This window comes from Chaetodon trifascialis, chromosome 11, assembly GCF_039877785.1.
Source record: "Chaetodon trifascialis isolate fChaTrf1 chromosome 11, fChaTrf1.hap1, whole genome shotgun sequence".
In the NCBI taxonomy this organism is placed as follows: domain Eukaryota; kingdom Metazoa; phylum Chordata; class Actinopteri; order Chaetodontiformes; family Chaetodontidae; genus Chaetodon; species Chaetodon trifascialis.
In genome coordinates, this window is record NC_092066.1 from 26,435,305 (window position 1) to 26,507,393 (window position 72,089).

Below are 72,089 nucleotides of genomic sequence, written 5' to 3' on the forward strand. Positions count from 1 at the left end.
CCCCCCCCCCAAGACAACAAGGACCTAAAAGTTATATAATTAAAGTAAATGAACAAACAAGTACTGATATGTTTAAATGAGTTCAAATTCTTCCATTATTGTTTTATTTACACTGTGATAGTCCAAAATTATGTGAATATGCATATTGAATAGTTTTAGTAAAATAACATAGTCTATGCCTGATTGCCTCTAGAAACATAGGAAAAAAACAGCTTGACAGTAAAATAACACGATATCTCTCTAATGCACTTTGCCCATGACAAGAGAAACATACAGAAACAAACAAAAAAGCCTCACACACGCTGTGTGTGCTTTACTAGCAGCTATAACTTGTGAGAGGTGTGTATTGGATGACACAGAGGATGCTCATTGCTCACTTCACTTCGTCAGTCAGTCACAAGCGAATACGCTGTCTTCTTCGGTTTCGCGAGACTAGCAGTGGCCGTCTCCGCGACGGCAGAGTGAGGGCACGTTGTGGATCATGTGACCGAATAAAGGTAGATCTGAATTATTATTACACACACACACACACACACACACACACACACACACACACACACACACACACACACACACACACACACACACACACACACACACACACACACACACACACACACACACACATCACTTTGACAAAAGGGCATCAAGGGGCAAAGGGGCAGGTGCTCCAGAAAATATAACTGCTATAGCTCAAATTCAGGCAGCCAGAGGATAAAGGCTTGTGCTGCTTTAAGGGCTTTATATCAGGAAAATGACTGAAGAATGAAAATAAATGTGGGAAACTTTCAGAGGCAGATCATGAAAGACATGAGAGTCACAACTATCATGCAGAGGACAGACTGGACAGTCAGTGTGTCACAGTCCACTGTAGCCTGGCCTGTAATTCTCTATGAGTTGTATGAAGGATTTGAACATTTCTGACAAGTAAGTGCAAAATGACAAAAATTAAAATAGAACTTAGCTGGAATTCCATAGTCTGGAGACATAAGACTCTCAGATGCTGACAGTGTTTTACCTTATTGGCCATATTTAGGTTGATGGTAACCTGTGCTACATTCAGGCTCTATGTGAAAGATGGTCCATTCTGAGGTGAGAACAGTTCACTGCCTACAAGATAAAAGCAAATTAGAAATTTCAAGTGATGAGTGGGCACCTGCAAATTCAGTCTCCCCTCCCCCCATTACATTTCCAAACCTTCTCAATTCCATTTCCATTTGTAAAATCGTTATTCCTATAATTAGTTAAAATGCAACCCAGCCTTGCAAATACACTCTACTTACACTCTTTAAGATATGAAGAAGAAGAAGAAGAAGAAGAAGAAGAAATGTACTTTTTATTCACCACACACGGGTTAGTTGCACACTACATTCACACACGCCATGCTTCCGTGAAATTATTTTCTCCGGCTTTAACCCATCGGCAGACCAGGATCGGTGGGCCGCCAGCCGACAGCAGCGCCCGGGGAATGTTGTTTTACATATGTTTGTAATCTATGCTGTAAATCATATAGGGCCTGTAATGATTCATCATTTGAATTAATACTTGGAATTCTAAGTATGTTCCGCTCCATTCAAGACAGTTGAAATGTGTTTCATTCTTGCCTTCTGAAAACTTTAACTGCTTGTGTTAATCATTTCCACGGGCTGTCCATCAACAAATGTATGTGTTGCCCTGTGACATTGTTGATATGTCTGATGATATGAGGTTCATGTGATGATTGTGAGGAAGGCTTCTATTAGGCTCCTGTCTCCTGTCAGAAAGCTGGGCTGAGCATTAACATTCAAAGTTCAATCTGTGCCTTTAAATGACGAAGTAATGATTTCCGCTGTAACATGAATGCATCATAAACTGAGTGGATTGGATTAATTTGCGCCTCCGGGGAATTCCGGGAACCTCACATGACGCCAACTCTCCAGCTCTATTGGTTTGAGGCACGTGTCTGAGAGGCCCGTAGTACAACGTCATAGCGGCGTCTCGCAGCCAATCAGAAATGAGAACAAAAATCCGTAGTGAAAGTATTTGAGCGGCGTCTTTATCGGGGCAGTTTAGTGCAGCTGGAAGCATCAATAATTGTGTTCAGGGAGCCGGAAAATTTAAACAGACTATTCAATTACTTTTAGGCTACTGTTTTGAAACAATGCATGAGAGCATTTGAGTCCAGCCATGAGGAGGAGGCTTTTACCAGAAACCGAAGCATGATTTTTCTTTGTCAAAATCACAAGAGGCGCGTTTTCACAGCAAAAACAATATCAACTCTTCTGCCCAGAACGGAATTGGTTTTCATATCGCACTTTTTGTTTTCTGAGTGAAAAATATAGACTGGTAATCAATTCAAAGAAAGTGACCAGAACGCAACACAAAATTGGAAATACTTCTTTGAAGAGGGGTGCAGAGAAAGAGGTGCTGAGAAGGATCAGGCTCCATCATTATGGAAGAAAATGCTCGACGAGACCGAGAGCGCCCAAGGGACTCCGGCGTGGAGTCCAACGGGGCCATGTTGCCTCTCCTCCAGCCACCTGGAAACCAGCACTCCCACAGGATAACCAACTTTTACATAGACAACATTTTAAGGCCTGACTTTGGACGAAAGAGGAAGGACGGGACTTTGGTCCGGGAGGCAGACAGTGTGGGAGTGATCATAGGAAGAGATGAGCTGCCAGGGAGAAAGTCCTCCAAAACCGGCAACCCTCTGCAAGGTGGAGCAGGAGGCGAAGAGGAGGAGGAGGAGGACACGGGAGCATCCGACGACCGGCGGCGGGACACTGAGGCCAGGAGGCCTGACTTAATAGCCGCTGATGTGGTTGTGAAAGACCGGGGGAGCGGCGGGGACCGCTGCCGCAGCCCCCAGGCCAGTGTGGCCCCTGCGGCCAAACCTATGCTGTGGCCAGCCTGGGTTTATTGTACCCGCTACTCAGACCGTCCGTCATCAGGTTGGTGGAAATTGTTCAGCCACTTGTCATTAATTGGAAGAAAAAAAAGAAACACGTGCCCAAAAGAATGAATACACGAAGACCAGTAAGATACTTAACTTCTGAGTCAGTTAAAAAAGGCCTGAATGAACAGACTCATTCAGAGAGAGAAGGATGATTTTCAAGTTTAAAACCTATGAGAGCAAGTTAAAAAAAAAAAAAAGAAAAGAAAAAAGTGGGATTTTATTCGGCCAGCAGCGCGACCCCAGACCCACTTAATAGACATATCACTTGTACCAATTGACAAACCAATTATTGCACCGCCATAACTATTTATTCTAATATCGAACATCTTCATTATTTCATACTTTCAATGTTTCTAAAAACGACTTAGAGTCTTAGAATAGACACCAACCTATTTTACAAAAAATATACTACTTTAAGCAATAATTAGAAAGTAATTCGAGTTGCTTTCAATGGATTTCGATCTGGATTTTGGCTTTAAAATAACAATAAAGTGGACAAGACGACAAGTAGTCATCGGAAAGTTTGTTGAAAATAAAGTTGAAATTAAACGGGCCTGCGAGTCAAAAGCAAAGCTTAAAGAGAGAAGTGAAGTAAAACCAAGTTTAACGCCATTGTTCCTTAGTGTTCTTTGTTGATAAACCATTAGCATATTTTTTGACAATGGGGGGGGGGGGGGGGGGGGGGTGTCTAAAAAAAGTGAGGACCGTGTGTCCCAAAAAGAAGAATTCGACGTGAAATGCTGAACAAGGGAACTTCAAAGCGCCTTTACTTCCCAGCAAAATAAGAAAAGTCATTTTTGGCAGCATTTCAATGTTGAGGCTTTGAAATTATTTGGAGCATTTTGGAATCAGGCGGCCGTAAAGCGTCTTCTTCTGTGGCTCGATCGCTTTGTTTTGAACTGTGCGCTTTATCACAGCATGGAAATAAATATTATTCCATTTTTATCAATGAAATGAAGAGCTTTCTGCGGGCTGAGGTTATTTCAAAGGTAGAGGCATGGTGCACTTGGACTTTTCCTTTGTCATGATTTAAAAACACACTGAGCCTTAAATAATGCTGCTTGTGGAGGTAAAGATGTTGATTATGGTGTATGAAGTGACGGCTGGAGAACTCAGAACGAAGCGAAAACACAGGCAGAAATTCTGTTTTTATTATTGTATGAAACACAGAAAACTTTCCATTGAGGTCCAGGCCCGAGCTCAGGGGACCACAAAGGGCCTTTAAAGAGGTCAGGGAGGCTGCAGCTTTCCCTGCATTATGATGTCTGTCAAAGGAACCATAACTTCTAGTAAATCAGTAAATCATTCAATTATAGAAGATGCGACCAAATTTCAGAATGAATTACTGTGAAGCCAAACGCAGTCCGTCACAAGTGGGCTCTTGCAGTTTATAGAGTAACTGTTGGATGTTGATTTAGTCTTGCTTTATTTTTACACTTTAAATATCAAAGCTAAAACATGCTCTCCATCCATTCCCGTTTGTTTGCCTTTTGACTTAGCAATGGTTGAAACGAACAAATATTAGAACACAAAAAAATACGTTATTGATCTTTTAACGAGACTACTTTTTTAAAAACGAGTTCCTATGGTAACAGGGAGGAAAATAGGCGCCTATCTCCCCCATCCTCCATCATATCCTAACCCCACCCCCATCGGCACCCTCCTCCCTGTCTCACTAAATCTGCTGCAGCTGAGCTTAGCTGGAGGACGTGCAGCCACCATCAAGCTTGATGGGTTGCTCTTGTAAATTAATGCAGAATATCTATCTATCTATCTATCTATCTATCTATCTATCTATCTATCTATCTATCTATCTATCTATCTATCTATCTATCTATCTATCTATGTGTGTAGAGAGAGAGAGAATTTAACTAATGGTTGGTGGTTAATAATAATAATCAGAGAGAAAACCTGAGGAAAATAATAATAATAATAATAATAATAATAATAATAATAATAATAATTCCCTTATTGTTATTATTATTATTAGTCATAGTATTTTCAATTCGTATACTATTTTTTTTTATATGCTTAGCTGATTTCTACTTCTGGAAACAGCTGGAAGAATATATGCACTTGTTATTCCAACTTAAAGGTAAAAGATGTTCTTTCTTTCTTTCTTTCTTTCTTTCTTTCTTTCTTTCTTTCTTTCTTTCTTTCTTTCTGTGCGCCTGTGTGACGCATGCAAACGTCTGCAAACGTCTCCATTTTGGCTCACAGTACCTTAAGGGAAACAGCTTTTGGAAGCAGCTTTCTTGCAGCCTACCTGTGATTTAAAATACAAACAAACAAACAAACAAATAAAATGTGTGAAAGCTCAAAAGTAGGCCACAAACCTCTGGGTGTCATTTTTTTTTTTGTAATTTTTCTCTTTTTTCTCTTCACTCCACCCAAGGGCCCAGATCCCGCAAACCAAAGAAGGCGTCGACCCCGAGTAAAGAGGACAAGCGGCCCCGGACGGCCTTCACCGCGGAGCAGCTCCATCGCTTAAAAACAGAGTTCCAAGGAAACCGATACCTGACCGAGCAGCGGAGGCAGAGCCTGGCCCAGGAACTTGGCCTCAATGAGTCTCAGATCAAGATCTGGTTTCAGAACAAAAGGGCCAAAATCAAGAAAACTTCCGGTAATAAAAACTCTCTGGCGCTCCATCTCATGGCGCAGGGACTGTACAACCACTCCGCAGCCAAGGACGCCAAGTCGGACAGCGACTAGAGGAGACGCGGGGAGGGAGGGAGATTCTGAACCATGCAATAAAATCACTTCAGTACCAGCATTCATATTTAAAACTCAACCAGAGGCGATATCGTTACGTTTTCTTTATCTTTTGAGAGTGTGTGCTGGTGAGAGAGTGTGTGTCAGTGTGTCGGCTCAGGGCTGTATGACGGTGTCCAATCCAGGTCAAATATAGTGCTGCATTCAGGTCACATCCACAAGCCAGAAATTTCCAGTGGCACACCTGCTACAACTTACAAACCTGAACCTCTGTGTATGCAGAGGTCCGAACAGAAACACGCATGGATGATTGTTGATTGATTGAACCTTTACTATTACCCATGCACATCTAATGTCAGCCATCGTCAAGCTACATCAGAGATGTGGGTTTGAATGTAAAAGGGCCGACCAAATTATATTTAATGATTGGCGCATAGGCCCAAGGGCCACATTTCAAAATAGGTATTCACTCATTGAGAAAAGAGTAGCCTATACACTATTTGGCCTATTATTTTGTTCGTTAAAATGCGTGGGCTACAGATGAGGTTATGAAATTAAATTCCGATAGGCCTGCCATTAATGTTGGAAAGAAAACGTGCTTTGATAGAATTAAGATTATGCATTGCTAAAAGGACTATTTAGAAAAATATTAACATCAAAATGAATGGAAATTAATGTTAGACTTTCTTACTTTGATCATAGTTTTAACAGTGTATCCCTCCATCTTCAGATAGCATTATCTCAGAAACCTTACAAATGTTATCCTACTTGAGTGTCTACTGTCAAAGTTGTGTATTCCTGTGAAGAAACGGGCAAAATCGTCATGGGTGTAATGCAGCATTGTGTGTGGGGGTCAAAACAAGGTGCGGGGTGGGATGGGATGGACACCCTGAACAAAATGCTCAGATCTAAACAGTAAACTGTAGACTTTTAAGTGTCATGTTTACAGACGTTCGAGAGTGTCAACATATGTCAACTCTACCTGCTTGGTGGAATTTTGCCCTCCCGCATTAGCCTAAATTTAGACGAATTAAAGCAATTTGGTCGGTTGCCGACTCAAGGGCCACAAAGTAACTTTGAAGCGTTGAGCTGAACATGAAGGAACGCGTTGACGCTCCGTGTGTGTCTTTGGAGGGACTGGAGAGGACAGCAGTGACTCTGCAGCCCTGCACCCCGTCAGGCTCCACTGAGCTGCTGACTCTGAAAAATATGCTGAAACCCAAAGATTTGTTTCTGCTGCATTCTGGGAACATGTGTTGAGGAAATAGCCTAGTTTGTGTTCTCTGTGTTTTGTCCCCCTGTCTGACTTTACTGACTATTCTTTGCTCTTCGTCGATCTTCTTGCGTTCTGTACTGTAGTGGATGTCACCTGCAGCCTTCTTCAGCCTTCTAACGGCGGTGAAATTGCCAAAAATTGGGAATGTAACGACACAATTGCTATCTGAAATTAAAGGTCTGCTTTGTAGAATACGTCGGGTGAACAACGTTTTGTTTAATAACAAATTTGGTCTCATCAAATGCCGATCTGACTCTTATCTGATTTTCGGTGGTGCTTTCCTCAAGATTACAATTTTTACGTGACACATCTATGGCACAGCATCGGGGGCAGTTTTGGGGTTCTGTATCTTGCCCAAGGATACTTCGACACGTGGACTGCCGAGACCAGAGATCGGACCACCGACGTCCTGATTGGCAGGCGACCACTCTAACACCTGAGCCACAGCCCCCCCCCATCATCGCGTTTTACTTTTTTTGCTATCGAGCAGTGGGACACTCTTTTTGCAATGTCCATTTTAATGGCAAGCACACTGGAATTTTTCCAAACTGAACTTTTCCTTTTAAACAATTCACATTATTCTCGCAGCCAGATTGTCACCGTGAAGGGCCATTCTTCTCACTGATCTCCACCAGGCTGTCGCCAAATCATGGACCTATAGTACAGGCCATCATGTCTGCCTACTCTTCAGAATGTTCATGATAATAGGCAACGTTGTATTTGTTGTTAGTGAAGACCATTATGTTCTTATTTATCATATAATCAACATTTATAGCCATGTACTCTGGAGTGTTTACATAACTTATTTTTCCTGCAATAACTTTTGCGTTTGAATGCCACACCTGGCAGGCCTTTGCCGGGTCGAATTCACGTGGATTGAAACCAAATCGTAGTCTGTCTACGATGTTAATGCTTTTGTTTTGTATTTTTTCTACAGCCTTACAGGGAGTCTGTTCCCTTGCATTCAGCTAGAAACCCGGATAAGCTTCTGCCTTAAATGTTATGTATATACGACTTAAAAATATTGACAGTGTTATAAAGAAAGAGCAGCTGTTTTTTAATTATGGGGTTTTAACATCAGGATTTTTGAAGATAAATGAATGAACGCGTTCTCTTTTATATGATCGTACATGTAAATAATTTATATCATAAAAGGTGTGATGGCAAATAAAAGACAATGAAAATGCGACTTTTCAGAAGCTTATTTTATTATAGAACTTCAGGGAAAAGTTCTACAAACAAGAACAGCACACACAAGACGAAAATATTTAGTATTTTGCAGTGAAATTAATTTGAGTCTGCTGCGGGTGGTTTTCTTGAAATATCTTGACAATGATTAGCATCACAATGAGAGCTGGAGAGGGCAGACACAACATGGAGGACACTTACAGTCTGCGCAGCAGGTACATCCGGACTCCATCCTGAACGCAAACGACGGGTTTCGTTAAACACTGCACCTGTGTATTGAAGCTTCAAATTTGACCTCAAAAACGTTTTTAAAATTACATTTTAAAAGGCAGTTGAACAGAAAGCTGATATCAGTTATTCTGCCACATTTGCTGCATCATTTCTGTCTGGACGCTGCCTTCAAATACAGTTCAAACGACAGTTAATTTACAGCTTTTGCTTAATCAGCTGAAAATATGGGTGCACATGACAAATCCCATCAGTCATCAATCAATGCAGTTTTGACTTTAATCAATATTGGTGCATGAAGAATATTACAACCATACAATTGATAAGCTGTACATCAACTGTAACTAAAATGTGTTGAGTTTAGGGCCCCAAATGTTAAAAAGGGTCATGTTCCAGAAAAGTCTGAGAAACTGTAATTTAGGACTGAAATCATTGCCATGGTAGGCTACAGGGTCAAAGTGCTGTAAGTCATATACGTTCATAAAGCAGGCATTTATTTTATACATCCTGAAAAAAGTGTGTGTGTGTGTGTGTGTGTGTGTGTGTGTGTGTGTGTGTGTGTGTGTTTTTTTTAATTATTTATTTTTACATTGACAGTCCTTTTACTCACTCTGTGATTAGAGGTCACAGATACCACACATTACTAGTGAAGTACTAGTAACACGAGTGAAACATACTCATGAATGTGTTTTGTTTGTTTGACCATCAGCGCTGTGTCTGCAGTAGCTCTGCAGTCAATATCCACAACCTTTCCATTTCTATGGCTTTCCAAAACCACCACAGAGGACTGAAATTCCTTATGGGTTTCTGTTCCATTTGGGCACAACAGCGTTCTGATGAATGAAAGTGTCATAAAAATATAAGCTAAATTGTTCTTTATCACTGTAAAGCAAGACTGGACATCAACAGAATGCAGCATGTAAGTACTGCAGGTAGTGGGCCCCTGCTCTGAAAATAGTTCAAACTTTAATGAATGGGACAGCCTCTCTGCTGAATTCTGCTTGTTCACACCAGAAAAGTATAAAACACATTTTGGAATAAAAGCAGAACTGCCCACTGAGGAACAATCCAAGAATAAAAAGGCATCAGTAAGGCCAATTAATAATAATTAAATAATCAATTAAAGCTGATGGACAGATGTTCCTCAACTGGTCAGGATGCAGTGATAATGCACAAATCCAAGGTTCTCGAAAACAGAAGACTCAACAAATGAGAGCAGACTTTTGGCAGCATACCTGAACAACATCAATAACAGTAGTCTGTAGATTAATTTATTTGAATGATTGATTGAATAATATATTCACTTCATTGTCCCTAGCAGTTTGTCGAAGTCACACTAGAAAAGTCTGTGACACAATACACAGAACTTTGCAGGTTAAAACATGCACAACTAAGACTCATGAAAACTAAAAACTGTGAGGTCAAAATGATCTGCAAACCCAAAACACCCCTCCTCCCCACAACTGATCCACTATCCAAATTAACCAAGTCCACCAACAGCATCACTGAAATCTCAGAACTTCACACACCTGTTTATATCTGTGTACTGTTTACCTGAACATCTGATTGATGTAGAAATGAAACAGAGGGGGAGAAGAAATATGGAGAGCAGAAGGAGATCCATCAACAAAAAGCCAGAGAGTTGTCCATTGGCAGCAGCAGCAGCAGCATTGACCTGGGCTCTCTGAATGGCAGAAGGAGCCCTCATCTACATTTCCTTTCTTAGCTGGCTTGTATGTGGAAGTAACGCCCAACGGTCTCTGACTTGATGAGCTGAGCCACTCTTGACTTGGGGGAGGAAAAGGGGAAAAAGCTACGAGCTGGGTTTCTATGCACAGTGTGAGGCTGTCAGTCGAAAGGGGGTGGTGGGGATGTAGGAGGAAGGTGGGGTGGTGGGGGGGTGGGGGGGGTGGGGGGGTGGCGGGTGGCACAATGGCCAGAGAACCTGGATGAAGGTCAAAATGCTTTGGATGTCCATGCAAAAAGCAGCAGGTGACAATACTACAGCCGAGAAATGCTAAGAAATGACATCTCTTTCCCATCTGGTTAAGACTGTGGAGATCAGGGGATATTCCAAACATGCAGTGCTAAATAAGAGGACTTTCACTTGTGTTCATCATGGCTCTAATGCTATATTTCATTACAATTACATTCTGTTAAAATGTAAATATATTTCTAAAATTTGTTGTTATGGTCAGTCTGATTGACAAACTTTTTTGTGACTTTCCTAATGTCAAGAATTTTCATATACAACGTTTTAAAAAATACATTCAAACCATTTGAACTAAACCCATTGTTCTGCTCCCTGGTTGCCAATGTCAGCAATGACAACTACTATGGTTGAGCCCTGTCTCCGAGAAATGACCTTTATATACAGTAGAACTAATTAACAACAGCAATTACATTTTGAAGGAAATGAAATGATGACCAAATTACTTTTTGCAATAACATGAGGAAATGTTGTTACTGCAAGTCGCAAAAATGTTGATTCTGAACACATGTTCACTGACAACATTTTTCATTTGTCTTCAGCCAAAATAGACAAAATATCTTGCAATACAATCTTCTCGTAGCAACTGCTGGACTAGATGATGAATGTGCTATATCTCTGTCCACCACCCCAACCTCCAAACCCTTAACCTTAGATATACTTGAAAACAGGTGTGGACAGCAGACATCTAGGCAGTTTTGTTTGTCTTACATTGGGTTTCAAAGGCTGGTGTATTCACATATGTTTGTCTGTGTGTATGCTCCTTGAATACATGGGAAAGATGACTAAATGTTGAAAAAAAAAAAAAAAACGTTCAAAGGCAACAGTTCGAATGGCTGTTCTAAATCACTACACTTCAAAGTGGGGTGAGAAGCCAGCCATTACAGTCTCCTCATGATTGCATCTCAATGCCTCCTCATTGTCTCTTCAACAGTTCTGGGTTACTTTGTAGTTTAAAATGTGACGAATGGCATAAATGGGGATAACAACATACACTTTATCTCCTAAAAGGTATCCATAATGTTGCACTCGGTTCTCCATATGAAATTCCTGCCTACTTTCATACCACTGCACACCTGGTCAGTCACTGTGTGAAGTGGGTCTGCTGGTCTTTGGAAAGTGACAAAAAATATCAGTAGGATATTGGTAGCACAGTGACAGCTGTGCGCCTCACAGCTAGAAGGTCCCCGGTTCGAATCCCGCTGTGGGCGCTGGTGGTGTGTCCTCCACCATGCCTTCAGTGCCTGCTGCTCGAGGAAAAAGGGGGCCTTTCTGTGTGGAGTTTGCATGTTCTCCCCGTGTTCACTCCTTAAATAACCCCTACTAAAAACATGCAAGAAGATCACCGCCTGACCAACGGTGACGAAAAAAAGATGGGTCCCCGGGCGCGGGCACCGGCATCGGCTGGCAGCTGGCAGCCCACCACTCCTGGTCTGCCGCGGAGGAACGACGGACCGAGGATGGGTCAAACGCGGAAAAAATAATTTCACAAAAAAGCATGGCGTGTGTACAGTTTCCTCCTCCCTGTAGCATGTGTGTGCTGTGATTAATAAAGTATAAATCTTAATCTTAATCTTAATCTTAATCTTAATCTTAATCTTAATCTTAATCTAGGAGGTCCTTGAATTTCAACATCACAAAGGTGTGTTAGGAGAGTGTTTCAGACACTGACAAACACTGTGTTTGAAGCAATACAGATCCCTCAATTGGTGCTTCATTGTCCTCCTCACTACATAAAGGGCACACTACTTGCTGTTTACACTGAACATTCTGGAATGAGGTTTGCAATTTGGATTCCACTCTAATGAGCTCAAAACGGTTAGATTCAAAGAACGACTAAACTAAAAAATCTAAAAATGACTACACCTATGTTATACAATTTGTTGAATTGTGTACTTCCAATTGTACATTACATTAAATGTTTCTAACAATGTTGAGATATTTGTAATTTTAGTCAAGGTAACACTGCTTTTCATTTGGTCATCTGTCAATGGCTTCATATCCCCTGACCACCTCTAGTAGCCAAAGCTTCAGAGGAAATGTGGGAAACACCAGAAGATATGTCAGAGAAGGAGGAAGGATGTCAGCAAACATGACTAAATCTAAAGTGAATAACACGTTCTTTAACAATGAAGACAACAACTCCCATGATACTATGCTGTTTCACAATGTGATCAAACTACGTCTTTTGTAATTGTTTCAATTGAGAGACACCTAGCAGCAGAAATTACATATTGTGCCTTTATGTTGTGTACACATCTGAGAAGATGTTGAATTATCACCTCTCGTAGTCTCAGAATGAATACCCCCTGGTGCACTGCTAAACTACAGTCAGTGTTTCTTTGCTATTTTTGATTTTCTCTCCAGAATAACCCTGTCTGAGAGCAGGTGTGCTTCTCTTTTTCCTGCACATGAGGGTCTGTAAAGCTGTGTCCTTTTAGGGGATGTGTAAGAAATCTCAACTCAATGTGCTAGCTTTGTGAGCTAGCTGTGCGAGCTTTGAACTGCATCTCATTGTCTTCATCAACACTTGAATTGAGATCATCTCACATACTGACCCCACATTCTGGAATGAAAGCTTTGGGGCATCATTTTGAACATTGAAAAAACACAGCAGCAACACTCAGAAGAGTCAAATCCAACCGCCCACATTAGACAAACACTGCCTGTTTATCCCACCAGCAGTGGGTCATAAGTCTAAAATGCACTTAAAAAAAAATGTATCTACAGCTAACAATCTGCATGCACTTGTTGTAATCAGTCTGGAATTCTAACTGGAAATATACAGTATATCTCTCAAAAGAGAAGCATTAACAGTAAAACCAAGAACAAGTGTCTCATTTGCTTGTTTTCGAGTCAAATATTGGCAAATCTGTCTGGAGTAACATTACAGCAACAGGTTCTGTTGTTTCCTGGCACAGCAGCAGAGTATCAAGGGGGGAAAACATTAAAAACAATCTTATTTACCCAAGGTTCATCCATCCCCTTGTCATAAACTTAACCTCTGCAACAGGCAGAGGCAAAGGGCAGACGAGCAAAGAAAAGAAAAGTACATAGCACAAAGTGTTGATGTCCCCTGTGTTTCCGTCAGACAAAAGATGGCTCATCCAGTCCCCCTTCCCCCCACTGAGTAATTTAGCCATAGTTCTCTAAATGCTTCCTGGTCCAACTTGGAATATGGAATGAAGGGGACGGGGGCTTTGTGGCGGAAATATAATTACGGCTGCTAAAAGCTGGTGAAGGTGGAGAATGGGGGATGACATCAGACCAATTTCACACCCAGGCCTTGGATGGCCAGGCCAAGCCTGGGCCTCGCCGCGCTACACTGATCAAAGCCTGCTGCAGCCGCCCAAAAAGCCAAAAAAAGAGGGATACTTAACTATGCTAATCTCAGGACAAATATATTTTAATCTTGTTAGAATACAAGTTAATGTCACAGCTCAGTGACCAAAATTTATGCAATGAGAGTAGAAGGATACAAGAATACAAAATCACTTTGTGTCAAAGGGGCGTCTTTTCAACAAGAAAATGTCGAGTCTCAGCAAAACAACAGTGGTGGAATCATCAAGTAGTCAAACCTCTGTCATAATCCTCTTCAAACACTGTGAGCTCAGTAAGTACATGTCCTAAAGTAACTGACCTAGCTATGGCATATATTTTGCTACTGGCAGTAATGATTAATCTGCAAGTTGTGACAGCATAATAAGCTTGAAAACTAGTGCTCTGCTCAATAACCAATTTTCAGATTTAAGATTTGTTATAGAGTTGATAACACTGAAGAAACCAGCAAGAGTAAGGTAGATTTTTGCAGGATGAGTGCTTGAGAGAGCATTGGTGAGAGGGGTAGCGATGAGGAGACTGCTTTTTTTAAATAAATACATAACTAAGCAACTCTGTTAAAAACCTCAGCCATATACATACAAGCATAATAGCCCTCATGAATGCACCTTTCAGTCTGAATTGATGCTCGGCCTGGCAGTTACTGCTCACTGCTGTGGGTGTGTGCTTTGTGCCGCTGGGTTAGCTGCTGGACGAGAGTCTGTCGATGCTGCAGCAGCTCACTCATTCTTCAGCTCAGGCGTGTATGTACTGTGCTACTGGGTTAGCTGCTGAATGAGAGTCTGTACAAGAGTACTGGAACACAGCACATCAGTTTCATTGCTAACGACCACACGTCACATTAACATGTAAGAAAACACGTAACGTTATCATAATGAATGCAAACAACGGAAATGGCTATTGTTAGCGCTCAAGCTAGCATGATATCATGGGAATTCTGGTTGCCCTTTTCTGCCAGTCTTGTGCAACTTGCTCGCTACAGCCTTAGCAATATATCTGCCCAGCCTTGAGGAAGACTCTTTTCATGTGCAACGAGTACATGGGCAGAGTAAACGTGGGTATGCAGGTATGTAGGCAGACAGGCAGGCAGGCAGGCAGTCCAACCAATCAATCAACCAAGCTCACGTCTCATCACAGATCTGCAAACATTCAAATGTGCAATCTTTCCCCAACCTTAACCTTAGCCTATCCTTGTTGCTGTTCACAAGTACTTTTGGAAGTGAGTATGTTAAACACATTGTCATTGAACATAATCCAGGTTTTGCAGAATCATCCAATATCTGTGCTGTGTGGTGATGGGGTTGCTGCATCTCAAACTCTGTCTGGTGCACAACAAAGGCAGAAATCTCATGTCAAAATCTAAGTATAAAGAAATATCTAAATATAGATGTAAATATAAATTACTTTAAATTCATTCATGGAAAATATTTGTAAAACTGGGAGGTCAGCAGCCTAGCTACGAATCATTTCCCCAAATTATAGCGGAGTGTGACAACTGTCCACTTGAAAGGTAAGATGGAATTCACAAGCAGCTATTGTATAATTATTTAGTAATTCTATTGTATTACAACTTGAGTTTTATTTTCATAGTTTTGGCCATCATTCCTCTCAAGTACAATATTATTGTAAACAGTAACTTCGGCAGGTCAAAGTTGAAGCAGGAGGTGGGTCTGTAACTCTGATAGATATGTTTCAGAAATTCAGAACTGTCTCCTTTGTTTCTTCTTCTAAATGTTAGTTTGTTTCCAACCTCTCTAATTGTCTGAATGTTGTTCTTGCCCCTGTCGTACTTTTTTTCTCTCAGTCATGTCTGTGTTCCCTGATCTCTGGGAAAAAGCCACAAACATGGAAAATGAAATTTCCCTTCAACTAAGGTTAGACTTTGTTAGGTTTATTTTTAGCTAATAGCAGACTTTCTAATATTTACCTCTCTCTGTCTTACCAGTGGGAGTATCTATGCCACCAGACAAGGTCTGCCAGGTGTGGCTAAAAGCCCCACCATCAAACAACAGGCTTTGGCAAATGAGCATTTAACAGGTGTGCGGGTTATCAAGGGTGGAAGCTGAGCTCCCCGACATTTCCAGACAGGCAGCTACACAATGAGTTTGTATGGGTCTTACTGTGACATCAGGCCCTCGGCTGATAGGAAATACCAGCAGGCATGATTGGAAAACACACCCCACTGCTGGTTTAGGAACAACAAACTGAGGGGACAACTAGGAAGAAAAGTGAAGATGTGTGAGATGCTCATGGTTTACAGTGGCTTAGAATCACTGTGTTAGTAAATGTTTACAACATTATTATCTAGAATTGAATGGCATCTGTAGAAATTTAAAACTTAGGCCTGTATTGATTGTGTTTTACAGCACACATAACCTGGTGCTTGCTCCCTTAAAACTGGGCAGCAAAAATAAACATCCAAACTAATCCTTTTTGACATATACTCAACTGAAAACAGCACAAAGAAAATATACTACACATTGAATTATTTTTGGAAGTCCAAATAAATATTACTTCATTATACTTTAGGTGTATTCAAACTGTGCACTACTATTGCATTTATTTATATTATACTTAGTAAAACAGATATTTGTATTACAGACAGACAGTGTTAAAAAAAACAACTTGTATTGCGTACTTTTATGTAAAATTATTAAAGTGTGCTGAAAAGTTCTGCACTTGTACACTTTTTTATTGTTCTACAGGAAAAGATGAAAAGTAAAATTACAGATATTAAAATGTGTTAAAATATGGCCTGAAACTGGTTTAGTGCAGGTTCTTGTTCTGTAGCACAAAAGAGACAGAATTATATTATAATACAAAACAAAAACAAAAACAAAACAAAACAAAACAGAAACAAGACTAGAAAAAAAGCATAAACAACTACGCAGACACTACAGGGGAGAGGGCTAAGTGAATTAAGATGGAACCAGTTGTTGCAGGTGTGTCCCTCCCTCAAATAGTGTTTATGTGCCTGTTCGAGGTTATTGCTCTAATGTAATATGGGATCTCATTCCGGATTTTAGTGTATGTGTGAAAAAAATGCTCTCTGACCATAGTTGTTTTTGTAAGCCAGTGCGAATGTATGTGATACTGGTTTGGTGATGTGTTCCTGTCCTGTCTTGTGTCTCGAAAGTAGTGCAGTAAGTGTTGGAGGGGAATTTTTGTTTTGGATCTGAAAGTAGAATACACAACATACTTTAGAATAAAAACATTAAAATGCAACTGTATACATTCTCCATATGACTGTGCTTATTCTAAGCAGCCGTGCACACAACTGGTATGCACGTATGCACGTGCAATGACAATCAGAAACGTGTAATGACAGTTGTTTCAAAATGCGCCTTTGTGTACCAGGCAGCAACTGAATTGGGTCTTAGAGTTATAGAAGGGACAATGTCATGAATGGGATCACTTTGAGGTGAACACTTTAAACAGTTTGCACTGTGAAGCTGTTACAATCCAGAAGATGGTAGTAATGCAACATTCTGTGGATGGCAACCGCCATAAAACTCAACAGAAGAAGACAGCAACAACTATCATTAGTTATCAATCATCTTCACGTGTTTCTTGTCAACGCAATTTACACAATAAAGTAACCCTCTGTAAAAGATGTCCAAAGAACAACAGACAGTAAGCAGCTACTTTGGCATTCCACCACCGACAAAAGGAATGTCAAACTGAACCTGAGCAGAAGATTTTTCTTTGAGATGTGGCTCCAAGATGTGCTGTGGCTTGAAGCTAATGATGCGCACACCAAAATCCACATCCAGCAGACAAAAAAGTTGCATTTTAATCAGGCTCAAAGAATTTCAATTATTCACAAAAGCACAAAAAGAGTAAGGAGTATACAAATGTGGCACAAGCTATTGCTAAGCAGCAAGCTAGTCAAGCTGAAAAGTCCAGTCACCCACTTCCTAAATGGAAAAAGAACTACAGATGAGCATTTCATAAGGTTAAACATGCTATGTGTTGCTATGTCTTATTAGGAACTTGCTTATTGAAGAAATGAGGAGTGAAGAGGTGTAGAGGTGAATATCATTCATGAAGGCGGTACACAGATAGTGCAGAGCATGACATAAAGTATCAGCAGGGAGGTAAGAGCAAAGACACAGTCTGCTGAATTTTTGGGGCTGCTCTTTGATGGATTGGGGGACATCAGAAAAACCACCATAGTCTGACAAGGAAACATTGAGAGAATGGACTTGCTTAAGGCAAGCAGGAAAATGCTTGGCAGTGTCCTCTACATATGACTTGTTCCAAAGAGAAAATAAAAGCAATCCAAATTGTTACTCAAACATCAGCAAGGTTTTTAAAATAAAAAAGTACCGATCTCATCTGTTTGGATGGACACAACCAGGAACTGGGAGATGCATCATCATCATCTATCATGCAGGGAGCTGAAGTGGAGGACAGTGAGGAAGAGTGCCTGTATTAGTAGCATGCTGCATGGGGTGAGTACCAGTATGCCGAAAAAAAATGGCCTGATAACCGGCTGTGGTCAGGAGGAGGTGGTAACATGGTATAACATTAGCTATTACTTTAAAACTAAGGTGATAGATTTAAAGTAATAGCTACAAGCAACATGAATAACACTTGTTAAATCCTAAGACAGGTGAATGTAAATAATGTGCCCTGTCTTGCCTGTGAATATTCTCATTCATCCAGGTCATTGTGCCCTGTCTTGTTTCGTGACGATCTTCATCTTTAGTGTCGTTTCACTGGACCTCTGCAAGTGGTTAACTTAGCAAACAACCGTAACATAAACATCAACATTCAGCACTGCGGCACTGAATGTTTGTTGCTGGGTTAATCCACAGGACAATAAAAGCTGTGCACCCTAGCAAAACGAAACGACAGCCATCCCAGGGCACCTTGGTTGTGGACCCAACTGCTAACAAAAAAAGTTGTATGACTTCATACTTTTGTATGCTTTCATTTGGTTTCTAGAGTAGACTGACATCTAAATGACAGGGTAGTCTACTCCAGTTCAGTTGAAACATTGCTTCTCTTCATAACGCAAGGGTCACCTCAAACATATCTTCTGATTTCCTGTTTGTACCTTTCTCTCGTACGTTAATGTAAACTAGGACAGTAAGAACTTCCCTCCATCTCATCCATTGAAGTTTTCACTTCCACTTTTCAGCATTTGTTGCTGCTATTCATGCCTAACATACACATGTCTCTGTACCTGAACTAAATGATCTAATGTTAGCTTGTACACTACTACCACAGCTAATGCTAAGTTAGCAAACTGTAGGTAGTGCCACTAAGTAAGCAAGTGTAGTACAGCACACTCATCTGGAGATCACAATGATGAACCTGATCCTGAATCATGACCACTGGTTTAAATAAGATGCTCCACTTTGTCTTTAACCTCCTGGTCGAAGTCAGACTGCTTTCCTTCTCTTTGCTGTCACTTGTTGTATGGATTCAGGTACTCTGTGGCCTCTTTTTAGCCTTCTTCCAATAGTCTGCAGTTCCATCAGCTCATATGCTGGCGTATCTACTAACTGCACCTCACATTTGTGGACGTTATTCTACAGATCTGCTGGGGTACGAATTGGAACATGGCCCACAAACTGACAGGAAGCAATCAACAAATGCAGAAACCCTTTTCACATTTTCAGATGGGTCCAGAAATGCATAAATACCACTTCACATGTATATACGTGGTTAAATTATTTACATTTGTAAACCCTAGAACATTTTATGTGAAATGTAATTGTGTTTACAAGGAAAGTTCTGTCTATTTGCAAACTGCTCTGTATTTGTGGATTTCACTTAACACAACACAAATAAAAAAAACACATGTACGTGGATAGTGAAATATTTGTGAATCATGGTACACATTTGTGGATAGTCTTCTTCTTAGATTACAAGTATTAAAGCCCAATAAAAACATTCATATTTCACTAGATGTTAGGGCTGTTACTTTTTCAAAAATTCAAATTTGAATGGATGAGAATTAACATCTATTTTGTTCAAGTTAATTTGAATACAATCCACATAACCGAACTGAATATTAAACATTGTAGAGCTGACTTCTGTTCATTGGCAATGTCTCCCCCAGTGCTTCAGGGAGTGACAACTATGAAGTACGTTAAGATCAGTTGTGGTAATGTTACTGTAAGACAGGCAGTAACCAGCCTTACTTTTGTACACAATTTTTTCATCTATCAAATTATAGCGTATTTTTCCTTGCTGGAAGACCATGCATGACTGATTGCATTTTTTTTTAAAAACTTTGAATTGAAAAATATAGTTTTATATATATATATATAAAAAAACAACTCAGCAATTTCCTATAACAGTGGGGCACTGTAGTTTTAACAAATGTTACAACAGGAGGAAACAGTGCATTTATTGGGGACTACTTTTAGCAGTGGATTAATGCACAATTGTTGCTCTAGTGAGTATTTGTGGGAGCAGGATGGTGTATGTAGCACACAATCAATGTGGAATGCAGCAACATCAACAGCCATTGATGTGTTTTTCATAGTTTTCAACAATGAAGCTCTCCTCACAGAGAAGCAGGATATGTATGTGTAGATGTCTATCAGGCTTTGGACACACACAGAACACTTGCTGGAAAGATACATTTGGTGTTGCTTTAGGTCTGCATGTAGCAGCAGCAGGAAGTAGGTGATGTATAGAGACAACCCAGTATAATGGCAGCTTGTGAAATAGTCAGGAAATTCAATCTAATTGATTCGTGTACATGGGCATGAAATACTTTGCTGGCAGCAGAGCTTTCATGATTTTCAGGGAAAATCTGTGTCCACATACACAAATCCGATAAAATTTTGTGAGTATTTCAAGACGTTTTTTTCCTCTTTTCCTTTCCAAAATCACAAGCTTTCCAAAACTTTAATCCAACTGAATCCTTTACATCAAATTTTGTGACAATTTCATGAACTGATTTCGTATTACCATTAAACTGACAGGACAAGCTTTCCCTAACCTTAACCAAAGTGCTATTGTTGCAGAAAGCTAACCACAGGCAGGACGTAAATCCTGGATTCTGGTGTCACCGTCCTGCACTTTGTATGTCCACCATCCACCCTGACCACCTCCCTGCAACTCCAGCATGGTTCATAAATATCTTTCATTCACTCAAAGGAATGTGGTGCAGCCACGTAAGATACTTCCAATTGAAATACAGTTGGTTAAAAGTCATTCTGAGTGTTATGAATAAAATGGATTCATGGACATGAATCCTATAGATTGCATTTTGATTATTTCACAAACTGCTGTGATACACATGTTGAGATAACCTCGATACATGTGACACCATGTTGCTTTGGTCATGCCCACTGTTGTTCACATAGACAAACAAACATAGAGGACAGTGCTGAAATTGGAAAGAGGTGGTGTGTAATAAACTGCTGAAACTAATTTATAGACTCCAGGCACAAGTTCATACCAACTGCTGACAAGACTGAGAATCAGTTACCACATGGTGTCAAATCATAGCTTCCATTCTTGTACTACTCCATTTAATAGCTTTTCAACTGTTGGCTGTGTGATAGAAGTCCTTGTTAGCTTTGCTCTGGTTACAAATGTAGCTTTATGATCATACTATGAGCCGTGTGCAGAGGCCTTCACCTCTGTCAAAGTAAAGTACATTTTCAGGTAAGGAAGAAATGTTTGTGTCCAAATTATAACATCTACAGACCACAGACTGTTGATTGTCAACTTGTTTTCATCTCAATTTCCACAGGTTTACCCATTCATAGCAGCCACAGAGGTTTAGTGAGTCAGTTTAGTTAGTCATGAAAAAGTGACCTCAATGCGTACACCCTCCATAGTAAAGATGTTTCCATCAGCCTTTACCTGTTCTTTTTTATCACTACACCAATCAAATAAACTCGGCAAAGCACAGACACTTTACAGTGGTATTTGAATATATTGAGAGGCACTTCAGTATGGAGCATACAATGCTTCTCCTGAGGATGTTCATCCTCATATCAAAGCACAATGTTTGGCTGCTGCTGTGTCTGGTCCAATCAGACAACAGATTCATCAACATTTGCTCTTGTCTGTACACCTGCTATTTTGCATTTTGGATTTCGTTTGGCTTTTCTCCATTTTTGTCCATGTACATGTTGCAACAATTTAGAGTAACAAAGAGCTGACAATTTTGGATCCACAACTGATGCTCTGACCTTGCACGACCAAGGTCTGTATCACTATATCACTATAGTGAAATAACACAAACTATGAACTAAACAAACTTCAATAATTATGTTGTAGAAGGGAAACAATGAATGTTTAGTTGTGTCACCAGTTTTTCATTTTTTTATTTAAATTTTATTTCTATATCCAAGTCCAAGAAAGAATCTGTCAAATGTCTTTTTTTCTCTTATAGGAATCAAAGAAAAGCAGAACATTTGGAGAAGCTGGACCAGGAAATTTTGGACATTTTTGCTGAACAAAATGATTAATTGACTAATTATTGCAGCACCATGTAGAATGCTGCCTTACATTTGCATTTTTCATGCAGCTCAAAGCTAAAAATTCACACTGACTAAAAGTAGTACAAATAAAGCCATTGCTTCATTAATGTGCTAAGTTCGTAGGTCTGATTGTGGTTAGTCAGACCAAAAAGAAGCTGTCACTGTTCAGAAAACGAAGAACCTGCAGCTGACAACACAATATTGTGGTCTGACATTAGTAAGCGGCGTGCAGGAGCATTGATTTCAAGCCCCAGAAAAAAACTAATGTACACAATATGGTTTCTCAAGATTTATTCTTTTATTTATTTCAAGATTGTCAAAAACTGATTTTGTTAAAGGCCCTTTTTGTAATCTCTGCCACAGTGCTGGTTCCACTTCATCAACTGAAAATATAAAACAACACTATAACTCCTCCTTTGTGTGACTGCTGTCTTTGCAGTAGTCTGAAATCAAAAGCAGAAAGACAGAAATATCAGCAAATGTTATTCTACATTAATAAATAGGTCAATGCAAGTACTATTACATCATAGTACTATTTTGCAATGCTATTTTTTATTGAGTGTTTTTTTTTTTTTTTTTTTTTTTAGTGGTCATTTTTGAAAAGGGGACAGTTTTGCACTTGGATTGTGAGTATGTATGAAACACACATTAACACAGTCTATGGCCTCACCCTGAAGCAGTGTGCATGCTATAGAGAGGTCTCAGCATATGTTGTGGTTTGAAATAAACTTTGACAAAGACAACAGTACATCTGGACTGGCAGTGACTTTCAGCTGATTCACACATTCTAACAAAATGGCCTCTCTCGTCTCTGCTGTTACATAAGGCTGCAGAGGCCAAACTCAACAGGGAGAAATAAACAATATAAGACGATTAAAAAGTCATCTTTGTATGTCGTAGTGCGGGAAAATGTGTTGATTTAGATGAAAATACTGAAATGCAGAAACAAGCAAAGACAAACCAGATTTCAAAGGATTTCTCTTCAACAAAGCATGTGATGCCATTTGCCAATGTGACTGTTATGACCAAACACAATCTTTGGATTACTTTGTTCAGCTAAATTCACTACGGATTTCTCCATCTTTATTTGAAAATGTTCTTTGGAAGCACCTAGAAAAATGTCATGTCTTGGCTGTAACTGATTCCACTTTGAGGAGTGATATGATATCTTGTATGAAAGGCGGGGGAGGATGAATGTAAAACATGCTGCTGCATCATATCTGTGGTAGAGAAGAAGAAGAAGCTGTGGTACCTGAGATTCTGCTGCATAATTCCTTGTGCACATGCTGCAAGTCCTGACTGAACAGAGAGATGATATCATCCTCCAGCTCCTCCACGACAGTTTCACACTGAGAGAAAAACACAAGCGCAGAAGAAAGACTTGGCGTGGGGGAAACAGAGCTGGTGCGGGTCGACCATGCATACACAACACGCACGCACGCACGCACGCACGCACGCACGCACGCACGCACTGACTTTTTGCACAATGGTGGGCACACCGTTTTCAGGGCAGTGACCATGTTTCCCCTCTGTTTGCTAAACTGTTCAGGCATTTTGACAACTCGATGGTCACGCTGCTAAGCTTCAACTCCTCAGATTCAGTGGGAGCTCGATGTTTACTTCAGTTTGTGATACTAGCTCAGCAGGTAGTTTGCCAGAGAACTGGGATTTATTTTTGAAGACAGAAGTGCTCAAGAATACAATGTGTAAAAGCTTAAATCACCTGTGATGTGAATTTTCTCTCCAGTGTGCTACATGAACTGAGCAGCAGCATCAGGTTCAAGCTGAATAAACTTTGAATCCTGGATCCTAAAAAAGCACAGGGAGCTCCCATTTTGAATCTACTAAAGAGCGTTTGTGATTGTTTAGATCTGCTTAGGCTCTGAAATGTTCCAACTTTCAGGTCTGTCTGCTATAACCATATCCCTCAGGTGTATAGTATGGCAAACAAGCAATCCAGTAACCCTGATTAACATGACGAGAGCAGTGCCTGTTAAAAATGTGCCTGTTCAGAATGAGCCGATGGTATTGCTGCTTGCAGCTTTCTTCAGAGCCGCTCATCCAAACCACTTCGCACTCGACACTGACTGAATAGGGTTTTTATAATGTTAACATTAAAACTGAAATGAGCTGATGCTTTGTTAGGTATAATGGCACCCGGTATGATGTGGTGCGGGACTACACCTAATGATTATTCTTTTGTCAATTAATCTAACAATTCTTATTTAAATTTGTTGAATAATCTAATGACTAATTTCACTGCGTGTCATAGCAACCCTTTCCCTGAACTGGAGAATCAGTATTTTTACTTTAGTATATGACTTAAAACTTTGTTATTTCATCACTGGAGTAATATACAGTTGTGATTACTGGCAAATGTATTTTTGCATCAGTGATTCATTGAAATGATTTACAGACTATAACAACAGTACATAATGTTAGTTAAAGCCACTGTCAGTCTCTCACTGAGTGGTCATTTAAGTGAACAGAAAATATAAAATGGCTTAACATCAACATTAGATGATACATGGTGAAACATTACGTTACCATAACAGTAGCGGTGTAGAAATTTCTGTTAACAGGGGGGTGATGAAGACACATTAAGAAAATCAATTTTAAGGGTCTACTACTAACAGAAACAAATTCTGCTTAATGATAATCTTAAAACATCATGCTTAGCTGGGGACAAAAATGAAAGCTGTCTTGCTGTCTCTGTAGAGACAGGAATCTTGAGCTATGCTGTATATTCAATGTCACTAACAATTGATTGATCAATAGAAAATTTATTTCAAAATAGAAAGTGTTACACTTCATAACATGCAATGTATGGTCTGGGTCTTCGAGGAGCCAGATGATCGTGGGGAAAGGGTTTGTAGCTGCAGCTTGTTCTACGGGGCATGCATGCTATGACCGGGCGCAGCCATCTCTCCTTTCAGAATGCAAACATTTGACTGAGTGAAGCCGAGCAGTATCACGTGAATGATTTGCAACGCATACCATTGGTCTGTGAGTTTTCTGGGCCTAAACCAGTGCTGTAAAGGCTAGACAAGCTGCGCCAGTTAAAATATAAACACTCAACTCAAAACTCAAAAAACAGAACTCAAAATGTAAGAATTCTTCAGTCATTTGTAGGTCATCCAAGTGACTTCAGATTCGACACTGGGGATTCTCCGGCTGAGTATGAAATTGACGGTCGACAAGAAAATCAAATTACAAAGAGACAGACAGATGGAGTGAACTTAAGACACAAACACAAAGCCTTTGAAGTGAAAGGATACTGATTATTACTGATACTGATTCTGTGCTCTTTTCTTCTACTTTTTCTTGCACCTTTATCAAATTCATTGCACTGTCCTAATCCAAACATGATTTATATTTATCTATTTTATTTATAGATGTCTTTTATTAAAAGAGATAAAGTTGAGAGATGGAAATCTCTTTTGCAAGGGAGACCTGGCCATATAGACAGCGAGTGTATTATACTGGAGTGGATGTTATGCTGACCATACAGATCAATAAAGTTGTATTCAATGTGACCATCTTTGGATTAATTATTGCAATAAGTAAACACAGTAGAGGCCCTGTGCATGCTATATTGCAACTGGAAACATAAATCAAATTTTTGTCCCATTCATAAAAAACACTTCCAACACTTAAGTCACATGACACAACATGTTAAAATGCAGCAAACTAGATGCTACACCAGCTAAAATATTACACACTGAAGTAAAAGAGGAGTAAACGAGCTTATATGGTAACACACCTGCCCTTGATGGAGATTATGGGATGGGTTGCTGTAGGCGTGCTGTGTGTCAGGAGCACACCATGGACAAGTCAGCAGTGGGATGTGCCACTGTGTGTGTAGATTGACAGCAAAAGCCACTTTGACTATCAACAACAGTGAATATCACAAAAATACCAAGACACAATGCTGAAAAAGTGGGTACTACAGGCAGTAAAGGCCCCCACGAAGTTGAAAGTGAAAAAAGAAGATTTAAGTCTTTGTTCAATTTTCTATATAGATATAGATATAGATACAAGTATGAGTTGTCATAATATTTCTTAAAATGTGGAAAATTATTTCCCTTTTTGGATTTTTCTGTTACCTTTACACACAGCTGCATACATTAAATCTGTAGTTACATTCAGTAACCCGCAAATTAGAAGAGTTTGTACTGAACAGGAAAAATATAAACATGTATAACCTCAATTCCAAAAAAGTTGGGACGCTGTCTAGAATGTAAATAAAAATAGAATGATATCATTTTAAACTAACTGTGTTTACCAACAGCAGTTTTATGAAGCGTTCCTGAGCCCATTCAATAATATCCTTAAAAACAATCATGTGTTCACAAAGTGGTGAACCTCTCTCCATCCTTACTTGTGAACGACTGAGCCTTTCCAGGATGCCCCTTTCATACCCAGCCATGATGCTCTCACCTGTTACCAATGAACCTGTTTACCTGTGAAATGTTCCAAATGGGTGTTTTTGGAGCATTCCACAACTTTCCCAGTCTTTAGTTGCTCCTGTCCCAACTTGTTTAACATGTTGCTGCATAAAATTCAATGAAGCGGATATAAAATCAATGAAGCTGATGAGTTTAACATTAAATATATTGTCTTTGTACTGTTTTCAATGTCAAAGGTTTTTTTTGGATGTGTGTGCGTGCTGTGCTGTGCAATGGACAGTGCTAAAAATGTTTCCTATCAAGCCATTCATGCGGTCCAATTTAGTGAAGTACTAGTTGGAGAGTAGCTAATAGTTACTAAGAACTCTGGAAGGATTTTACACACAAACTTATTGATGGATTAAACTGGTGTAACCCAGTCACAGTCAGTATATTCTATAACTTAATCATGCATTTGTACACTTACTGCGAATTTCAAGGCATTGGATGCCTCAGGTCCATCAAACTGGAAGTTTTTAAAGTCAGGAAAGTCCCTGGTGGCCCCACTGGTCCTGGGAGCAAACCTCACGTACTGTTTGAACTGGGTGTTGGGATCCACGTGGAGGGCGTAGTCGCTCATGCTGTTGCACACTTCATCCAAGAGCTCACTGAGATGAGCCTCTGAGCGAGCAAGCGGTACCTGGCACACAACCAAGAGAGAGGAAAACATGGAAATCAGACGTTGAGCTTGAGAACCAATGTCCTGGGCTCCGGTCTGGCCTAGATCTTTAATCATGTGGCATTTCTCGTATTTTCCCAATGTTGCCTACACTTACTCAAATGCATGCCTCTAAACACATACATAGACCAAGCTGGAAACGATCAATCAATCAATCAATCAATCAATCAATCAATCAATCAATCAATCAATCAATCAATCAATCAATCAATCAATCAAACTATATAATAACAATAAATCTGATAATAAATCTGACCTAAATATATCAAAAATGTACTTCCAAATATGAAATGCTACCTGTGTCACTCCTCTGGCAACCATACAGCACAAACAGTTAGCTTGTGGTAAAGAAAAAAAAAAAAAACTCAAAAAAAAAAAACCCTCATGTCATTCTGATGTTAATCCTTAGAGTCTGGGTTGCCCTGCTGTCAGCTGTGTCATACCACAGGCTAAGTGTGGGTCAGCGGGGTGACCTCTTGTTTCCGCTGTGTTTTCTCCATCCTCACTAACAAACCTTACCCTTTAACTCTGACTTTTAACCTGTGTGCACATTCTCCCCACCTCTCCATCCAACCTCCACCATCCTCTTCCTGTCCCCTCTTTAAGAACAAAACAGTGGGGCGGTAGTGTCTAGACAGGTCAAGACAGGTGCAGTGCCCCTGTTCCCACCATCCATGGAAGGGGATCGGGTGACAGGGGTGACACCCAGAAGGTGAGGGGGTGAGGAGAGGGTGGTGAAAAGGGTGAAAGTGGAGGTTGGTTTCCTGAGTAGGTTGGGGCTGGTGGAGGAGATGGGAGAAGCAAGAGGCCTCAGCAGAAGCCAAGGGCAGGGTAAACAGTTCATCCTCTCAGCCCTGCACTGCTTCTGCTGCTTCTTTTTGGCCCACTCACCCCCCTCCACCCTCCAATGATCAAAGGAGGAAATCTTCCTTGTCTTCTTTGGTTAAAAGGTGGCAGGGTGGGGATGGTGGGAATACAGAACAAGGAGGAAGAGGGGTGGGTTAGAGGGCATTTTGCAGCATGATTTTGTAACAATGTAGATATTATTCCCTGACCCCTTTTGTCTCTTTTCAGAATTGGACATGTTCCCTTCCGGGCCAAGCCTACTGATTACACTGCGCGCACACATGCATGCACGCACACTTCAAGATGTCACAAAGTGACAAAGGGCATGGTCGCCATCTGTTTTCCACCAAATCCTTCCGTTGTGTTCACAGTTTTTCTGCCTCTTCCTCTGGTCAACAAAAAGGGTCTTCACATTAAAAATAACTCGGACCAATCACTGATCCCTCTGTCTTTAAGGCTGACCCCACCTCTTTGACTTGTGATTCATTCAGACAATCTCTTAGCTTGACAAAACTGTTGTGCTGAGGAGGAAGGAAGCTGGCTGGCCATCAGAATATGTTACAGCACGGGCCAAAGGTTGGAGGCCGAGCACCAAGGGATGTAGGTCCCACAGGCCAATGATGATGAGGTTCACCTATCAATCAAAATCTGCTTTGACACCAGTGGTGACATGTCATCCACTGAATGAGTGAAATTAGTGATTATATCAGTCTAGTCTTGCATATCTATTTTGGAGTGGCTATTTTCATTATCTACTGTGACATTACTGTCTGAATAAATTAATCATTTATTTTGTTCCAAAACAGAAATGCCTGTCTCAACTTCCTTGAGGTCAGGTTCACATATTTAAATACCTTGTGTTGTCCAACCAAACTGTCCAAAACCCAAAGATTCTGTTAAATCTTGAGTCATATTATTTTTTTCTGAAATCACACAAATAATATAAGAACTGTGGGACATCATTTAACTGCTTAAAAGTTTCTTTTCTCACCATTTATATAAATTTCATCTAAAACCCATTAAAAAAGAATAACTCCTCTGCCTCTGACTGACAATAAAACCACGTCGGTCCATCTCAGCCCATGGGCTTGGGTTTGAGTCATTATCATGCCATGCTAGAAAATGGTCTGGAATTAAACACTTTCCTTGCCAGCCAGAGCCTTGTGAAAGGAAGCTGTCAGTCACAGTGTTGTTTGAAGAATGGGGTGAGTGGGGGGGGTGAGGGGTTGGTTGGGCCAGAGAATAGGCTTCTCAGGGATGCTATCCTCCATTCAATTCCCATTGGACAGAGAGCCATTATTGCACCGCTGTGGACAGCAGCCTTTCAATTTTATTGTCCTGGTGATATGGGCCAGCGAAGACCCATAAATTAATAATAATAATAATAATAATAATAATAATAATAATAATAATAATAATAATAATAATGTCATCAAAGCAGCAAGTGGAAGGAGAAGCTGAAATGCAATTTCCATCATTATGTCTTTTAAACAAGCATGTGTAAGTGAAAAAGAATAGAGGTTTGACGATAATAATATCATTACTGAAGCTATTTGTAATTAGCTGGCAATTCTGACTGCAAATGATATAAATGCTTAAAGTGGTATTAAATCACAGAGAAAAAACAGAGCTGGTTAATGTTTGCATTAAGAGGATGGAGAACAGCTGAGGCTTGGCATAGTGCTTGAAAGCAAAATGGGACAATTTTGGGAAATGTTGTTGCTTTTTCAATCCAGCATAAGGTTTAAATTTAGCTCAGCATGAAGACTTAAAAGTTGCTAGCCTGGCTCTGTCAAAACTGAAAAAAATGTAGCTTTAGGGGGAGTTACTGCAACTATTTCTTATTGGGATGATGCCCTAACTGCTGGCATTAGTGTGATCTTCTGTACACCTTCCCAAGTTCAAAAATATACCTACCCAAACCTGTACTCACCATCCATATCTGGAAACACACATTTAAGCCAGAAAGTACAGTAGAAGTCCAGTATGTAACTCCCCTTTAAACTGTAAATTTTGTTTGTTTACAGCTGAGATGGATTGCGTCTGAAAAATGGCCCTGGAGGCTCCCGTTCTCTTTGGGATGGGGGCATGATGCATCTCTCTTGCTCTTGTTTTTGTATAATGAGCTGTCAAGTGGCCAACAGAGTGATCGGCTGATAGTGAGTTTTAGAATGTTGATTGGTGATTTTTGTATACAGATGTTCACACTGTTCCCCAAGTAAACAGGAAATGCTCTCTTGCAGTCCTCCCACTAAGTTCTTTGCATGTCTTCTCTACCGTTTCCTGACTGTCCCTACTACCAACCGTCCAATAAAGTTAAAAATGGCAACAAAAAAAAAGAAGCTAAGTTGCTAAATGCTAAGCTTGGCTAACCATATTCCAGCTCTACACCTAACACACAGACATGAGAGTGACCAAGTAGTCAGTAATATCCTTAAAAACACCAATTCTCACATCTGGCAAAGAATAAATGCATTGAAAAATCCAGTAAAGTGTATGTCACCTCACTCAGTCACATTTCTGGGCCATGATATTATGTGTCACTGTGTCAGCATGGCATTGTGCATCCTCTCATTCTCAATGCATGACTTCCCATCGGTCACTATGAGACCAGCTCGTTGCTCCAACTAAGTTCAATGTCTTTGGAGGACTTAAATGTGTCATTGTTACAGCAGGCAGTTTTAACTTTTGTGCAACAGAGCAGCCCCATGCCCCCAGGAAGTCCTACTGTGAGGAGGCCAAAGAGCAGAGACTTAAAACCTGCAAATCCTCCTCACTGATGGCATCTAAGCTGTGACATCCCTCCCTCTCCGATTCACATTGGGTCAAAAGCTGCTGAAAAGGAGGGAGCCGGGAGGGCATGGGATAAAGGTTTGGCTTCTTCTGTTACTCAGTAACATTTGATTGACCAAACAATGCAACAGGTGGAGGTTAGTGTCAACTGAGGGCAGAGGAGGAGCTCATCTCTGGAGGAACCATGCAGCATGGTGACTATAGCATGATAATAACCCACAACTGTTTTACCCAGAAGAAATGATCTGGGTTGTAGAAATGCAGTCAAAGAAAAAAATCTCCACTGTTAGATGAAAAAACGAGGGTGCCTGTCCATGACAGAGTTGGAGAAGACATTTTATATCAATATGAAGAAATTATTTTTCTTTTAATCATGAAGTCAGGTTTGAGTTGTCAAGTTGCACAACCATGGTCACTACTTAAGAATATTATTAAAATGGAAGGGCTAGAAAAAGTTTTATTAAGGGCTTACATAAATGAAGATTTGTCTTTGTACATTTTGTTCCAGACATTAGTTGTTGAAGTTTCCATCGGAACAAACAGAAATATCTTTGTACAGGAGAGATACTACATTAGGACTGAACAACGGCATGGATGCTCAGTTTACTCATTCTGATGAGTAAAACTCAGCCCATACAAATAGTTATTTGTTGTCTTATGTTGCTCTGGAGGAGCTGAGAAAATAACCCCAATGATGTCAATTACACAGAAGGTAACGACTACTGATTTGCAGTGTAGGATCCAGTAATTTTGGAGCTGAACTTCAAAATCTTTACTGCTTCAATTTCTTTCTTTCTTTCTTTCTTTCTTTCTTTCTTTCTTTCTTTCTTTCTTTCTTTCTTTCTTTCTTTCTTTCTTTCTTAAATGTATTTCTTGAGTGAGTTCCCAAACCTGGAATGGAAGTGCAATATTAAATTACTGGAGTACTTTTAATAGAACATCCAGTGGTGGGCAGAATCCTGAAAATCCATACACAAGTAAAAGTAAAATTACTCCCATAACAAAATAACAAGTGAAAAGTAAAAATTACCATTCAAAAAACCTATCAATTAACTGTAAGAAAGCACCTGCTTAATAAATAACTCAGAAAGCAAGTTACTTTGCATTTTAATATTGTTTTTTAGAGTAAGCGGTCCAATGCAAAATAATTAAAAAACAGCACTTGTGGTTAAAACTTAAAAAGTAATGTTAACATTGTAGCTACAAGATAAGTTAATATCATTATCATAACATCAATGGTTAACGTTACACATGAAAATTAACGTGGCTACACATCACCTACAGTACATGCAACTTACTTCAATGTGATTGTGGAGATTAGGAGTATATAAAGGCAGACATTGTTTGGGAGTGTTTGTTCTTCAGGCAGCGCAGCAAGCACATTGTCACACAACTGTTGCCTTTTTTAGATTTTGGCCTGAAGCAGTATAAAAATAGGCCAGGGATTATTACTGGAAGTTGTCTCTTGTTCTGGTTTTGCTCCATCATCATTGCACTTGGTCAAAAGACAGGTGGTGACTCTTGACATCTAGGGCTCTATTTTTTTTGATTCTGCTGCCGGTGTGGCGCGGGTTGCACCTGCCCGCGCAATGGTATTTTCGTGCAGCGCAGACAGGCGCACGGCGCACTTGGTATTTTGGTAAACCGAGGCGCACAGAAGTGCACAGTGGGAGGAGGTGTCAGCATAATCAGCCAGCGGATTTGGATTTTCGTTCCATTTCGGTCTACGCCAGTGGCGTAAAAGTGCGCTGAAAGCTCGCCACCCCAGACCTGGTCACCTCTGTGCGCCAGTGGCGCACCACCGGGCAAGGGGACTTTCGTAAACTGGCGGAGTCGTGCGCTCACGTCACCAATACCTCACAGTCAGGTTTCCACAGTGTCTGGCATTTCACTGCGATCAATATTTAGCAACAACCACGATTCAATGCAACTATCTGACTTGGCACATACAGTCAGACCTAAATTTATATATTTTGATCAGTATCTCATGTGACCACATTGCAAGCCCGTTCGGCACACGTAATGGTCACTCAACCTGACCGAATGTACACAGGTGAAACAGGGATGAGAACTAATCAATTAACGTCGCTGTGCCAACCAGAAACAGCCGTGGCATCCTACAGAGCATATATACTGCATCTATCTCAGAGCACTCGAAAGACACAGAGAGACAGACACATGGAAAAAATGTAACTGATGATCGTTGTCCGCTACTACCCACGTCATTTTATTCCAAATACAAATGTAATCATTGTAATGCTTAACGTTATCTACAAAGATGGAGTACATCATTGCTTTGAGGAGGAGGAGGAGGCCGAGGATTTACCATCTAAGGACCTCATATTTAGACATGAGTGACGTCAGTCTCCTCCTGGGAGCCTTTTGGGCATCGGACAGTTTCCTGTGCAGGCTCAGTCATCCTTGAAACTTGCCATGCGTTTTTAAAGGTGAGGCGAGGAGCTGGTGTGATTGGTGAAGATTTGACTCGGCTGTGTCAAACCCACTCCACGTCTTCTCCCCTCCCTCTTTCCGAGTTGCACCGTTGGGTGGGACTGAGATGAGAAGGAGGACTAGATGCGCTGGCAGCGCAGTGCACGAAAATACCAAAGTCTTCGCCGCCACGCCCCATCAGCGAAGCGGACCTGACTTTGCTCCGTGCCTGCGACCAATACAAGATACATGATCAAATGGGCTAACTATAGTTCTGACCGGTGTATGGAAAGTTCCCTTTTTACATGAACTAGTTCAAAGTTCAGTTCACAAATTTTAAAATGAACTAGTTCAGTTCATAGTTCATAATTCAAAATGTTGAAGTAAGTTCACGTTCCAAAAATGAACTAGTTCATAGTTTTTTTTTCTCCATATGTTGCTGCGAGCCATTATTTTTCAAAATTATTGTCACAGCCCATATAGAACCGCAGACAGCAATTATTTTAGCAGTTTTAACACTGTAACTATGCGTCAGAACATACCTTGAAAGGCTAGCCGGGTGCTTCAGTTCAATGTCTGTTTCTGTGGATGTGACTAAAGTGCGGATTTTCTTTTTGAAAGCCGGTGGGCAAAATTTGCACAGAAATGTAAGATTTTTCCCTTCCTCACCGACCATGTCATAAAACTCGTTTAAATGATCATACGGCGCCTCCACGCTGCTTTCTGTTTTGATGACGCATGCGGCGGTGTGACACCGGTGGCTGGTGTTGCAAGATTGGGTGTTTTTTCCGCTACATATTAAGGCCTGTTTGCGGTGTGTTTTAGCTGGGTTTTTTTTTAGCCAAGAGATCGTGCCGTTCACAGACACCAGAATGAACGAGTTCACAGTTACGTTCATCAGGCAGTAAAACAGTACGTTCAGTTCACGTTCACCCAAAACAGTTCATGAACTATCGTTCAATGAACGCATTCAGGCACAACACTGGTTCTGACCAACATTAGTTCTGATGTTCAAATATGTCAGTTTTGTCATAGAGAGATGAAGAGACCATCTTTATGCAGTGTGGAGTCTTTTTGTTGGTGGCATTTGCACTTCAAACCACTGACCAGAAAGTACAAGGAACGAAATTTGGTACCATCCTATATCACGTAAACTTTACCATCTGCAAGCAATCGTAAAAGTAGGAGTCAACTCATTGATTCCTTAAGATAAGTCTCTATAGCATTCTAAATGCTATATTTATTGGAAAATTAAAAATGAACAATGGCCCAGTGTTTACATAGGTCCACAGTTTTCAGCATTCAGACCGTCGTTTCACACATCCACCTCAGCGGCTCAGGAGGTAGAGCGTTGGTCACTTATCAGAAAGTTGGTGATTCGATCCTCGGCAGTCTACATGTCAAAGGGCACTGAACCCCAAATTGCTCCGAATGCTGTGCCATTGGTGTATGATAACGCTTGGTGCTTTGCTGCCGTATGAACATGTGTGTGAAAGGTGTGTGTGAAAGGCTGAATTCAGACTTTTGTTGTAAGAGCTCTTTAAATTGTCATCAGACTAGAAAAGCTCCATATAATTACAGTCCATTTACCATTTACCTCAATTGTCAACATATAATGAACATGTTACTACTTAGCATTATTAAAGAGTTTAATTACAATCAAAACTTTTAATTTTCTTCCTGCAATCAAAAGTCACACAAATTAATTTCTGCTTTCCTAAACTATGATGGGCACTGGACACATTAAATGAGGTTATAAAATTAAACAAAATCATAATGAGCAATGCAAACACAGTGAGAACAAAGGTATCCATCATCTGAACCATGCACACCTTGTCAGTTAACATATTTCTAAATCTGCATTGTGTCAAGTGAGATAGCATCCTTCTCGACAACAAAGTAAATAACAGAGTCTAGCATAAGTGTCAGAGCCAACATTCTTTTTTTCAAAGACTTGTTTATATTTTTTGGGAATCATGCTACACCACTAGAGGGCAGTAACATATTGGTGACCACAAAATCAAGTAATACAGTTCAGTTCACATTGACTAATTTTTTGAAACAGTATTAATATTCTTGAAAATGTTATCGTCACAACTTTCATGGGACATCACAACTGTCCTGCATGTCCGTAAAAGGTAGTAACTCACTCAAGACATTTCAATCATGCTTCAAAACCCAGTTGTGTTAGTAAATTGAATACTGAAATGAAAAATTGCTGCATCATGTAATCCATACTGCTTAAAATGTTTTGGGTGTTTCTTCACCATGGCACTCAACCTGTTTTGTTGACAATGACTGCTTACTGTACTATACAAGACAGTGTATCACACTGAGCTGTTTAGATTCAGATTTCAGCAGTGGATAAAACTTTACTGAGTCAATACCATATAACACTGTAATACACAGAAAAAGGAATCACAGCCATGGCAAAAATAAAACATGCAACAATGAAAAAAATATGTGGTAGTAAAAAAAACCTAATTGTACCTCCTTGCAGTGCGTAAAACTACAAGTTCATGAGTCCAAGGGGCCAGATGTCCCAAATTTGACCAGGCTGAACCCAAAGAGCTCATAGTACCCTATCACCGCGCTTCCATGATGCAGACTTACTGATAACATTTATTTCAGTTAAAATACTAATGAAACAGAAATATCATCTCTCTAACTTTAACAAGACAACTCACCTTTTAGCTTACACTTACTGCTTTGTTTTACATTATTGTTGGCTAAGCCAGGACAACTATAAATGTTGTCTTATCTATACATTGCTGTAAAATTAGACATGAAGTCTTTTTATCAATTGTTATTTTAGGAGATGTAAATTACACAATTGTTGGTGTTATTTAACTATTTCAGAGAGGGCTTCCACATTATAGATGTACTTGCAGAGGATGCAGGAGAGGAGTGGAAGCCCCCGTCCACAGAATCGGTCAAACTCAATCCTAAATATAAGGACAGTGTTAGTTAGTGCAGCATCACCAAAGCTTGGCGCTACAAATAAAATGGTGCATAAAGGTAGATAAATGCCATTATTAGTTTACATACCTTGAGTGTTCACAAATAATAATAGTGCTTTAATTTTGAGAACAGTAATGCAAAATGAGAGAAGCTTAAAGTTTGCTTTGAAGTTCTTACGTTAAAAAAGCACTGACATGAAACCCTCTGAATGGAGGTGAATATTTCAAACAACGTACCAGGTACACTATCAGGTTTTCGTATCTTAGGCTCTTCAGGTTATAAAGAATATGACATTTTGACTCCTAGCACAAACAAGCACAAACATTTTAGCTGCTGCGTTGACTTCTGTACTTACTGAGTCCAATGTTCAAAATCCAGTAATTTTTAATCTTCAAATGTAGGCTACTTCTTGAAAGCAGGGAAAATAAATAACAAGGCAGCATACAGAGTGTATCTCTACATATAGTTCTTTGCAATCTGATAATTAAGCAGTTTGATAATCATTCAGTGGTGGCACCAGGCTAGATAAATCAATCAAAGAGAAAAACCCAGGAGGCAACAAAGCTTTTGATGGTGGCAGCTTAGACTGCCCTATACTGAAAGGTGTATGTATTGCATTATGAGGTACATGTTATCCATGTAACTTTTATTTTTCTCCTAACGTATTTTTCTCCCCCCAAATTCCTGTTTTTTGATAATTTAAAGCATTCTCATATCCTGACCTTCCCAACTTTCTAAGAGTAAGCCTAACCCCAATAAATGTTTCCTATGGACGCATATCACAGGGGAACAAACTGGAATACAGGGAGGTCGTAACCAACTTCTTCGACTGGTGTGGACTGAACCATCTGTACATAAAAGCCAGCAAGACGATGGACATGATGATTGATTTCCAAAGGAAGGTACCGCAGACTACACTGGTGAACATCCAGGGCTTGGACATGGAGATCATGGGGGAATACAAATACCTGGATCTTCACCTCAACAACAAACTGGACTGGACAAACAACAGATGGCCTGTACAGGAGGGGGCAAAGTCATCTGCACCTGCTAAAAAGACTGAAGTCCTTTGGAGTATGTAGGACACTGCTGAAAACATTTTATGACTCTGTGGTGCCATTTCTATGCAATGGTCTGCTGGGGCTGTGGAAGCTCAGAGAGGGACAGGAAAAGGCTAAACAAACTGGTCAGGAGAGCTGTGAGCACTGTCCTGGACTGCCCCCTGGACACCATCGAAGAGGTAGGTGAGAGGAGGATGTCAGCCAGGCTGATATTGATCATGTACAACCCATCCCAGTGCTTAGCTCCAGTGCTTCCTCAAGGGGGGCATCCACACTGGGAGGGGTGTCTGGTCTGCTCGCCGGGGCGTCGTCCTGGGGACCCCTTAGGCCCAGAGGACTGGGGGGCTCTGCACTGCGTGTGGAGTCCAACCCGGTTTGTCTGGGTTGGGGGTCTCCGTTGCGGCGGCGCTCCCTGTGGCCACGGCCGGTGATCCTTCGCAGTGCGGATGAGCTCCCCGTAGGTGGTTTTCTTTTCCTTTTTCCTCTCATGATGCCTCAGTGCCCTGCCATTTTCGTTGGGGTGGGTGTGTGTGGGTATGTGTATGTGTGTGGTTGTGTGCGGGTGGGTGTGTGCATGACGTATGTCTGCGGGTGTGTTGGGAGGGGTAGTTGCTTTTATATTGCTATGTTATGTTTTTATCTTTTGTCAAGCACCTTGTGCTGCATTTTTATGTATGAAAGGTGCTATAGAAATAAAGTTTGATTGATTGAGTTTGATCCCACCCTCTGCATCAGACAGTAGGGGGCTTAAGCAGCTCCTTCAGTAACAGACTGCTGCATCCAGTCTGTAAGAGAGAACGCTACTGACTCATTCCAACAGCTGTCAGACTGTTTAGTGCCAGCATCAAGGAAGCACTGTGTTGATACTGTCTTTCTCAATTCCACTTCATACATCCACTTTATTTTACATTACTGTTATTAATGCTAATATATGCTCACATTATCCATTTCATCTGGTGCAATTTCTAAGTTGTATATTTCTCTCAACTGTGCAATAACACTATTTATTACCCATACTGGCAACAGTACTTTTATAAACTGTATATATTGTGCATATACTGTATATAGTCCTTGTATTTCTCAGGTGCAAAAGTATTTCTCAAGTGCAATACAACATATGTCATCTTAAAAGTAAACAAGCAGTGTTTGACAATGAAATCACTGATCTAAGCTGGGATGATGTAAAAGCCTCTAATGATCTGGAGAGCAGTTGCAATATGTTTACTAATAAAATCAACTCTGTGAGGGGATGTTTTACTGTTAAAATCCAGAAAAAATGTAAAAAACAAAATCTGCCATGGTTGAATGAAAATTTGCGGAAACTCATGAAGCATCGGGATGCTGCATTTAAAAAAGCAATTAAAACTAGGGGTAACACAGACATGCTGATTTTTAAAGGCTTAAGGAACAAGGTAATTTATGAACTGAGGCAGGCTAAATCTAAGTTTTATCTTAATATTCTACACAATGCTAAAGGTAACAGTAAACTGATATGGCAGGGCATCCATAATCTGACAAGGAATGAGCCACTCATCTCTGACAATTTTAAACTGAAAATTGATGGAATCCTGACAGATGACAAGGCTACTATTGCTGCTACTATTAATAGTTACTTTATTGATTCTTTTAATGAGCTTGGGAGAAACTTCTCTGGAGGGAAACTGGATATTTCACCCATTTGTTCATCCGATGAAGCTTTTGTCTTAGCTCAAACAAATGTTACAGAAGTGAATAAAATCATCAGCTCCCTAAAGAACTCAAAATCGAAAGATGTTTTTCAGCTCGATTCCATGTTTATTAAAAAACACCAAAACAAATTAGTACCACCAATCACTCATTTAATTAATCTTTCTGTTGAACACAGTATTTTTCCAAGTGCCAGGAAGCAGGCCATTGTTACCCCTATTTTTAAGTCTGGAGATCGTCATGAAGTTAGCAATTTCAGACCGATCAGTTTTCTTCCTGTGCTTTCAAAAATTACTGAGAAGGTTGTTATCAAACAACTGACAACATACCTAGGAGAAAGCAAGTTTGGCTTACACCCATTGCAGTTTGGTTTCAGGCCCCATCACTCGGAAACGGCTGCCCTGTATCTTATAGAACAGATCAAGTTTAAATTAGGCAAAGGAGGGGTGGTTGGTGCTGTTTTTTTAGACTTGAAAAAAGCATTTGACACAGTAAATCATAATGTTCTGATCTCAAAACTCTCAAAGTTCAATTTCTCATCTGAAACACTGCAATGGACGTCATCTTACTTATCTGACAGGATGCAATGTGTTAAGGTTAACAATGTCTTTTCTGACATTATCAACTGTAAAATGGGTGTGCCACAAGGTTCTGTTTTAGGCCCCTTTCTGTTCAGTCTCTACATAAATGACCTGCCACAAGTATGTCCATGCATGGATCTGCAAATGTATGCTGACGATACTGTTTTATATACACATGCAAAAACAGCTGAACTTGTGGCCTAGAAGCTAACAGCTGCTATGGAAAGGATCACAGAGTGGCTTGACCAGTCATGTCTTTATGGCATGGCTTTAACACAAGCAAAACAAAAGGTATGTTCCTCTCTAAAACCAACCGGTCTTCCAGTGGCAACATTTTCATAAAAGCAGAGAAGATTGAAATTGTGAGGGAGTTTAAATATCTTGGCTTAATCATCGATTCAAATCTAAATCTTAAGTCACATGTGAAAAAAATGACCAAAACCATCAGGTACAATTTAATAAATTTCAGACATATTAGAGGCTGTCTTTCAATGGATGCTGCAAAGACGTTCATGCACACTATGATCCTTTCTCACTTATTGTATTGTATCACTTGTTGGGGACAAGCTGGAGAAACAACCGTCAAACCACTGGAATCTCTGTATAAACAAACCTTAAAAACCCTGGACAGGAAATCTATGCAGTTTCATCACTGCAGGATTTTGCAGAAGCATCACTTTCTTAGCTTTGACAATGTTAAACTGTTTGCTAATTTGTGTCTTCTGTTCAAGATTTTAAATGGTCTGGCTCCTCCCCCATTGCGTCAATTTGTTAATCTATGTCCTCAGCAGTCTATAAAATGAACTAGAATATCATCAAGAGACTGTTCTGTGCCCTTTCGCCGCTCTGCTCTCGGTCAGTCAGCTTTCTCTGTAAAATCTGTAACTCAGTGGAACGCTCTCCCCGACAGCATTAGGAACTGTGATTCTATCGGAAGCTTTAAGAACAAACTCAAAAATCTACTAAAAGATACTCAACTCTGTAATCACTGATTTTTTAAAAATATGACTATATGACCGTGTTTGTGTATGTGAGTGTATCTCTGAGTGGGTGCGTAATAGTGTTTGTGTATATATGAGTGGGTGGCTTAACTGTACAGTTTTGTGTCATTGTCTTATTGCCATTTTTCTGTGATGTTTGTTTAATGTCTAATTGTTATTTCTCTGTGATGTCTTTTTAACAAATGTCTGACTTGTGACTAAGGGCTAAGGGACTGCAGATGTAAATTAGCTCTGAGCTAACTCTGGTACAATGCATCAAATGGGAACATTTATGTTTTTTATTGTACATGATCCCTTTAAAAATAAACTTACTAATAATAATAATTAAGAATCACAGTGCAAACTATTCAACAAGCCAGTCTTTTTTTTTTTTTTTTACAAGGTTTCTCCAGGCCTTAAAAAGTAACAGTAACATTAGTTTCCTCAATACTCTAAAAGATAGTATTTCATGTATAAACGTCATGAACATCTTTTCTTGCCTGCTGTTCAACATGGTTACCTTCTACATTTTTAAAAAACATTAACTAACCAGCTAACATCAACAACTAACTAACACTCAGACAGACAGACATTGCTGAAATTTCACAGGGATGGGGCTCATCCTAAAACAATTTTTTTGGTCCCCTTTGACCTTGGCCTGACCTTGGTCCAGTGGCCTCTATAAATGAGCCGGCTGGTTTACTTCAGTTACAGTTTGGAGGAATTTCAGCTCAAGACTCACAAAATAAACCAACTATACACATATGGATGCTGTGATCAGGAGAGGCTCTGCTTTTGGCTATGATTGAGTGTAAGTGTTGACATAATATTAAAACGTTCTATGATCATGAAGCCTAATGTTACTGTCTGAAATAATGTAAAATGTTCTCAAATTAGCATGATTGTATCAATGTATGCATAAGGCATATAGACATAAAGGCATGTGTTAGGCCTACAGATCTACATATTAATTGAAGAACATCATCTGGCTAAAAACGTTTCATATTGTTTTTCCCTCAAAGACAGTTTTTGTTATGCTGAGTATGATCTGATTATAAGTCTAAGAATATAATGGCTTAAGAACCCCCATACAAACAAGCAAACTTGAAAAGCTGAGTTGATTGTGCTTTGAGGTTGTTATGACTGACAGAGTCTGTGGATATGCAATGTGACATGTTGATCATTTGTTTGTGTGAATGGCCAAATGGTGCATCTGTTGCTGTTGCAAGCAACTGTGGGACAACATTACCTCTTTTCATTTAGTAAGGGATTGTGGAGCGTATTCTATGCTAAAGGACATACGAAGGAAGCACTGAAGTGCCTTTCCTTAGAATCTGAAGGGCTCTTATAGCTGCCACTTAAATACTTCTGGATCATTTCAACACAAGTGTGTTTGGAGCCGCAGCTTCGCTCTACCAATATGGCAGTTGTTCTCTTGGAACTGTGGGAATTCATGTTGAATGTATGGACTCTATGAACCCAGGACATGACAAGCAAAGAGTAGACTACATCTACCAAGGAGAGTAGCAATGCACCATCAATTTACCTCAAACACAAACAAGCACACAAATCACTGTGATAGTAAGGTTGGCTGTGAAAGCTACACTTATGACAAAAGACTCTGTGGTTGTCTAAGATAAAGAAAAAAGCCCTCTAGCCAGGCCATAAACACACCCCTGCTCACCTCAAACTCGGTTTGGATAAATGAGACTCACTGATATTAATGTATTGAATGACTATTGACATATGAATAAACACATGATGGAATGCTAAACAGTTTATCTGTGTCACATGATTTGTATTCATAAAGCTAAATGGATTGTTCCACATACAGTGGAGTATACAGTGGAATTCTACTGTAATCGTTGCTGTTTGTTTTTTGTCAGATGTCATTTTGATCACTGTCTTGTTTTCTTGATGTACATTTTTGCTGTTTGTATTTTGGTATTCACAGCATTGGGCTTTCCCCCTTTGTATTTATTTGTATTGGGTCACTGGTCACTGCTGGGGCAGAGCATTTTGGCCTCATGTGAGTTAATGTGAAACAGAAGCTAGCTAAGCGGGACAGGGCTTCAGTTCTCTATGAACCAAACACCAAATAGTGGTTCAGTATACTACATACAGTACACTGTAACTAAAAGCTGTAGCAGACAGATGATGGTAAGTTGAGAGGATCTTTACCTTTTTGTCTGTCATGGTTCCATCAGGGTTGAGTCTAAAGCTGCCGACGTTGATGGTTTTCTTTGGGTCCACCTGACTGATTGAGTAGTTCAGTTCATCCACAATCGCCTTGCATGCTGGGAAACACAGGTAAACCTCAGAGATGACAACAAGACAAGCTGCAGCTCATGAGCAGGGATTCGGTGAATATCAGTGTATTAATGAAAAGTTATTCAAAAGGTCATTCTTGGTAACCAAAAAGAACTACTGAGCAAGCCAGTGATTAACACTGATTAACACTTTGTTTTGTCTACAGAAGCCTGATGAACTGATGATAAACAACAGGTCTAATATTTTATCAAATGAGATTGAGCCTCACAGGTGTGCAGATACAAAATGCTAGTTGAAATTAATCAGAATCTATGAATACCATTGTAAAATACTCTAAAGCTTCACCATGCTTACTTGGGATAAAAGAGTTCAGTCAACATCAGAGCCTGACGGCTTGTTTATTCAGAAGGGCAAGACCAATGACAATGTTTGAGCATCCAATAATAATGCATAGGCCAATATTCATTTTACAACATAAACACACAACCTTAACACTTTTGATAAGTATCTCTAAAATGTGGTTATTAAAGGACTGTCACCAAGATATGTAGACAGTATTTTACATTGTAAAAATCAATTTGTCACTGCTCTCTACTGGACACTGAATGGAGACAGATTTTTTTGGTATGTTACACCACAATTTGTTTGTTATCAGTCAACATATACACTGCTAAAATATATCAGTGATACGCCACCAATAGCTGTTATATCGGTTAGGTTCTCGGATATACTTACCTATATTTACCTGTACTTCAGATGTGATATCATATATACATTAGAGATTGACCGATATGGATTTTTCAGGGCCGATACCGACACCGATTATTAATAATCAAGCCAAACCGATAGCCAATATTTAGAACTGATATTTGTTTGCAGCAAAAATGAAAATTTTGGTGTCTGTAACACACCTGGGATTAGAATGAATACAGTATACTGTTTGTTTGTACACTGAAAAAAAGACCTTAACTTTTTGTAAAATAACACAAATACAAAATCTTCATTGAAATGCCTTTAAGTTTAATTATTTTTAAAACAAAAAGTTCAGGGGCCTTCCAGCAGCATTTCTTGAAACTCACTTAAATGAATAAATGAATGACTAAATAAATAATTAAATAAATAAATAAATAAAATAGCCCTCCCTGAATTTTTGAAACATCAACAAAATAAACTGAACTGTTCTGAAATTTGGGTCTTAGTTACTACTCCCATTTCAGTAGCAGGAGACATGCCAGCACCACAGTTTTCATATCTTCGAGCTTGGAAAAGCGTTTCATTACACACGTGAGTTGTAGACCCAACGGTAGATTTACTGATTGAAAATAAAACACACTGAGAATAATCTCCTCGACGTGTGCTCTCTGCCTGACTCAGATCCCTGGACTTTACGAGTGACAGGCAAAAAGACGATCATTTAACACCAGTAGTTACGTTGCTGCATCATAGTGTAGTGAGAGCACGAGTGCTGAGGGAGAGGCGACTGTAAACAAACAAAGACACGTTAGCATGTAGTACTGTTCAACTTACAGGCTAGAGTCACCTCCAGTGTTGTTTATTGATAAAGCAGGAGCCGCCCCACAGGCTGAGACACGTTAGGAGATTTATTATTCCCACAAAGTAACGGTAACCGAAAGGGCCTATATTATTATTGTGCGTCTGGCCCCAGCTATAAAGCGGTTGTGGCAATTAGAACGTAGCGGTGGGTCATCATGAAATACGCCTTGTTGAAGTTGTGAACAGTTTCATAGAGCCAAACAGCGGAATTCAGCAGGTTTTCCTCCCTTATACTTGCTATAGTCTACCTACCGGTATGTTGTTATGTCTTTTTTTTTATTATTATTGTTCAGTAAGGAGCATCATGTCATGTTCACTTGGTTATGTCTTTTTTTTTTTCGGTCGGTGAAATTTCGACTCTGGGCTTGCATGCTATCACTGAAATTAATCATAAGGTTGTGGTATTTTAAAACTTCATCAGAGAGGGTTTTCATTGCAACTTCGACTGACTCTGTCGCCTTATCTCTGCTGGATAACCGGAGCAGTTGTCTGCTTCTCCTTGTCTGTGGCACTGCATGTAGAGGCTTCAGTGTCGATTGGCTGTCACTCACTCACTTGTGCCATGTAGCCAATCAGTGAGGGCTGTGGGCGGGACATTGTTACACAGCCAAGAGTGGTGACTTCAGACGGAGAGACGGCTGCATCAGAGCCAAAGGAGCACGTTTTAAGATACATTAATTAGTTTTATCCGTTATCGGTGGAAAAAACAGCCGATGCCGATTATCGAAAAATATCGGCTGATATTATCGGCCAGGCCGATAATTGGTCGATCCCTAATATACATATGCCATTTCTCATACATATCTACATATCAACATTCTGATTGGATACTCTATAACCAAGCACATAAGAATAGCAAAGATTAAAAATCTAATTATGGATGACACATCTGTCAAGGATGTTGCCAGTTGTCCTCTCTACACACCCAAGTGACAGAAGATTACTATTCACTGTGAATCTTTTGACATTTTGTGGATGGAAACTGGCTCTGAGGTCCTGAAGACAGGCTTTTGCCTGCTACTGGAGAAACTGAAGAACTGTCAATCACAACAAGTATTCATATCAGGCCATTACTTGAGGAAAAGAATCAAATCTTTCAGCATGGCTGACATCATCACACCTCACACATGGGACGAATACATCAATATCTTTTAGAAAGACCACTTTAAGCCTGATGAAAAACTTCCAAACATCACTGGTTGCAGGTTGCTTGGCACCAACAAGAATGTACAGATAAGTGCCAAGGACAGTACACAGACAGACAAATGGTAACTCTTCCCCGAAGCCTCACCTGACCCTCTGCTTCACATTACCCAAGGCATGCAGAGGATGTCTCTGTTCCACCCAGGGACCCAATGCCCATCATTCCCCTCTTCATCACATCCTCCAGGGACTCAGCCTCCACAACAATCACCAAACAAGGAGTTACTTAAAGCTGCCACACTGAAGCTCAGATTGGTGAAACACTTAACAACAATAACCACAGACCTAATCACTCAGGTATCTATAAGAAATGAGACCGACCCCATGCCGCTTCTTTAAACACACCGGTGATCTTAAACAGCCAGTGTCATGATCAAACACATCATAGCAATCACAGAGCACCTGGTAACTGTGCTCAGCTACAGTCAGTTTCCTCTCCTATCACATAATCCCTACACCTAAAATGAACTCTTTTTAATGTCAGATCATTGGCTAAGAAATCCATCCATCCATCCATTATCTTCCGCTTATCCGGGGCCGGGTTGCGGGGGGAGCAGTCTGAGCAGGGACGCCCAGACTTCCCTCTCCCCGGACACTTCCTCCAACTCTTCCGGGGGGATCCCGAGGCGTTCCCAGGCCAGCCGAGTGACGTAGTCACCCCAGCGTGTCCTGGGTCTTCCCCGGGGCCTCCTCCCGGTGGGACATGCCTGGAACACCTCCCTAGGGAGGCGTCCAGGGGGCATCCGATAGAGATGCCCGAGCCACCTCAGCTGACTCCTCTCGATGCGGAGGAGCAGCGACTCTACTCTGAGCTCCTCCCGGGTGACAGAGCTCCTCACCCTATCTCTAAGGGAGCGCTCCGCCACCCTGCGGAGGAAACTCATTTCAGCCGCTTGTATCCGGGACCTCGTTCTTTCGGTCATGACCCAAAGTTCATGACCATAGGTGAGGGTAGGAACGTAGATTGACCGGTAAATCGAGAGCTTCGCCTTTCGGCTCAGCTCCTTCTTTACCACGACAGACCGATACAGCGACCGCATTACTGCAGCCGCTGCACCGATCCGCCTGTCAATCTCACGTTCCATCCTTCCCTCACTCGTGAACAGGATCCCAAGATACTTAAACTCCTCCACTTGAGGCAGGAACTCTCCTCCAACCTGAAGGGAGCAAGCCACCTTTTTCCGGTCGAGAACCATGGCCTCGGACTTGGAGGTGCTAACTCTCATCCCAGCTGCTTCACACTCGGCTGCGAACCGCCCCAGCGCATGCTGAAGGTCCTGGCTCGAGGAAGCCAACAAGACAACATCATCCGCGAAAAGCAGAGACGAAATCTGCCGGCCCCCGAACCGAACCCCCTCCGGCCCCTGGCTGCGCCTAGAAATCCTGTCCATAAAAATGATGAACAGAACCGGTGACATAGGGCAGCCCTGCCGGAGTCCAACATGCACTGGGAACAGGTCCGACTTACTGCCGGCAATGCGGACCAAGCTCCTGCTCCGGTTGTACAGGGACTGTACAGCCCTCAACAGAGGGCCTCCAACCCCATACTCCTGGAGCACCTCCCACAGAATGACGCGAGGGACACGATCGAATGCCTTCTCCAAGTCCACGAAGCACATGTGGACTGTTTGGGCAAACTCCCATGAACCCTCAAGCACCCTGTGGAGGGTATAGAGCTGGTCCAGTGTTCCACGGCCAGGACGAAAACCGCATTGTTCCTCTTGAATCCGGGGTTCGACTATCGGCCGGATTCTCCTCTCCAGTACCCTGGAATAGACTTTACCAGGGAGGCTGAGGAGTGTGATCCCCCGATAGTTGGAACACACCCTCCGGTCCCCCTTTTTAAAAAGAGGGACCACCACCCCAGTCTGCCAGTCCAGAGGCACTGTCCCCGTCTGCCACGCGATGCTGCAGAGGCGTGTCAACCAAGACAGTCCTACAACATCCAGAGACTTGAGGTACTCAGGGCGGATCTCATCCACCCCCGGCGCTTTGCCACCGAGGAGCTTGCGAACTGCCTCAGTGACTTCAGCCCCGGTGATGAATGAATCGACCTCCAAGTCCCCAGTCTCTGCTTCCTCTACGGAAGACATGACAGAGGGATTGAGGAGATCCTCGAAGTATTCCTTCCACCGCCCGACAATATCCCCAGTCGAGGTCAACAGCTCCCCACCTCCACTGTAAACAGTGTTGACAGAAAGCTGCTTCCCCCTCCTGAGGCGCCGAACGGTTTGCCAGAATTTCCTCGAGGCCAACCGGTAGTCCTCCTCCATGGCCTCCCCGAACTCCTCCCAGACCCGAGTTTTTGCTTCTACAACCGCCCGAGCTGCCGCACGCTTGGTCTGCCGGTACCCATCAGCTGCCTCAGGAGTCCTATGAGCCAACCAGGCCCGATAGGACTCCTTCTTCAGCTTGACGGCATCCCTTACTTCCGGTGTCCACCACCGGGTTCGGGGGTTGCCGCCACGACAGGCACCGCCGACTTTACGGCCACAGCTATGGACGGCTGCATCAACAATGGAAGTGGAGAACATGGTCCATTCGGACTCAATGTCTCCAACCTCCCTCGGGATCTGGTTGAAGCTCTCCCGGAGGTGGGAGTTGAAAACTTCCCTGACAGCGGGTTCCGCCAGACGTTCCCAACAGACCCTCACGGTACGTTTGGGTCTGCCAAGTCTGTCCCGCTTCTTCCCCTGCCAGCGAATCCAACTCACCACCAGGTGGTGATCAGTTGACAGCTCAGCCCCTCTCTTTACCCGAGTGTCCAAGACATACCGCCGAAGGTCAGATGATACGACTACAAAGTCGATCATTGACCTCCGGCCTAGGGTGTCCTGGTGCCACGTGCACTGATGGACACCCTTATGCTCGAACATGGTGTTCGTCATGGACAAACTGTGACTAGCACAGAAATCCAATAACAGAACACCACTCGGGTTCAGATCGGGGAGGCCGTTCCTCCCAATCACTCCCCTCCAGGTGTCACTGTCGCTGCCCACGTGAGCATTGAAGTCTCCCAGCAGAACAATGGAGTCCCCGGTTGGAGCACTTTCCAGTACCCCTCCCAGGGACTCCAAGAAGGCCGGGTACTCTACGCTACTGTTCGGCCCGTAGGCCGAAACAATAGTGAGAGACCTATCCCCAACCCGAAGGCGCAGGGAAGCGACCCTCTCGCTCAGCGGGGAGAACTCCAACACATGGCGGCTGAGCTGGGGGGCTATAAGCAAGCCCACACCAGCTCGCCGCCTCTCACCGCGGGCAACTCCAGAGTAGAAGAGAGTCCAGCCTCTCTCAAGGAGTTGGGTTCCCGAGCCCAGACTGTGCGTGGAGGTGAGCCCGACTATCTCTAGCCGGTACCGCTCAACCTCCCGCACTAGCTCAGGCTCTTTCCCCCACAGTGAGGTGACATTCCATGTCCCCATAGCCAGAGTCGTTGTCCAGGATTTGGGTCGTCGGGGCCCCCGCCCACGACTGCTACCCATTCCACATAGCACCGGCCCCTTCTGATCCTTCCTGCGGGTGGTGGGCCTACGGGAAGGCGGGCCCACGTCGCTCCTTCGGGCTGTGCCCGGCCGGGTCCCGTGGGCAAAGACCCGGCCACCAGGCGCTCGCCTGCGAGCCCCAACCCCAGGCCTGGCTCCAGGGCGGGGCCCCGGTGACGCCAATCCGGGCGACGTACGCTTCCTTGCTTTAATTTCTTTCATAAGGGGCTTCTTGAACTGCTCTTAGTCTGACCCGTCACCTAGAACCTGTTTGCCTTGGGAGACCCTACCAGGGGCATTAAGCCCCGGACAACATAGCCTCTAGGATCATTCGGGTACTCAAACTCCTCCACCACGATAAGGTGGCAGTTCAAGGAGGAGGCTAAGAAATCCTTTTTTGGTTAATAGTCAGATAATTGAAAACAATTTGAAATTAATGTTCTTAGTTGAAACCTGGCAGAGCAGCACTACTGGTGTGGCAACACTGATGATGGCTTGTCCTCAAAATTAGGATTTTTATCAGTTAGACAAAACAAGAAAGGAGGAGGTGTTGCAACCATTTCTACACAGTCTGTGTGTAATGACATTGATCTGGGTGAATTTACGTCATTTGAAGATCTTGCTCAAAGTAGAACTATCTGCGCTCATCATTACATTATATCGACCACCAAGATATTCATCACTGTTTATGCAGGAATTCTCAGAGCTGATCGCACTTGATATCACTTGATATGACATGTTGACATGAACTGAATGGAGACGTGAACATTCATATCAACATAAAGAATGAGTCCAAAGCTATGGAGCTTGTGAATTTACTGGGCAGCTTCAAACTTTCCCAACATGTAAAGCCACAAATCAGCACAATAACATTCTGGACTTGGTAATAACAACAGGATTCTTGACAATTTTTCAGTATTAGAATGACCTATGTTTGACCATCACAGTGTCTTTTCTGATGCCCATCTAATCCTAACAAAGACTGAAAGGGAATTTCTCATTCCAAAATGTCCAAGAATGCAAGGCTGAAAGCTAAGTTCTCTGATAGAGCTATGATCTCCCCATGGATAAACAATAGCAGTTTAATGATATTATGAGAAAATTGAGGAAAACTGGGCTCACAGTTCACTATATGATGTACAAAGAAGCCATGAGTGTCTTTGACAAAGCAATACACCTAGCACGAAAGGACTCCTTTCCCAAGATAATTACTGAGAATGCTGGGAACAAACAGGCATCTTCCCCGAGGTTACATCTGAGGCTACAAGTCTTGGTGTTATCTTAGATTCAGACCTAAGATTCATAGATTCATAGGTGACATATGACCATTTATAAATAAAAAGATGCTGAAAAACTGATTCATGCCTTTATTTCAAGCCAAATTGATTACTGTAACACACTATTGTTCCTGGCTTCCTGTCATATTTATGGTTTGATTTCAAGGTCCTCCTTCCTTATACCCTTAATGGGCTAGGACCAAGCTACATTGCTAACTCCCTTGTTCCATATTTGCCCCTTAGGAACATTGCGATACATCTCTGCTGGTTTAAACTGCTGTATTTTCTTGATTTCATGGATTCTATATACTCTGTTTTTAACTTTATTTTATTACTATTATTCAGTAATTTCATTTTCCATCATATCTTATGCACTGTCTTACGTGGCACAGTGGCTTGGTGGTAACACTGTCGCCTCACAGCTAGAAGGTCCCGGGTACGAATCTCGCTGTGGGCGGTAGGGGGCGTGTCCTCCACCATACCTCTGGTGCTTGCTGCTCGAGGAAAGGGGCTTTTCAGTGTGGAGTTTGCATGTTCTCCCCGTGTTCACCCACCACTCCTGGTCTGCCGTGGAGGAAGGACGACCAGGATGGGATAAATACGGAGGACAAGTTTCACCAATTGCATGTCGTGTGTGTGCATGTGCATGAAAATTGTGTGTGTCCTCCGATTCATCTTCTTCTTCTGTCTTTATTTTCTTCCTTTTCCACTTTTTCGACATTATTATTAAGGTTATTTTATCCTCCATCCTATTTATGTTTTTATGTTCATGTTTTTTTTATTAAAATCACTTGGTGGATGTGATTTTCACATTTCTTGTGTCAAAGGTGCTATACAAATAAAATTTATTATTATTATCTTATTTTATTTTTTATAATTGGTAAATCTATGTTATATTTTTGACATTATGTATTTTTTCCATTTGCATCTTACCATTACCTGATTTATATTTTTGGATCCTAACCGGTAACCTGCTTATATTTTTTGATTTGCACTCTATATATTTGCATTCTTTCCTATACTGCAATTGCTACACACCAGTTTCTACGGAGATGAATAAAATTCTTCAATCTGATGACCACAAGCTACATAAACAAACTTTTTACATCCATTAGATCTTCCAGAGCTACTGTATATTTTGTGCACCTAACAGACATTTTAGTACAGCTACGTGGTATGTTTTCACTACAGTGGGGGGAAATAAACAAAGCATAAAGTTGCCTCTTTTCTTAATCAAATATCCACTGAGATGCAGCATTTAGAAAATTTACAGTGCTTCAACTCTATTGTACTTGTATTCACAGCAGCTTTCAGGTTTACATTAGGACCGGGCAATATAAAGTATTAGTAGCAGTTAGGGTTGGGCGGTAATCCGGTAATAAGGTATCCTGCGGTATCTAAAAATAGCAACGGTATCAGTTTCATTACCATCATTAAATAAATGCTGTGCATATAGGTCTATGGGGTCTAACATAATTGTAGACTCTCTGCTTTCATATGATACCGGGCTTTGGTGGTTTGCGTGAAGTGGTGAAATCAGCAGATGCAGTGCCATTGACGTGCGCTATTTTTGTGTTTGTCGTTAAATGTGCATATAATTTCGTGGGGTATGAATTATGTTTCGTTTGGGTGGCAATGCTTGTTAGAGGCTTTTAACTGAGTTTCTCCCCGTCATTCTGGTATGCTACAAGTTAGGACTGGTGCTTCTTCGCTTGAGCATTGACCGTCTGAACTGCGCGCATGGCATGCTGCCCTGCAAAGTGATTTTTAATTAGTCATGGTAATACCGTATACCCCAGGAAAATGTGAGGAAAGTTTGACAGACTCAAAATTTGGATACCACCCAACTCTAGTAGCAGTAGTAGTAGTAGCAGCAGTAGTTATAGTACTACATAATGAAGTAGTTATGTAGTTACATTTTTTTTCTTGAGGGCCTTTTCAGTCATTGCTGAGTAAACAGCAGCTTGGTGCTCAGCATACCTCAACATTCCTGTTGCTTTTTGCGCTGTTCGGTTAAATGTGTAAAGCATTCAATTTGGGAGCCACATCCAGCTTCACGGACTGCACTGACAATATTTCTGTCTGTTTGTTGTGACCGGAATTGTGCTTCTTGGCCTCTCCATTCTGACCCTGCCTCTGTCAGATGTATGCTTGTGTGCTGTTTATAAATCGGGTGAGTTTGCAGAAAATGGCTTTCCATGGTCAGGGCTAGATGTCCACCTGTTGGTTGTGAGAGTGACAGTAGGACAGGGTTACTTTCAGCATGTGATTAAAACTCGGTTTCTCAGCAATGGAGTATGGTCTCATATCTGCTATAAAAACACCTACGGCAATTGATATTGCATTGGACCTGTCTCAATTTTTAGCGAGCAGCAGCTTAACTGCCATGGTAAGCTGAGTTTACACTGCACTTTTTCTTTTACAGTGATGTTAACATTTGGACGATGATCTCAAATGATATATACACACTTGGACAAAATTGTTGGTACCCTTCGGTTAATGAAAGAAAAACTCACAATGGTCACAGAAATAACTTGAATCTGACAAAAGTAATAATAAATAAAAATTCTATGAAATTTAACCAATGAAAGTCAGACATTGCTTTTCAACCATGCTTCAACAGAATTATTTAAAAAAATAAACTCATGAAACAAGCCTGAACAAAAATGATGGTACCCCTAGAATAGACTGAAAATAATATGACCAAAGGAACATGTTAATCCAAGGTGTGTCCACTAATTAGCATCACAGGTGTCTACAATCTTGTAATCAGTCAGTGGGCCTATATATAGGGCTACAGGTAGTCACTGCACTGTTTGGTGACATGGTGTGTACCACACTCAACATGGACCAGAGGAAGCAAAGGAAAGAGTTGTCTCAGGAGATTAGAAAGAAAATTATAGACAAGCATGTTAAAGGTAAAGGCTATAAGACCACCTCCAAGCAGCCTGATGTTCCTGTGACTACAGTTGCACATATTATTCAGAAATTTAAGATCCATTGGACTGTAGCCAACCTCCCTGGACGTGGCCGCAGGAGGAAAATTGATGACAAATCAAAGAGACGGACAATACGAATGGTAACAAAAGAGCCCAGAAAAACTTCTAAGGAGATTAAAGGTGAACTTCAAGCTCAAGGAACATCAGTGTCAGATCGCACTATACGTTGTTATTTGAGCCAAAGTGGACTTAATGGGAGACAACCAAGGAGGACACCATTGTTGAAAACAAATCATAAAAAAGCCAGACAGGAATTTGCCAAACTACATGTTGACAAGCCACAAAGCTTCTGGGAGAATGTCCTTTGGACAGATGAGACAAAAATGGAACTTTTTGCCAAGGCACATCAGCTCTATGTTCACAGATGGAAAAATGAAGCATATCAAGAAAAGAACACTGTCCCTACTGTGAAACATGGAGGAGGCTCTGTTATGTTCTGGGGCTGCTTCGCTGCATCTGGCACAGGGTGTCTTGAATCTGTACAGGGTACAATGAAATCTCAAGACTCTCAAGGGATTCTAGTGAGAAATGTGCTGGCCAGTGTCACAAAGCTTGGTCTCAGTCGTAGGTCATGGGTCTTGCAACAGGACAATGACCCAAAACACACAGCTAAAAATACCCAAGAATGGCTAAGAGGAAAACATTGGACTATTCTAAAGTGGCCTTCTATGAGTCCTGACCTAAATCCTATTGAGCATCTTTGGAAGGAGCTGAAACATGCCGTCTGGAAAAGGCACCCTTCAAACCTGAGACAACTGGAGCAGTTTGCTCATGAGGAGTGGGCCAAAATACCTGTTGAGAGGTGCAGAAGTCTCATTGACAGTTACAGGAATCGTGTGATTGCAGTGATTGCCTCAAAAGGTTGTGCAACAAAATATTAAATTAAAGGTACCATCATTTTTGTCCAGGCCTGTTTCATGAGTTTATTTTTTTAAATAATTCTGTTGAAGCATGGTTGAAAAGCAATGTCTGACTTTCATTGGGTAAATTTCATAGAATTTTTATTTATTATTACTTTTGTCAGATTCAAGTTATTTCTGTGACCACTGTGAGTCTTTCTTTCACTAGCCGAAGGGTACCTACAATTTTGTCCACGTGTGTGTGTGTGTGTGTGTGTGTGTGTGTGTGTGTGTGTCTAACTCCACACCAGGTTCTTACTTTGTAACAGTTTCTTTTCACAGGTTGTGATCTCCGTTATCTGAAGCAAAGTTACAGTAGTCAGCAGGTAACTTGCATACATAACATGGTCAAACCATACACCTCAGCCCACTCACTACACTCTGCCACCACCAATCACCTTGCTACGCCCTCGCTGAGGGAGCAGCAAATCACAACTGTTCAAGATTCTTTCTCCATCTCTTACTGTCTCTAAACATGACACCTTTTTAAGTGCTCTTCCAGTTTTACCAATCATTCGAAGTGTTATACAAGTCATTATTCACTCATTCATACACACACACCAAAGGCATAGCATCGGGAGCAACTTGGGGTTCAGTTTCTTGCTCAAGGACACATCGACATGTAGAACAGGGATCAGACCACCAACTTTCTGATAAGCGGGTGACTGTTATGCCTCCTGAGCCATTGCCATCCCACACACTTGGAGCATTTCTACCTGCCGGTTCTTGCATTTTTTGAGCCAATTTGGATGAAAGTGTAAATGTGATTGATGCAGTTGCAATTGCAAACCAACTAACAGATGGGTTTGCAATTGCAACTGTTGTGTTTTGCTGCAGCATCTGCAATATTTCATCCACTAACAACATTCAGTCAAAGGACTAGTAACTTACCAGAACAGTAGAGCACCTCATCCCTCTTCCCCTGGCTGCTTCTGATGAAGACAGATAGCACCATCACAGTCATTTGAACAATCCATGTGGCCATACTGATAACCTAACAGGACAGACACACAGTCATATCAACAGTATGGTTGGACAGTGGCATTTTTCCAGTCCTCAACTGGACCATCATTCTTGTAAACTGCCATTTCTTAAAAATATTATGGACCGAAGAAGTGGCCACCTGAAAAGGTTTTGCTGTCTTCTTATCACCTTCTCTTCACTTTGTGGGTAACAATTATTTTAACTTTCAGACTGCTAGATAGCTGCTTAGAGAAGCCTTTTGACTGCTGCCAATAAAGCTTTGAAATTTGCATCATTTGGCCTTTCCTAATGATTGTGAAGTAGCCTGAGCTTTAACAAGTCAAGATCTGAGATAAAATCTTTTGGTGTGCCTGAGCTTATGTATGGTCCCATTTCATTTTCCTGTGACTGGACATCAGCAGGGGTAGGCTTATGTAGTAGCTCTTTCTGATGTTGTTGCACGGTCCTCAGGGGCACTTGGTGTTGCTGGTCTGGCTGGGTAGTTGGAAGATGCCGTGTGTGCTGCTGCACTTGATCCAATCGCCTTGATTCCTTTTCCAGAAAGTATTTGATATAGGTAAAATGTTCTTCAGCAGAAAAAAAAAAAAAGTGGCGAAAATTGAATGAGCTACTGGTATTAGCATCAGCATGTGCAGCCATCACCAATGTAATGATATCCAGTTGGATCAGTGGACCGAAAATACATTTTAACAGGTTTTTACATTTTCTTTTTCACAATGTTCCTACATGCTATAACAATACACATATACAGTTTTTTGTTTGGACAGAGCATCAAGGTTGGGGGAAGTTACGACATGGAAAAAAGAAGGTCTGAGGAGGAACCAGTCAGCCAGGAGTCATTCTCCTCTGTTTGTTTTCTGTTTCTTACAACATTCACACATAACACTTACCCTGAATGTCTGACTCTTTGTGATGCTTTGTTTTTATTTCATTTATGTCAACTTTGTTAAATATATTAGTTGGTTTAATCTTGTGGAATGGTGTGTTTGTCATGGCCCAAGAGCCAGGTTCTGACAGATGACAACAACAAATATGTCACAGCAGGAGTGTTTAACTCAATCAATCAAGGAGTAAAAAATGAAAAAGAATTTGCTGACCAGATAAGCAGGGGTATAGCTGGAACTTTACTGCCAAATTAGACCCAGTGATTCTATTTGGGTGACAAAAAATAACTACTTCAAATGTCAATACATTTAGGAATAATTCACTGCCCTCACACACCTAAAGTATGCAAAAGTTATGCATCTCTTTTAATCTGCCAACACCTGAGCTCAGTAATGCCATCAAGCCAAATCAAGAAAGTGATTAGCAACAATCCAACAATTAGCAATCTCACACACACACACACACACACACACACACACACACACACACACACACACACACACACACACACACACAGCCGAATGACAGCAGGGATTGTCACTTCCCCTCCTCAAGACAGGGACATGGTCAGTATACACAACCACAGGACCACCCCCAGCACCAATGTAACCTTCAAGGTGTTGAAGTGCTCAGATCAGGGCCAGTGCTTGCTTCTCTATTGTTGCTACTCATTGATGTTATGTTTGTGTGGCACGCACTTACAGGAACACTGCTTAATTGGTGTACTGTCTGTAACATCAATATCATGCTCTGTTAAACATGTACAGATTTTTCTGCTTAAAATACTGTGGTTCAGGAGGTAGAGCAGGTCATCCACCATTCAGAAGGTTGGTGGTTTGATCCCCGGCTTCAATACTTCAATTTACACATTTCAGACTATGTCACCCACAACTGAACACTGTAAAGTTTATACATGTAGAATTTCCGGTGGACCTATTGTACTGACTTTAAGTAGATTGTACTGAATAAAGGTGCCATTGAGTGTAAGTCTTGTGCCTTCATTGGTGGTATTAACACCCTGGAAAGCCATCCATCCATCCATTTTCTATGCCGCTTATCCCTTTCGGGGTCGCGGGGGGGCCAGAGCCTATCTCGGCTGTCAATGGGCGACAGCCTATCTTGGCTGGACCGGACCAGTCGCCAGCCGATCGCAGGGCACATACACGCAACCATACACACTCACACTCACACCTATGGACAATTTAGAGTCACCAATTAACCTAATGAGAGAACCTATGAGAATGGAAGAACATGCCAACTTCACACAGAAAGGCCCGACCCGGGAATCGAACCTGCGACCTACGGGCAGGCATGCGCACTACCTGCTGCGCCACCGCGCAGCCCCAACCCTGGAAAGCCTTGCATCTTTTATGCTATGTGATTGCTTGTGGTACAAACAGTGGTACAAACAGCCTTGTGCCTTTATCCCAGATTGGTCTAATGTACTGGAAAGCATTTTGAGTTTTTCCTCATTTTAAATTCCTAAAAGTTGTAAGGTGCTGAATTTTAAGTGGAAAGCCTTGTGCCTTTTTTCTGAGTACTGTTGGGTTTACTCTACACTAAAAACTTATGCACATTTAGTTTGGATAGTATCTTTATTTTGCCATTACCCAGGTTTGCCAGGCTTGCTGTTGGACTGTCTTTGGAATTCCTGGTGCAATGGATGCAGTCAAAAGTTTCAGTGATCTGGTGGTAAAGTTGTTACTTGGCCTGTAGATTTTGGATACGGCAATAAAGTTTTCAGAACTGTGCTTGTATGTAGGAGACTTTACATTCGAAGAAAAACGATTCTCTTAACAGAATGCCCTGCATTGCCGTTGACCTTACCTGCCAGTTCCAGACAAAGTTACTTTGTTCAGTGCAAAGAACACTCTAAGCACACTGCACACAAGCTGCGCAACAGCAGCAGGCACGTCGCCCTGAGAGAAGGTTCGTGAGCAGGCGTAAACTCGGTCGTCTGACTGATCGAGAACTCAGCACCAGAAACCTTATCTCCTCGAGCCTGGCAGCTTTGCCTGCAGGCAGATGTGCGTCATGTTTTCTGTTGGGACACTTAACAAGTCGCGTGTGGAAATGAGCGACATATTATTTCCACAAAACGTCACATCTTACAGCTATCTGACATTGCGCACAACCCCCAGCTGGGGTACTTTGGTAATGTGAGAATTCAGGTACACTAAATACTAAATAGATTAAATTCTATTCTAATCCGTACTGCTTGATGTATTCGGTGCCTGCCGAATTGTAGGATGGCTCAAGTCAAATTGTAAAATATATTTCATCATGTTCTCAACGGGGATATCATTGGCCAGTGCGCAAGACTACATTAAATTCCAATATTTAGCAGCGGGATTCATGGTCCGTGCCGTGCATATCGGGCTATGGTGTAGCTGATCAGCTAGCAGGCAGCTTGTCTTACCTGGTGAGGAGAACAAGCTACACCAAAACGCTGGCGGACGTGGACGGACTCGAATGACAGCCGCGATATGACTACAGTGATGAGCTGTCATCAACTCGTTACTTTGTCTTAAAATCTCAACACAAGTTACTGATCCATCAGCACTGACAGGTTTCATTCATGCTCAAGTGGAAGTTTTAAATTTCCTGTCCTGACTTTCAAAATAAAATCTCTATTGACCAACAACTGGCAATATTAGATCTGGACTGATGTAACAGTTTACTCATAGAAAGTAATCAACGGTGAGTACAAATTGTTTTACTAAACTGTTCATCCGCCACTACTTTCTCATATTGTCCAAGACGGTTACTGGCTTAATTTGAAGGGACAGTCATCGCACTTCTCCCTCCTCCTGATTCCCTCTGACTTGACGCACTCAGTGAACCGGCTGCTTTTACGTGCCAGTCTGTGGTGGAGCCACGTTCAGTTAGGCATCGACCTGATTAACCAATCATGTCCCATAGTCAAAGCAGACTGACCAATCAAACAGCCACGGCGTGTTCCAAGCTGGTTTGTTCAAATCTGAAATCAGACTTTTGGAGTCATTGATTTGAGCGTCCAATGGCTTGGGAAAGAAAAATAGACTGTTAGAAAGCCCACACTGTTAATATGTTGTGAACTTGTTTATTGAATAGTGCTGTCAAAAATATTGCATTATTAAGGCATTAGCGCAAATCAATTTTAACGGCGTCATTTTTTTTATCACGCAATTAACGTTCTTTGTGCCCTAGTGAACTTGTAGTTTTTTATAAGCTGTGGCCACCATAGACATAATATACGTAGATGCCTCATTATGTGCTGGAGCGTAATCCAGCGTCGCCGCCATATTGGGTGGGTCTCCGCTAGCACCAGAGCCAAGCGAAGTCAGCGTAAAGAGAGTAACTATGCCCCTCTTTTATTTCATTTCATTTCATTTCATTTCATTTCATTTCATTTTATTTTATTTTATTTTATTTAGCTTCCCAGCCCCCAGTTGCCAACAACAGTACAATCTATGCTGGAATGACCTGGAATTTTAAAACTTACTTTTCCTTAAAAAGGCCTTAAAAAAAAAGAAAAGTGTACTGAGCAGGTATATATGGGAGCTGTATGTATGTATATGTGTTAATAATAATAATAATAATAATAATAATAATAATAATAATAATAATAATAATAATAATAATGTGGGCTGCATGGTGGCGCAGCAGGTAGTGCGGGTGCCTCACAGCAAGAAGGTTGCCAGTTCGATCCCCGGGTCAGGCGGGGCCTTTCTGTGTGAAGTTTGCATGTTCTTCCCATGCATGCATGGGTTCTCTCCGGGTACTCCGGCTTCCTCCCACAGACCAAAAACATGCTCATTAGGTTAATTGATGACTCTAAATTGTCCGTAGGTGTGAGTGTGAGTGTGAATGTTTGTCTGTCTTTGTATGTGGCCCTGCAATCGGCTGGCGACCGGTTCAGGGTGTACCCCGCCTCTCGCCCATTGTAGCTGGGATAGGCTCCAGCCCCCCGCAACCCCGAAAGGGATAGGCGGTATAGATAATGGATGGATGGATAATAATAATAATAAAGTTTATTTATATAGCACCTTACAACATCAGACAGATGAACAAAGTGCTTTACAGGGAAATTACAAAAGATACATAGCAAGAAACACAACAAAAAATGCATATCAAAGGGTAAAAGTTACTCAATATTAAAAGCCACTCTAAATAAATGAGTTTTAAGATGTGATTTAAAAAGTGCCAAGTCATTAATAAAATGTAATTCAGGGGGTAGGGAGTTCCACAATTTCGGGGCCGCAATCGAGAAGGCACGATCCCCCCACTGTTTAAAATTAGAAAAAGGAACCTCCAACAGGGGCTGTTCTGAGGACCGGAGGGCTCTACAGTGTCGTCTAAGCTTTATACAATCAGTCAGATACGCTGGAGCAAGACCGTGGATAGCTTTAAAAACAAACATTATCAATTTAAAAATGATCCTAAATTTAACTGGGAGCCAATGTAGTGCAAGAAGAACGGGAGTGATGTGACTGTAACGGGGGGTGTTGGTTAGAAGGCGTGCTGCAGCATTTTGTACCAGTTGAAGGTGAGAGAGAGAAGATTGCTTGATGCCGAAGTACAAGGAATTACAGTAATCTAACCTAGAACTGATAAAAGCATGGATAGCCATTTCAAGATCGTTCCTTCTGAGGAGGGGCTTAACTTTAGTTAAAAGACGTAGTTGGAAGAAACTCAGCTTCACTACAGAGTCAATCTGCTGGTCAAAACATAGACCAGGGTCCAAAATAACTCCCAAATTCCTTACAGCAGGTTTAAAAAGAGAGGCAAAGGGAGAAGAATCGCAGTTATTAATCACATTTTCACATACATCAGAGGTACCAAAAACAATACATTCCATTTTAGACTGGTTCAAGTGCAGAAAATTTTGTGTCAACCATCGGTCGATGTCTTCTAGGCACTTGAAGAGGGAATTCAGTGCAGCTGGAGCATTGGGGATAATCGGGAGGTAAACCTGAATGTCATCAGCATAACAGTGAAAGTGAAGATTATGAGTGGAGATGATCTTTCCAAGAGGCAGTAGATAAAGGGTAAAAAGAAGAGGGCCGAGAATGGAACCCTGGGGGACGCCACAAGAGAGGGGGGCACGGGAGGATGAGAGGTCTCCAATCATAACAGAGAAAGACCTGTTTCTGAGGTATGACGAGAGCCATTCCAATACTTGACCCTGAAAGCCCACGTGGTTGGACAGACGGGAGATGAGAATGGAGTGATCAACTGTATCAAATGCTGCCGTAAGGTCTAGGAGGACTAGTATCATGGGGTTTTTATTGTCAGCTGAAAGGAGGATATCGTTATGGATTTTAAGAAGAGCTGACTCAGTACTATGGCGGGATCTAAAACCAGATTGAAATTTTTCGAAGATGGCATTGTTTTCCAGAAAAGATTGTAACTGAATAAAAACAACCTTCTCTAAGACCTTGGATAAAAAAGACAGGTGAGAAACGGGCCTAAAATTAGATAAAACTGAGGGATCCAGGTGAGGTTTCTTAAGAAGTGGTCTGATCACGACATGTTTAAAAACATCTGGGACGGTACCTGAGCTAAGGCACATATTGATAAAAACAAGGAGGTAAGGTCCGACAGTATGAAATACCTCTTTCAGCACCTTAGTGGGGACAATGTCTGAGGGACAGTTGGTCGCCTTTAGCTTTTGCACAATCTCAGAGAGGAGGGGGAGGGAAACAGGGTCAAAATGATTAAAAACAGCAGTCGGGTACACAGAGGCAAAATTCAGCCCATTATCTGCGACGTCGGTGTTAGCAGTAATTTTTTCCCAAACAGAAAGAATTTTGCCAACGAAGAATTTTAAAAACTCTTCACATGTTGCTGTTGAAGCATCTGTGGGGCTACTAGTGGATGGATTAATGACAGAGTTTATGGTACTGAATAATACCCTTGGACGATTGCTGCTCGTAGAGATGAGTCTGGACAGATAGAGTGATTTTGCATCTCTCATAGCTCTTTGATAAGTAGCTAACTTGTCCCTCCAGATACCCAGCAAAATGGGAGATTTTTGCTTCTTCCATTTCCGTTCTGCCAATCTGCATTCTTGTCTAAGAGCACGGGTATAATCGTTCAGCCACGGATCAGTCCTGGACTTTGAGGATTTTATCCTTACAGGAGCTACAGAGTTGAGAATTAAAGTACAGGTAGAGTGGAAGGAGGAGATGAAACAGTCAGGTGAGGCAGGATAAAACAGGTTGTCTAGGGTAGTGGGATCACTGTTCTGAAATGCTGATGCAAAGTCACTAGTAGTGGAAGAGGTGATAATGCGGCGATGGCTAGGAGGTAAGAGGGGCTTAGTTGCCGAAGATGGCACTATTACAGTAGGTCGAAGAGTATGGGAAGATGATCGGAGAGGGGAGTGACACTGATTTCTTTGACTGACACCGAGAGACCATAGGTGATTATTAAATCCAGTGTGTGACCAAGATTATGCGTTGGTCCGGCCACCAATTGGGTGAGATCAAAAGAATCTAAAAGATTTCTGAAGTCATTACTCAATTGATTGGCTGAGCAGCAGACATGTATATTAAAATCTCCGCAGATTAGGATCTTGTCAAATTTTGGTAAAAACTCCGCTAAAAACTCAGAAAATTCAGAAATAAAATTCTGGTTTGCCTTAGGAGGACGGTAGATAATAGCACACAGGATGGAACAGTTACTATCTAACACAAAGACCTGCAGCTCAAAACTAGAGTAAGTATTTGTTGTGATTAATCTGCATTTGAATTTATTCTTGAACACAGAGGCTACACCACCACCTCGGCCTATGGCTCGTGGACAGCTGAAAAAAGAGCAGCTAGGAGGGAGGAGCTCCGAAAAGGCACTGACATCACCTGGCTTTTGCCAGGTTTCGGTTAACAGCAAAAAATCCAAAGTGTGAGCAGAAAAAAAGTTTTTCAGAATAAAAGTCTTATTGTTAAGAGATCTGGCATTGATCAGTGCCATCTAATAGTTGAGGGAGGAGGCAGTGAGGAGGGGAGCAATGAACGCAGGAGACATGTATGTGCCCCTTGTTGGTGACTTTGAGCCGGGCGACGTCTACGCGAGATGAAGACAGGAATGACGAGTGGGGAATTGCATGGTGTAAAGGCTGTGGTGGGAGTGGTGTCAGGTGATGAACAGAGATGGCTAGAAATTGGGAGACTTTGCAGACTTGTAGGATGGAGAGGGTGCACAGAGGGGGAGAAGGAGGGGTGGGCTTCTCCCCTGACAGGGGCTGAGGGGGCTGATTCAGTTGTTATCAGTCATGCGTTCAATACTGCGTGTTGGAGGTTGCCAGACAGTACGCGGCTGCCCAACCTGTTTGGATGAATACCATCACCCTGGTAAAAGGAGGGACGGTTCCAGAATAAATTAAAATTGTCAATGAAGTTGAAGTCCTGCTCTCTGCAGGCAACCTGGAGCCAGGAGTTAAAATCAGTGTACATCACAAACATCAGCAGTTTCAGTCCAGGCTATTATGGAATCTTTGTCATCCTAAAGCTGTGAACAGTTGTTTAAAATTAGACATGTCAGGCCAGAAGGTGTGTGTGTTTGTGTACGTGTGTGTGTTTGAAAGCAGCAGTGGACTGTGGGCTGACAGACATGATGAGTTGGCCAAAAAGAAAAAAAGCTTCCTCGTTTCGACAGTTTGTTTTGGTGAAGTTTTAGTCCAACATAACTGAGTAAAAAACGTACTCAAAGTTTAATACGCATGTCAACAGGTTACATGAGATGTCTGGCTTTTGTGTGTGTGGTGTGTGCGCGCACGCGTGCATGTGCCTGTGCCTAACTTAACATTAAAGAGAGAGAGAGAGAGAGAGAGAGAGAGAGAGAGAGAGAGAGAGAGAGAGAGAGAGAAATAAATTCAGATGAACAATCAAACTGTTTCTTTATCAAAATATAAAATTAATTAATTTATACATTTATTAATATGCCATACCATATGTCTGTATTATGCTCTCTAAGACAAAGTATTTCAGCATGAAAGCACATGTTTTTAATGTGTGACTGCAATCTTAGCTACATCTCTGCCATTTGTAACAAACCAAATCGGGGAAAAATTCGGGGAGTTATGATGAATATAGTAGCTGGGCATACACCTTCCTCCATAGAAATGAATGCACTGGGGGCACATGGGAGACCCATCCAAGATGGCGCCGCGTTGAACGTTAGTTCCAATAGGAAGCGTCAGTCAATGAGGCGTCTACGTATATATGTCTATGGTGGCCACTGCTAGTAACGTTACAAAAACTACAGGATCTGATTGTAAACCGGAACAGAACAATAGACACGCCCCACGCATGTTTTGGTCTTGCCTGCTTGCTAGCTATAAAAGTGTAGGCGGATGTCAGGCGCGAAACGCCGAAATGGATGCAAACAAGATTCTGAATAGAAAGTTTAGTTTCAGAAAGTTGCCAGATGGGTCGACTGACAAGACCAAAGTTTGGACAGAGGCATATGGATACCGAAACTAAAAACAAGCTTACTGTAGCCATAGTCAAGTAATGTTCATTAATTCAAATGTGAATGACTGCTCAAAGTGAGAATGTTAGTGTGAAATATAACACTACACATTGTTTTCAATAAAAAACATTTGCACAAGGCAAGCCTATCCACTTTTCCATGTTGATAACAGTATTAAAATGATAATTAATGGGACATTTAGATTAAATAAAAATGTGCGATTAATTTGCGGTTAATCGCGAGTTAACTATCACATTTATGCGATTAATCGCGATTAAATATTTTAATCGATTGACAGCACTATTATTGAATTAAGTTTCCATTCATTAATAGTTTGTTTCTCGGTAAATTGTTATGTGTCCTATGCTCTTGAACGCGCCATTGTCGTTTCGACGCTTTTGAATGCACCACACCCGTGTGTGAATGCCGTGCCGAAAAGTTAGTTTTCTGTCCATTAATACGACAGTGTTTTTTTCCCTTATCGTTATCGCCATTCACCTCTACCCAGTTTATTGCTGTGAGTAAATGCCAAAAGACCACAGCCAATAAATCATCAATTGGCAGGGCATCTGTATCCGTGTTCTCTAATAGGAACACAAACTCTCCTTACACCTTGCCACTCTAAACTAGCTAAATTCCTGGAGACGTCCTCTCTCCTTTTTATAAACAAATGCTTCTTATTCAATGTTGCTCATAAATACAAAGAATACATATTACTAAAAGTCCAGACCATGCAGTTCATTCAAGGTAATTCATTTGCCATGTCCACAACATCAAGCTTACACACATATTGTATTACACATACTGTCATGTCATGACTGATGAATTCGGCTACAACAGTTTCTCATGAATGTATTTTACGGTGAATTAAAGTAGGCTGTTTGTGGTCACCATAAACTGAGATGGGTCTCTTTGAAGAACCACTTCCCCCTCCTAACAGCCAAGGTTAATCAAGCTACTCATTGTAACTCTTTCCCACCTGTGTATGAATATGTGTGTGTGTGTGTGTGTGTGTGTGTGTGTGTGTGTGTGTGAACTGTGAGACAGGGAGCAGGTGGTGTCTTCACAGGGGGATCTGACCTGGTTTCCCTGCTACTAATTGTATGTCATCTATAATATCGAGGTCTTCATTGCACAGGTAGATGAAAATGTCCTCAGTCCAGCATGCAGTGGTGTGAAAAGCGAAGTCTAGTATGACTAAAAGGCAGACAAATCCAAGCTGGGTGAAAGCAGTAAAGGTTTACTGTTCAGTAAATATCATTCAGCAGTGTGTCTGAAAGTGCCAGCTTTGCAGGAAGTTCTTTTGAGTTTCAGCCGGTGTATTATTAATATTTATCTAGATATATTTTGGACATCCAAAAAACAAAAACAAAAACAAGTATTTGTGCAAATGGGAAGAGCATAGGGCCATTAGAAGTGAGGCACATCACTTCCTGTAGAAACCCTAAGATCTTCATTTAACAATGGAATAAGCATTTTAAAGGGTAACCTTTTCCAAAGTAATCAGCTTTGCAAATATAAGAAATGGAAAGCAGTGAACACATTGGTACACATCAGGGCAGGGCAGTGGTTCTCAACCTTTTTTGGATGAAAACCCCTCTACTCAATGCCCACACCTCTTGCCACCCCTCTCAATGAAAAAGCAGTTGGAACCCCTGTATATTGATATTTATGATTGAAATTGTGTATTTCACTGACCTATTTGAGATGTAGGCCTACCCACTGTATTCATAGCCACTGTAGCCCTGTCATTTAACACAGTCTGAAAATGATTAGAATTCTTTGATCAAATAGTTATGTAAATGTATTGTTAAATGTAAAATTAATGAAGACTATTGGTTGAACATATATATATATATTTTTTTATCAAATTACAACATTAATTAAGCTCCTTCACTGATCCAACTTGAAGAACCAATTACAGTTCAAAATAATAATCAAAAAAAAAAAAAAAAAAAAATCCTGGCCAATCAAAAAATACAATGAGCTTGTGTAACCGGTCTGGCCTGCCACTCTGTTTTGCTATGAATTCTGCGCTGTGTTTGTAGACGATCAGGAATGACACTAGGTCAACTGCTGCCTTGCCAACTGATGGGGATTTCTTCTGTGTAAAACACAACAACAGGACAGCAGCTCGACCAGGCTTCTAAATGCACATCCTTTAAAGAGAACAGGACAGAACGGCAGACCACATCAGAAACCATCACTATGCTCTGCTTATCTAGATAAGCATAGCTTGAGATCGGTAAACTAGCATATTTCGAAGAGGTGCTGTACACGATTAAAAATACATATACACGATGAAATAAACATTATGACAACAAGGAACATTATTTGCGGTCTTACCTCTCCTCAGCAGGGCCTGCAGCCGACTGAGGAGAACAGCAAATCCACAGGAATTGACATCGCCGACATGTCAAAGGTCACACAGTAAAAATACAATTAACAAAGCTCCCCCAAAATAAAACATGAACCGAAATTAAAAAAATGGATTATTGGTGAAATATAAACTTATTACTTTACTACATCGGTTACACTTGCTCAACAGAGAGTACAGAGAGAACACAGTAAATTGGGTTAACTGACATTCAAGGTAACCTAACTGCTAAGCTGAGAAAAAAGGCTTTTTAACATGCACAAACTATTTCTGCGTGTTATTTGCGTCACGTCAGAGAACTGCACTTTAGTTTGAGCCCTGTGCTTGGTGGTTTTCAGCCAGCTTCTTCACCAAGGGATGTATATATTGCTGGGATTGGCGCACAGCTCGCAAAAAAAATAGGCGAGCCTCCTGAGCTCTAGTTGCTAACGCAGGCAGTGGGACAGCTCAAACCTGTTAACAGGGGCGCCAAATAAAAAGCGACAGGTTCCGCCACGCACATGTGCCGCAGACACGTCCGGTGTGTTCTGGCTGTACTCTTGCTGTAAATTTATAAACACTGTCTCATATTGTGAGACAAGGCATGGAAGACTATCAAAAATACTGTGGTGGTGAATGACTGTTAATGTTAGAGAAATGCCCCCCCATTTGCAGCAAAAAGCCCCCCTCTCAGCTATTTTGCTTCCGACTCCAAATGTAAATATAACATTTGTTGGTTTATACAGGGCACTTTAACATGACATCAGGTAACAGCCAAGGGCCATTCCAAAAAGCTACCTTGTTTCTCATAAGTAAGTGTGAAAAAAAATGTTAGCTAAATGGGCTGTAGTACAAAGCACAAGATGAAAGAAGCTGATGTTGGGTACGATTTTCAAAGTTCCATTAATATGTGTCCAGGTTATAAAAGCATGTGTCAGATTTTCTTGTGTCTTCACTGTTGGTGTTTCATTTAGTTGATTTTTTTCTGCGTGTGTGCCAACAAACACTATGTTGTAGAACTGAGAACAGTACAAAAATGACTAAAAGTTGTAGAAGACGGAACTGTACAGTACTGTTACTTGACTAACATTAATGACAAGAAGTTTAAGATTAAATTGGAGCATTCTCTATTTCATACATTGCTAATGCTGATGTTTCTGTTGAAAAGACTGAAGATAAAGCTAATTTTAGTTGTACTTTCAAAGTGCAGTGCTCTTACCTTCTCATTATGAGTGGAAAGGACATGAAACAGTGAAAGTAGCAATCTCTTTTATATATTTAACAACAAAGGAAGGCTCATCACTCTTATTTGGACCTTACATTTGTAGGGGAACTAACTTAATTTGATGTTGCATTCATTGATAAAATGACGGGGCACCACCTTCCTCAGCTAAGAAGGACTGCAGAAATTAACTGCTATAACGCTGATAAAATACTAACGAATGAACTAACGGTAAACCAGTCTGATAATCTGAAGTGTAAAGTCTGGATACAGGGATCGTATATATTCAGCTCAAAAGGACACCGTCTAACCAGGACTTAAATCAGAATCTCATTTATTAAGCACGATTATGGATAATGAATAATGTATCATGAATGGTACGACAGAAAATATGAGGTGATATGACAGAACACAAAAAAAACTTATGGCAACGCAATGGCAAAACAAGTTTGGCGATAGTGAGAAGTAGTTGTAAGGGGATAACAGGGACGTGAACGTAAAGTTAAGGGATTAAACGAGTAGTTGAGAGAATTTGGATAAATTAGCAGTATCTTTACCTCACAGACCAACTCTTATTCAAACCTGCTTAGCATGCCTACTTGGTTGAGGACGTCCCGTTAAATTCTGCTCCGAACTAACTCGAAGATGCCCAGGTTCTCGTCCATGGCTCGATCTGCTCGGTGGTTCGGTGGAAGGCCCAGGCACACCAAGGTGAAGAGCTGATGTTGGACGGTGATGTCTCTCGAACTGGGTTCTACGGTGTCGGTTACAGATAAGGGACGGCTCCGGATGGTTGTTAACCCAGACCAAGGATCAACAGCTGGCTGCAGGGTTCGATTGAGTCCGTGAAGGATTATTTTAGACTGATAGTAACAAAATTGATAGTCTCTTTGATGGCCGAAAAGGGTCTACAAAATTATTATTATTTGACTAAAATTCACAGATACTAAAACAAAAACGTGTGACTTAGAAAAATGAAAGTTTACAGCAAAACTATAGAAACACGTCTTCTAAAAGTAAATCACGCTACTCAGTATGGCTTTTGAGTAGCTCGAAGACGGGAAAAACTTAAAGAGCAAAATGACCGTGCAAGACTAAGACAACTAAGAACTAACAAACAAAACTAAAACATAACGTAACATAACTTAAACTAACTTAAAACAAAACTGACGCGCACTGAATTCATGTGTAATGTGGGCAGGATGATTAAAAAAAAAAGAGGATAAAAAATTTATCATAAAAAAAATTTGGAACAGGTCCTTTAAAATCAAGGGGTGAGCACTGTGTTTAGAACCAAGGAGGCAGACAAGGTTCTCAATTAAAACGATTGTTTTTTTATTGCAGTCCGTTTTTTGGTGTCAAGACACCTTAAAAACTGTCCTTAAAATGCGCCAACAGTCTTAAATGGCGACTTAAAATCCATTAAAGAAACAAATAAAACAAATGTGCAGGGCCTGAAGTCCAGTCTAAGCAGGAGGTTAAAAGGATAAAAATGGCGGCTCCTTGTGACGTCCGTCGCCGCACCACGCTCGGGTCTCCTCCTCGGGCTCCGACAGGGGAACGGACCACCGGCCAAGGACCTGAGGCGATAACCACAGCGGCAGTGGGGGTGCACAACATGGAACAACGGAAAGTGCCTTCCTTACTGGTGCCAGAGTGCTACTGTAAGTCAATCAAGGTACTCACGTGGTCGGGCAGAGCTCCTCACTCTGCCGCTGCCTGAAATCGCGTTGCAACACTCTGGCTTCCTCTCAGCTGTCGCTGGCACCTCGCGGCTCTCTCCGTCGGTGCCCTTCGAGGCGGACTCTCCACCGCTCGCCGTGGCAGTATCGTCGTCTCCTTACTGCTCGCCGCTCGTTATCTCCGCTGCCTGTTTTTTCCTGCCCACGTCTGCCTTGCTGCACCGCTTTGCCTTGCTGCACCTGCCCTCTCTTGCTGCACACTTCCGCAGGTGTGGGTTATTACATACTCACAATCGCCCCGGCCGGAAGTAAAACAAACTCAAAATCAGTTCACGTAAAAACCATGCAATAAACATAAAATCACCACAAACCAATAAAACAATAAAACCATGCAGGAGAAATATAAAACCATATACAATAAAAACAGAATAAATACACTAAAAAAAGAATAATTTACACTTCCGCCGTGCGACACATGCTGCGGCTGCAGACATTTAAATCTCGCTCCAGGGTGTGTCTAATGGGCCGGCCGTCGCTCATGTAGGACGGTTTGTGGCACGCGATGTAATCTCGCCTCATGGAGCTGGAATTAATTAATGATTCATACGAGGGGCTCATCTGCTTCTCACTATATTTTGAATGGACGATTTTCAACATTGTTCACAACATGCGTTAGGCAATTCCAATGATTGGATGACAACATTAAACGATAATCATGGTAACAATTTATAATACTCGTCCTAATACATCACACCTCATGAAGGCCCTGGAGCGGCTGGTCCTTGCCCACCTGTGCCCCCTGGTGAGCTCATCCATGGACCCCCTGCAGTTCGCGTACCAGCCTTATCTTCCTCCTCCATCGAGCTCTGTCTCACCTGGGCTGTTTCTCAATATGCGTTCTTCTCTGTACTTGTGTCTTTGTGTACTTGAGAAACGTCATCACTCTGAGTCCAAGTACTGTTCCAATTCTCAAGTCCGCGGCCGTTTCTCAATATGCGTTCTTCTCTGTACTTGTGTTCTTGTGTACTTGAGAAACGTCATCACTCTGAGTCCAAGTACTGTTCCAATTCTCAAGTCCGCATCTCGACAAGTACGCTCAAATACCCGGATGTGTTCTTGCTCCTGCTAACGTCATCAAGTACGCTGCTGTCCCAATTGCAGAATGACGGTCCTGCGTCCTCCCGTCCTGGAGAGACTGTACTCCCAAGTCGAACTTGCTAAGTCCGAACTGCCAAGTTCGTAAGTCCGAACTTGGCGTACTTGGTATTGAGAAACGGCCCGCATCTCGACAAGTACACTCAAATACCCGGATGTGTTCTTGCCCCTCCCATTTTATCGAGGATGCATCGGGTGGTGACTTGTGCGGACTTGGGGCAGCCACGTATCCCAGAATGCATTTCGTAGCAACGATGGCGGAGGAGAGGACTCACAACTGTAAGTTACAAGTTTCGAAATACTACTGTTTTAGTAGTACGGAATGTGGTTTTAAGATTATTTTATGTGAGAAAGTGGATGTTAAAACTTAAAATCTGTGGTCGATTCATCACGATAGCGCATAGTTTAAAATTTGCTCCAAAGTTTTCGGAGATGTGTCGTCCGGCAGATAACGATCATGTTACCCCGCTGAAAACAGCCTTATCCCGGCATGACCCTTTGAAATCTGCCGCTGGCTGTGATATCTCTGTAGTAGTAAAACATGGGATATAATTCGTTTTCCGCACATGTAACAGGCAATCTTTAGTCTCAGAAACTGATGTATTTTATGTCAAGGGGAAATTGTTTTGACTTAGGGCGGAATGAAGATGAATGATTTTTATTACCAGAGCGCTATCTTTGTGCTTTCGACCAAATCTTTGTTTGCTTGTTCATTTTCCATGCTGTGCAAACGTACTGTACTTGTTATAATGGCTGTCATTGTGCATTCAGACTAACAAAAGCAATATTTTAATCGAGGGACAACTGAGGAAACCCGTGCCCTGATTCAGTGGCGGGTGGGTAATGAGGCCCTTTTCACCGGCCGACGAAATTCGGCGAAGTCGGGGTGGGAGTGAGTATTGATTTTAAGTGCTTGTATCATTGCTTGTATGGCTGGGCAAGGATTAGAGCCAGATTTTTGCAGTCTTCATTCATAATGGTTAGCATTTTATTGAAGTTGTGTGTCACCTCACTTATTCCTGTATTTGTTTTTCCCAGGGACTTTGTTGCCACTTCGGGCTTGGGCATAAC

General features: G+C 41.4%; 2 protein-coding genes across 2 annotated transcripts; one reads left to right on the forward strand and one right to left on the reverse strand.

The window, feature by feature from the left end:
- Positions 1 to 2,077: 2,077 nt before the first annotated feature.
- Positions 2,078 to 8,114, forward strand: LOC139339007 (homeobox protein engrailed-2b-like). Its single transcript, XM_070974423.1, has 2 exons — positions 2,078 to 2,933; positions 5,334 to 8,114. The coding sequence occupies exons 1-2, from the start codon at positions 2,432 to 2,434 to the stop codon at positions 5,648 to 5,650; spliced, it is 819 nt and encodes a 272-aa protein (XP_070830524.1). The 5' UTR covers positions 2,078 to 2,431; the 3' UTR covers positions 5,651 to 8,114.
- Positions 8,115 to 22,406: 14,292 nt separating this feature from the next.
- Positions 22,407 to 58,755, reverse strand: cnpy1 (canopy FGF signaling regulator 1). The gene is made up of 6 exons (XM_070974363.1): positions 58,569 to 58,755; positions 55,172 to 55,274; positions 42,777 to 42,892; positions 27,006 to 27,218; positions 23,383 to 23,479; positions 22,407 to 22,573 (listed from the first exon to the last, which is right to left on the reverse strand). The coding sequence occupies exons 2-6, from the start codon at positions 55,263 to 55,265 to the stop codon at positions 22,533 to 22,535; spliced, it is 561 nt and encodes a 186-aa protein (XP_070830464.1). The 5' UTR covers positions 55,266 to 55,274; positions 58,569 to 58,755; the 3' UTR covers positions 22,407 to 22,532.
- Between the last annotated feature and the right edge of the window lie 13,334 nt (positions 58,756 to 72,089).

What these genes read in the sequence shown, in the direction of transcription:
- LOC139339007 (XM_070974423.1), top strand. Translation starts at nt 2,432, where the DNA reads ATGGAAGAAAATGCTCGACGAGACCGAGAGCGCCCAAGGGACTCCGGC. An exon ending in CTCAGACCGTCCGTCATCAG is followed by an intron (nt 2,934 to 5,333) that starts GTTGGTGGAAAT and finishes ACTCCACCCAAG; the next exon opens with GGCCCAGATCCCGCAAACCA.
- cnpy1 (XM_070974363.1), bottom strand. Translation starts at nt 55,265, where the DNA reads ATGGCCACATGGATTGTTCAAATGACTGTGATGGTGCTATCTGTCTTC. An exon ending in TGAGGTGCTCTACTGTTCTG is followed by an intron (nt 42,893 to 55,171) that starts GTAAGTTACTAG and finishes TGTGTTTCCCAG; the next exon opens with CATGCAAGGCGATTGTGGAT. An exon ending in CCAATGCCTTGAAATTCGCA is followed by an intron (nt 23,480 to 27,005) that starts GTAAGTGTACAA and finishes TTTTTCTCTCAG; the next exon opens with TGTGAAACTGTCGTGGAGGA.